Source organism: Oncorhynchus tshawytscha, linkage group LG16 (assembly GCF_018296145.1).
Source record: "Oncorhynchus tshawytscha isolate Ot180627B linkage group LG16, Otsh_v2.0, whole genome shotgun sequence".
Taxonomy (NCBI): domain Eukaryota; kingdom Metazoa; phylum Chordata; class Actinopteri; order Salmoniformes; family Salmonidae; genus Oncorhynchus; species Oncorhynchus tshawytscha.
Window position 1 is genome coordinate 65,092,189 of NC_056444.1, and position 72,089 is coordinate 65,164,277.

Here is a 72,089-nt window from a genome sequence, read left to right on the forward strand (position 1 = left end):
ACTGTTTGTATTCGGTCATGTTTCCGGTCACCTTTCCCTGGTTAAAAGCAGTGGTTTGCGCTTTGCGCTTTCAGTTTCACACGAATGCTGCCATCAATCCACGGTTTCTGGTTTGGAAATGTTTTAATCGTTGCTATGGGAACTACATCTTCAATGCACTTTCTAATGAACTCGCTCACCGAATCAGCGTATTCGTCAATGTTGTTCTTGGAAGCAATACGGAACATATCCCAGTCCACGTGATCGAAGCAGTCTTGAAGCGTGGAATCAGATTGGTCGGACCAGCGTTGAACAGACCTGAGCGCCGGAGCTTCTTGTTTTAGTTTCTGTCTGTAGGCAGGGAGCAACAAAATGGAGTCGTGGTCAGCTTTTCCGAAAGGAGGGCGGGGGAGGGCCTTATATGCGTCGCTGAAGTTAGAATAGCAACATCTCCACTTTAGTATCAGGAAAACTACCTGTCCTTCACCTACAGCACCCAAAAAGATTACCAAGGACAATAACTACCCAAGGCACTGCCTGCTCACACCGCTTTCATCCAGAAGGTGAGGTCAGTACAGGTGCATCAAAGCTGGGACCGAGAGATTGAAAACAGCTTCAAGGCCATCAGACTGTTAAACAGCCATCACTAACTCAGAGAGGCTGCTGCCTACATTGAGATCCAATCACTGGACACTAATAAATGGATCACCAGTCACTTTAAACAATGCCACTTTAAATAATGCCACTTTAATAATGTTTACATATCTTACATTACTCATATCACATGTACTGTATATACTGTATTTTATTCCATCTACTGCACCTTGCCTATGCCTGTGCTTTGGCAAAGTGGGTGGGGTTATATCCTGTCTGTTTGGCCCTGTCCGGGGGTATCGTCAGACGGGACCATAGTGTCTCCCGACCCCTCCTGTCTCAGCCTCCAATAATTATGCTGCAATAGTTTATGTCGGGGGGCTAGGGTCAGTCTGTTATATCTGGAGTATTTCTCTTGTCTTATATTCTGTGTGAATTGAAGTATGCTCCCTCTAATTCTCTATCTCTTTCTCTCTTATCTCGGAGAACCTGATCCCTAGGACCATGCCTCGGACTACTCAGGACTACCTCAGGACTACCTGACTCCTTGCTGTGCCCACTCCACCTGGTCATGCTGCTGCTCCAGTTTCAACTGTTCTGCCTGCGGCTATGGAACACTGACCTGTTCACCGGAAGTGCTACCTGTCCCAGACCTGCTGTTTTCGACTCTCTCTCTCTACCGCACCTGCTGACATTTACTCCTGAGGTGTTGACCTTTTGCAACTTCTACAGTACAGCCACTGTGATTATTATTATTTGACCCTGTTGGTCATCTATGAACATTTGAACATCCTGGCCATGTACTGTTATAATCTCCACCCGGCCCAGCCAGAAGAGGACTGGCCACCCCTCAGAATCTGGTTCCTCTCTAGGTTTCTTCCTAGGTTCCTGCCTTTCTAGGGAGTTTTTCCTAGCCACCGTGCTTCTACATCTGCATTGCTTGCTGTTTGGGGTTTTAGGCTGGGTTTCTGTATAGCACTTTGTAACAAAATATTGTGATTTACAGGCACACCAGGGATTAAAAATAATGTGATTTACTGGCACACCATGGATTGAACAGCAGTACAAACTCCCACAGTTTGACTTTCTGGCCCTGGTCCAAAGTCAAGAAGTACAGTCCAATGGGGACATCAGGAGGAGAGGACACAGATACTGAGATGACATTCCCAGAGGGAGTAGTAGCGAATGCACTCCAGCCTGTCTTTGATGCAGAGTCAGTCAGGCTGAAGGTAGCCTTGGTGCCTAACTCCTCTCTCGGCAACAGCCCTGTAGAAAGATAGACAGGACAGATGTATTCAGGACATATCAGTGGACAGTATGCAGAAAGGGGACACCTAAAAGTACATACCTGTAAACTCATATCTACAGTCTTGCTGTCTAAATACTGAATGTTCAAGCAAGGATTCCCCGACTAATGAGGTCTTTATATTGTGTCCACAGTACTGTACTTGTCTCTGCTATGAACCTGAAGGTGCTGACGCCTGCTTGGAAGTGACTCCCAGATTTTAGGAGCAAAGTGATGGTGAATGGCAGGCCTCTTCTCACTATCAGTCGGTCAAACCCATTCTGTTCGGTGTGGTGAGTAGTCATGCTGATTTTACTCTCGAAAATGCATTGTTCTATATCCAAGGCTGTGAAAGAAGCCAAATAAAAAACATTTCAATCGTATGAAGACCATTTTCTTCAGTAGTAATGTACATTAGGGACACCTTCCTAATATAGAGTTACACCCCTTGCCCATTCTTGATATACACAGGGAACTGTTGAGCATGAAAAACCCAGCAGCGTTGCAGTTCTTGACACACTCAAACCGGTGCGCCTGGCCCCTACTACCATACCTCGTTCAAAGGCACTTCAATCTTTTGTCTTGCCCATTCACCCTCTGAACGGCACACATACACAATCCATGTTTCAATTGGCTCAAGGCTTAAAATCCTTCCTTAACCTGTCTCCTCCCCTTCATCTTACACTGATTTGAAGTGGATTAAACAAGTGACATCAATTTTCATCTGCAACAACTTCCAAAATGTAAATTTAATTTTCTGCTGATGGTATTTCATTGCAAAATAAGTCATTGATTGTTTAACAACCTGTCAACCATTGTGTCAACCTTGGAGTTTTTCCATCAGTAAACACCAGACATTTCTTTGTAGAACCATAGTACGTTTTTATCCACTGTAAGTATAAGGGCACAAGGCGAGACCCATATACAGACACAGGAGGCAGATGGTTGAACTCCGATATTTATTATAACACCAGGGGTAGGCAAAAGGCAGGTTGGGTACAAGCGAGAGTCCATAAACCAGGTCAGAGTCCAAACAGTACAGGGCATTAGACAATCTCGAGGTCAGGGCAGGAAGACTGGCCAGGACAGGCAAGGGTCTAAACCAGGAGGCCTAGGAAAAACAGACACTGGGAAAAACAGAAGCTAGGAGATAAATGCTGGTTGACTTGGCAAACAAGACAAACTTGCACAGAGAGACATAAAACACAGGGATAAATGCACCGGGGATGATGAGCGACACCTGGAGGGGGTGGAGACAAGCACAAGGACAAGTGAAACAGATCAGAGCGTGGCAGTAAGTCTGTACCTTGATCCAATAGTTTAAATAATGTCTGGTGTTACTGGTCTAGAGAGTGTGCTTGAATGATATCCTCGCTTCAATGTTACTCCAGGGATACTTGTAGTATTTGTAATATGACCATTTTGTCTGTCAAGCCACGTCCTCCTTGAAGCTTTTTTTGGTCACGTTAGTTCCTTCCTCAACATGGATCAAATGGTTTTCATCACATAAAGATGCCATAGTGAAACGTAAGTTTGTAAATTCAGCCTATTGTAAAGCTATACCACTTACTATATAATACCAGTCAAAAGTTTGGACACACCTACTCATTCAAGCGTTTTTCTTTGTTTTCACTATTTTCTACATTGTAGAATAATAGTGAAGACATCAAAACCTTAAAATAACACATATGGAATCATGTAGTAACCAAAAAAGTGTTAAACAAATCAAAATATATTTGATATTCTTCAAAGTAGCCACCCTTTCTCTTAATGACAGCTTTTCACACTCTTGACCTTCTCTCAACCAGCTTCACGAGGTAGTCACCTGGAATGCATTTCAATTAACAGGTGTGCCTTGTTAAAAGTTAATTTGTGGAATTTCACATTATGGCAAGAAATGCTCAAATAAGAAAAGAGAAACGACAGTCCATCATTACTTTAAGACGTGAACATTTCTACAAGTGCAGTCAAAAAACCATCAAGCTCTATGATGAAACTGGCTCTCATGAGGACCGCCACTGGAAAGGAAGACCCAGAGTTACCTCTGCTGCAGAGGATATGTTCATTAGTGTTACCAGCCTCAGAAAAAGCAGCCCAAATCAATGCTTCACAGAGTTCAAGTAACAGACACATTTCAACATCAACTGTTCAGAGGAGACTGCGTGAATCAGGCCTTCATGGTCGATTTGCTGCAAAGAAAACACTACTAAGGGACACCAATAAGAAGAAGAGACTTGCTTGGGCCAAGAAACATGAGCAATGAACATTAGACTGGTGAAAATCTGTCCTTTGGTCTGATGAATCCAAATTGGAGATTTTTTGTTCCAACCGCTGTGTCTTTGTGAGACGCAGAGTAGGTGAATGGATGATCTCTGCATGGTGTGGGGGTGCTTTGCTGGTGACACTGTCTGTGATTTATTTAGAATTCAAGGCACAGTCAACCAGCATGGCTTCTACAGCATTCTGCAGCAATACACCATCCCATCTGGTTTGCGCTTAGTGGGACTATCATTTGTTTTTCAACAGGACAATGACCCAACACACATCCAGGCTGTGTAAGGGCTATTGGACCAAGAAGGAAAGTGATAGAGTGCTGCATCAGATGACCTGGCCTCCACAATCACCCAACCTCAACACAATTGAGATGGTTTGGGATGAGTTGGACCGCAGAGTGAAGGAAAAGCAGCCAACAAGTGCTCAGCATATGTGGCAACTCCTTCAAGACTGTTGGAAAAGCATTCCCGGTGGAGCTGGTTGAGAGAATGCCAAGAGTGTGCAAAGCTGTCGTCAAGGCAAAGGGTGGCTACTTTGAAGAATCTCAAATCTTAAAGACTCACATCTAAACTTCACACCTGCATGCAGGTCTGCATATACTTTACAACAACTTTTTTTTAAACTTCCGAAAAATAATAACTAACTTTTAAAAAATTCCTTAACCTTTTATTGTTTTATGTCACATACATGAATAAACACAGAGGTTATAATTAAATGACTACCCAAATGTAAATAAAGAATATCTCAATGAATAATTTGTTTACTGATATTGTATGTAACCCATTTGTGACACATTTGTGCTCAGGACAGCGGAGGGGGGCTATGGTAGAGGAGTGTTCAGTTCAACAGGGTGACCTACACAACAATGTTATCTGATGCTTAACCGATGGTCACAATGTTTAGTCATGGCGGTGTCTGCGGTGTCAGGATTCACATTCCATTGAAGGAGGTTGTTCCCATTTCTTCTGATTGCACAACATCAGCGTGAGTTGATGTTCAAACCAGCTGCTGGAGAAATACAGGAAAAAGTACTAAATTCTCTACAAAAATGGCACTGATCCTATAATAAATAGCTTTTCAGTGAGAATGATATACATTGGGTTTAATATAAAAAACTAAATATAACCCAAAAAGTGTGGACAATGAACAAAACTAACATTGATGACAGTGGTTTCAAAGAAAGTCTCACCATATTGACATGTTAAAAAGATAGACTGTGATTCAATCAGATCAAGAGTTGTACTGCAGTTACGGCCAACGCAGGTTGAGTTGACAAATTGGAGAGCGGCTGCTCGTGTGTTCAAAACGGCGATAGAAAGTGTAGGCGCTATCGATGATAGAAATAATGACAGGCTAATGTTTTATGTTTTCATGTTCATTTGAATGGGGATATTTATAGCCTGTTTGAAGTGTAGACAATAGCCAATAGACAATAGAACAGGGATGGGCAACTTTGATGGGGGTGGGGGCCACAAAAATCTGAACTCATCATGAAGGCCCCCCCCAAAACAACATTGCCAAAACAACCACTATGCAGATGTTGTTAACCGCAGTTCTTATAGAACCTAGCCCTAAGCAAAATTGCTCATTCAGTTTTCACAGAAAAGAAAGATCTCAATAATATACATGGTTTGTAATGAATATTGTAAATTAATATGTTGACTATTAGAACAACTGGAGAAGTCTGAAGACACTGGTTTCTGATGAGTTGAAAATGCCAGATGGACCCCTTAAATTATTCCAATTTAGTGGTTTTCTCCCTTTCCAGACATTTTTCACAGCAATATAGTACAAGGCTGGGGAAAAATGGGAAAAAAATATTAAGTAACTTGCTGCTCCTCTGCTATCCCACCTGGACATCAATAGTTGATCCCTAATTTATCTATAAATCTGGGCAAGAAATTATGTCAGTGCCACTGACAAGTTGTCCTGAGCCTGCAGAGAATACTGATGGGAACAAGTGTTTCTATAGTCAGTTGTTTGAGTTTGACATGTGTACCGGTACATTATAAACAGTGTTAAATGTGTGTAATTTGAAGAAAAAAATATTTCATTTCATGGGAATATGGGGTCATCAAGAGATGGGGTCATCAATATGGGGTCATCAAGAGAGTCAACATGACATGGTGAGAATGATGTGTAAATTCCAAAGAAATCCCTTGTAAAAGTTAACAGCTGAAATACTACTAGTATTACAAAGACAAAAAAGCATGTTCTATGAACCAATGACAGCAAAACAATAGCCATTCAGTTAAAGCAGTATGTGATAAAGAAGTGGTTGCTCAAGAAGTATTATTAGATAAATGGACACCATAAGCACTTTAAAAACTGACCACAATCCATCATGTGTTCCTTTTCATGATATTTCAGCTAGAATATTCCAGATACATTAGTTCTTCAAAGACAAAAAGTCACTTTCTCTTCAGTGCTTGTCAACTAGTGGTCCATTCAGTCTGTTATCATAGTTTTTAATTGACTGTCAGCCTGATTGCTCTCCATCATCACTGCTCAGAGATCCACAGGATGAACCATCTAGAAGGAAATCAATCCCATAATATGTTAAACAACTACATTGCACATATATGCACCTTGTATGGTAATAAAAAGTACTGTATTTGGTCTCAACTCACCCATTAAATCCACTGGTTAAACTTCTGTTGATTTTCCTATAGCAACCATGTTTTTGCCCTGTGAAGAAATTATTGGCTATAAGTTTTCTTTGATCTTTATAGAGATTTTATATAAAATATGTAACTAAAATTATCCATTTGAAAATGTACAGTGTAATTATTATGAAGGTTTACTATTAGGTCCAATTACTGGCATGATCACATCGTTTTACCACACCTTTTGCAGGCTCTGAGGAGCAGCTAGCACTGGTGGTTTGGGAGCAATGGAGGGCTTCTTCCTGATCGTAACAGGGGAGCTGTTCTTCCTGAGATTGGGTGCTGCTGTTCTCTGGGTGACACGGGACTGGGAGCTCTGGGACAGGACAGATGACGAGTCCTCCACCTCTCCACCAATGGCAGAGAGGCAGCTGCACTCCGAGCTGCTGAACACACTGCCACTCTCACCTGACGACTCCATGCTGTCCACTGGAATCAACAGAAAGGTAAGTAGATATGGCATCACCCACATTTAGTCACATGCTTGCACATATCAAGTGTCATGTTCTGTATGTCTGTTTGTGTTAGTCTGCAGTCATGCACCATGCATAGGGCCCTGTGTTTTGGTTAATCATGTCACATTACCTGGATTTCAACCTTTTATTTAAAGATTTTTCATCACTGTCCCCTTTTCTTTTTATGTCAGATGGTCCAGCACCATCCTCAGACAATTACTTACTTACTTTGGTCTAATTCTCATTTCTAGAAAAGACTTAAAGCAAAGGTTAAAATTCAGGTAATTTGGCACGATTAGCCAAAACACAGGGCCCTAATGAAAGAACAAGAAAACTCACTGAGAAGATGAAGGTTTTGTTTCTGGTGATTATGATGGTTATTGGGGTCATCTTCAGTCACAGTCTCCGGGGAGGAATAGACAATGTGATTGGTTTCCCCACCTTGTATCTGGTTACCAGGGTAACCTACAGGAGGTAAAGAACCTCGTCCAGAGGAGGAAGATGAGTGGCTGCAGGAGGTAGAGGCACTACTGCCTGAACCAATGGAGTTGGGCCGGAGACATTCAAGATCTGTTTGTGGAAAAGACGGCACAGGAGCTGACAAAGCAAAGAGACAATTCAGTCAGTGAGTACATTACACATTTGTGTTGTCAGTTCCTGGGTATGGGACTTGGCTGTGGACTTGTTACCTCTTCCTAGCAGGACACAGTTGGTGGCCCTGTCACAGATGGCTGCCTCATTAGGCTGTATGTCCATGAAAGGGTTCCTCCCCGTGCCCATGAACACTCTCTCCTGTATCCTCAGTTCTACAACACACCAAACACAACACCTGTCTTAATGCTCAAACTTACTCAACCAAAACATCAATTGGATGTATTTAGTGTCTGATATAGCATTTCTTCACAATTGCACCCCCACAGTGGTTCCCAAATCTTTTCACTCGGGCTCCCATTCCAGCATTGGGGAAAATCCCCAACCTGGCACCACATCTATTTCTATGGACACAATCACTGTTCATGACACACTGTTCACACCCCTCTTGTAGGCGGAGAGAAAAATGTGTTGGTTTAAAGCTTATTTCCTGCAATTCTACACATTTTGTCATGGTGTGCAGAGAAAATAGTGCAGTTTTAAGCTAATTTTCTTGCACTTCTATACATTTTTCCATGTCTAATGTATGTTCGTGTGATATTTGAGTGACTCAAACATTACAAGAAAATCGATGGGCTAAAAAACCTAGCTACAGAACATTAGCTGACATGGGCTAGTTGATCTGGACATTTATAACAAGTTATAAATATCTCTCTAAGGTATGTAATGACTAACATGACAAGAGGAACTGAAGATGCACGACCCAATTTAGAAATAGCACCTTATGATTCTACTATTACAACTTTCAAGATTAAGTTGAAAGACAGACTGAGTCCCCCCCCAAAAAATGAGGATTCACCTCTGCTGTAGGTAGCTTGTTCCCAGAGGATCTGCTCCAAGTCTCTGGTCCAGGCCCTTTTCACCTCCGCCCTGTCAGCCTTCAGAGTGTATGTGTCCTGGAACTTCCTCCGCCGGAACCAGATCTCAAAACAGAAACCACTCTCTCTAGAGTTATGTGTCATCCCGATATCAGATGTCTAGACAGAAACAGAAGTGAAAGAAATACTAAATAAAGAATGCTTGCTGTTACCAATGTCAACATAAGGGCTGGATGACTTGGTCTTTGTATAGCAAACAAAAAGGCCGTTAAGATAGCATTATTTTTGTTGAACAATAATTACAATGCTCAAAATCCATTCTGTAAATTGGGTCTTATGTTCGTTCTTTTATTTTTTATAATTTGGTATACACACCTTGAAAGACTGTTTGTAGATGTACACATCATTGCCCACATTGGTCTTCTTGGTCTTGCTGAAGAGGATGAGATCCTGGAAGAGGAAAATACGGCGGGAGCATTTCTTCTTTCTGAAGAACACAATGAACTCATCCTGGCGAATCAGCTGGCCCTGCTCCTTCAGATTCACCTGGTGGCGGAGGCAGGAGTGGAGACAAATACATCCATGTTTATTCCTGAAAATCTTTGATACTGTTCATTCAATAATGGGTGACCATTTCCCACTTATATGCCCACATTTACCCCCCATTTGGACAGCTGTTCATAAGTGACACATTTTAGAGGTTGTGATGATTTGGATGGTAAACTTACGTCACAGTCCTGGATGGCGTCCATGGTGAGGAGGTCGTTGCCATGACGCATCTGGAAGCGGACCACTTCGGCTGCAGCCTGGAGCTCTTCCCTGTCTCTCTGAGGCCCACACATCCCCAGCATGTCCTGTAGAAGCAGGCTGTACTTACTGATCCTCTGGATGGGCCTCAGCAGGTAGGAGGACAGGTCCATGTGATCCCCCAGCTCCTGCTGCTTCCTCTGGGGTGGAAGGAGAGGAGACAGAGGATTGGTTACAGTAGGGATGGCGAGAGCATTGATACGAAGTGAGCATTGATCTTTGACATTGAGCATTGATGGGAGTACCTCACCTTGAAGATGTCAGGGCGATGGTGAAGGATTAAGGCATCTGATTGAGGCTTGTTCTTGCTGTAGAGAGCATAGAGGCCTAAACTGTCTCTCTACATATAGGAGGAAGAGTTTACAGTCACAACAGGAATATTAAATGTATTCAACTTCAGTAGCAAATTCAGCTAAACAACAGAGTTATAGGACTCAAACACGTAACTCACGTGTCTCAGGAAGCAGCGAGCCACTTGTAAAGGCTCTGTCTGACAGGCATCCAGCTCTCTGAGGAAGAAATGGCTGTGGAAGTCATACAGCTTCTCCAGGTTCCCAAAGATGACTCCACGTTTGCCCCGCAGGTCTTGTGGCACGTCAGGCCTCTCCAGCAGGGGGAGGTAATGAGTCAGGATGTAACCCAGGGAGCGCACATACTCCCTCTCTGTTAACAGTAGCTCCGCCATGATCCGCTGCAGCTTTCTACAGATAAAGTTACATCAACAACACAGCCAAACACACATTTTCAGTCCTCTGGAAATAACAGAAAATGAATCATTGAAATGTACCTTTGTCAAGACAGTGCAAGCTTAGAGTAGATGAAGCAAAAGTAAAAACACATTGAGTCAATCTAAGGTGAAGGTCTTGCTCCATTAGGAACTCACATAATATTGCCAGCCTTCTCCTCTGAACTTGCCAATGATGTTGTTCCCTCACACCTCCTCACTGATGGGCTAGTATTCCTTGAAGAGGTCCTCTCTGCCCCCTCTCGGACACTACATGATTCCTCTGAGCAGAAGCTGCCATGCCGTGAGATCTGGAACTTCTGAGCGGCCTGCAGGATCCGACAGGAGGGTTTCCCGTGGGAACAGGAAGGCGTCTGGATGCAAGACTCAGACTGACTGGACGTGGCGGTCGCACACGATTCCTCGCTCATGGACCGGCCCAGGCCCCCACGTTGCCACGGGAACCACTCACAGCCCACAGTGTGCAAGTCGGCAAGGGTGGCGTCCTCTCTGCTCCTCCCTCGGCAGGCCTCTCTCCCACTGGGCTCTCTCTCCGCTCTCCTAATGGATCTGATATGGGGAGAGGCCGGCATTGTGGTGGTCTTTGACCGTTTACAAGGTCTGTTATTCTCAGGCTTGAAGTTTATATTACAGCAGGTCACAGAGTTGTTCCTGCTCTCCAAGGCCCCGTGATACCTTCCCATCATAGAGCCTGATGGGGGATTGTACCAGTGTGGTGGACCAGGTCTGGGCAGTACCAGAGCTCCATCATGATGAGTCACTGTATGAACCAAGGCCTCATCCTCACCAGCTCTAAGTTGTTCATGCCAGGGGCCTGTGTTCCGCAAGGCCCTCTCCACATCCTGTAGTCTCTCCTCTAGCTGCTGCCTGACCTCCTGACACTTTAGCCAAGCTACGTTCCACACCCGCATGCCCCTGGAGCCCCTCAAAGCACACGCCTGGCCCTTCACCTCCTGGAAGAGCTCTGGGGAGAACTGGACAAAGCTCTCCTGGTACATTTGGAGTGTAGAGACATCATCCGTCTCTGGGAGTCTGACAACCTGGTCCAGGTATTGTCTGCAGTCTTTGGCCAGCTCAGTAGCCTGGAAGAAAGGCAAAATACTTATCCAAATGGAGTGGCTGTGGATCCGACTTTTCTGGAACTTTCTTCCTGACAGCTAAAGTTACCGAAGTGTCTGTGTGATTCTCTACTTTACGCACAGTCTCTGCTCTACTCGTAGAGAACAGGCTACTCTGGTGAATGGTGCTTGTTTAAAGGGAACCTTTTTGATTTTGGCAATGAGCCCATTTATCTACTTCCCAGAGTGAGATGAACTTGTAGATAATATGTTTTTTTTCCCTGTGTCCAGCAATTGTACAAGAGCTAGTTAGCAACTTCCTTCAAACTGCAAGCAGACATAAAAATGGTATCCGCGAGTTCATCTGACTCTGGGGAAATAGACAAGGGGCCTCCGGAAGTATCCCTTTAATAAAGTTAGATCAAAGCTGAATCAATGTCTGCAAGATCACACAATGATAGCATTCTACATAACAGAAACGAATATAATAGCATAACCTTGCTACTGTAAGACAAAAACACACCTAATTTCTTATAAGATTTTAGGATCATTCTTTAATTTAAAAAAAAAAAAATTAACCCCTTTTTTCTCCCCAATTTCGTGGTATCCAATTGTTTTAGTAGCTACTATCTTGTCTCATCGCTACAACTCCCGTACGGGCTCGGGAGAGACGAAGGTTGAAAGTCATGCATCCTCCAATACACAACCCAACCAAGCAGCACTGCTTCTTAACACAGCGCCATCCAACCCGGAAGCCAGCCGCACCAATGTGTCGGAGGAAACACTGTGCACCTGGCAACCTTGGTTGGTGTGCACTGTGCCAGGCCCGCCACAGGAGTCACTGGTGCGCGATGAGACAAGGACAGCCCTGCTGGCCAAACCCTCCATAACCCGGACGACGCTGGGCCAATTGTGCGTCGCTCCACGGACCTCCCGGTCGCGACCAGTTATGACAGAGCCTGGGCGCGAACCCAGAGTCTCTGGTGGCACAGCTGGCGCTGCAGTACAGCGCCCTTAACCACTGCATCACCCGGGAGGCTGATTTTAGGATAATTGAGATCAAATGGTCACATTTTTCTTTCATGTGGCCAAAACTCAACAGCACGCGACAGCAGGCCAAATATGTGCTTCGATTGAAACTAAACACAGGTAGGGTATGCCTCGCTCACTGTACATAATTCAAAACAACAGTGTAGACTACATCGGAACTGTAGCCTGTAACTCAAGAAGATCTAAATGCATATCCCCATGAAACTCAGCCTATTCAAAAACCTTGAAAGAGACAACTGAGTTGACAGAAATGTTTACTAAACAATGTGGAACAACAACCAATCCAGTTTTCAGTATAGACACCAACCTGCTCACAGAAGTTGCACACAGTGCCCATAGTCTCCAGCTCACTACAGCACCTCTCTGCCCGGGAGAGGAAGTCAGCCAGGCCAGATTTGAAGGTGCAGACCATGGTCCTGAACACCTCAGTCTCAGGGTATGGGGATGGGCCCTGGATCTTCTCTGCCTCCGTCACCAGGGCCATAGCCTTGTGCTTCTGCTCCTAATGGACAGTTACAGTAAATATCTGATTCAATTGAAACACGGACTTTCATGGGCACTTAAATTTCTGCATGAAACAGTGTCACCACTTTGCGTCATTGGGTGAGTGGAGATAGACTGACTTACATTGGCTTTAGTGAGGAATGCACTGAAACTACGGAGAGTCTGCTCCACTCTTTTTCTAGAGTCCTCCACGGATTCTGCCTCCAACAACCGCCGTTCCCCTTCTGCATCAAACCATTCCCTGATCTACAGAAGGGAGGGGGGTTACTAAATATCCTAAGTGTTTACCTAATGGATATAATGTATGTATACCATATGAGGAGCCTCTGAATGTACCTTAGAGAAATGGCCCTCCATTTCTCTGAGTTGGAGCAGGTATTCAAGGTGCTCCAGGGACATGTTGGATCTGTGCACCAGCACATGGGCCTGCTCCTCTACATGGTTGTACATGCAGGTCACAGAATCCACTGCATCACTGCACAAAGCGGTCATAGGTCAAGGGAATAATACATTGATAAGCATCCTTTGAAGAAGGCCCACAATTATCCTGCTCATAATAAACAGTGAGAGGTAGTATACCTGTAATCCTCACAGTGAGAGTATCTGAGGTCACTCTCCCTTCTCAGTCTAGCCAGCATGGCTCCTCCCTCCCTTTGCAAAACGACCAACCGTCTGTCCTCCAGAACATCCTTCATCAGAGTTCTCTGTTCTAGAATACACCTCTGTACATCCTGCCACAAAGGGAGAGAAGGGTTTGAGTATAATAAGAACCCCTAGTACATTCCAACATGTTTTCAATAATACAGTGTCGTCAAGGTTAAATCCAATACCTGCACTGTGTCAATCTTACGGTCTTCCTCTAGTTTCCTGATGGCTGTTAGTAGCAAACCTGAGGCCTCCTGGAGATCTGACATAAAGGGATGAAGTTTCTGAAAGATAAATGTTCTGAACATCAGACGTCAAAGCAGAACAAACAAGAGTTCTGTAGTGTCTGTTAAAAGGCCGTGGCATAATATCCAGTCGAAACGTGACTAAATGTTGTGCCAGTTTTGTTCGTTTTGGTGGTTTTTTTGTTGCTCTTCTGCGCACACAATTTATTTTCTCAAGGCAAGTTGACGTTTGGTAGCCGAAGTATACTTTAGTCAAATGTATAACCTATCAGCCCCTTTGTCGGGGATTGATCAACTGGTCATTTTCCAAGGGAAGGTCTCTAAGGGAGTATGCAATCACAGTCGGTGATTGATCAACTGGTCATTTTTCAAGAGAATGTCTCTAAGGGTGTATGCAATCACAGTCGTGCGCTAAAGCCTAGATGAGTTCTGCTAGGAGCAAACAGAACCTAGTCTGAGGTTGCTTTGATGCTCTGACTGTCCTACCTGATGGAGCCAGTCCTGGTGGCTTTAGGACAGGGTGTCCTCTAGGGGCCTACATGATGGAGCTGCAGCCAGTCCTGGTGGCTTTAGGACAGGTTGGCCTCTAGGGGCCTACATGATGGAGCTGCAGCCAGTCCTAGTGGCTTTAGGACAGGGTGGCCTCTAGGGGCCTACATGATGGAGCTGCAGCCAGTCCTAGTGGCTTTAGGACAGGGTGGCCTCTAGGGGCCTACATGATGGAGCTGCAGCCAGTCCTAGTGCCTTTAGGACAGGGTGTCCTCTAGGGGCCTACATGATGGAGCTGCAGCCAGTCCTTGTAGCTTTAGGACAGGGTGCCCTCTAGGGGCCTACATGATGGAGCTGCAGCCAGTCCTAGTGGCTTTAGGACAGGGTGTCCTCTAGGGGCCTACATGATGGAGCTGCAGCCAGTCCTAGTGGCTTTAGGACAGGGTGTCCTCTAGGGGCCTACATGATGGAGCTGCAGCCAGTCCTGGTGGCTTTAGGATAGGGTGGCCTCTAGGGGCCTACATGATGGAGCTGCAGCCAGTCCTGGTGGCTTTAGGATAGGGTGGCCTCTAGGGGCCTACATGATGGAGCTGCAGCCAGTCCTAGTGGCTTTAGGACAGGGTGCCCTCTAGGGGCCTACCTGATGGAGCTGCAGCCAGTCAATGTGGTTGTAGGGAAGGGTGCCCTCTAGGCCTGAGGTCAGCTGACTCCCCTCCACCAGCTTGTGCAACCCCTTCAGTGAGGTCACCACAGCAATCTACTTATAGATAGAGAATGGCACAGTCAGTGACATCAGAGAGCAAGCCACCTAGAATGAATGCATTAACTATTTCTAAAATTCTAAGCTTGATGGAAATCATTAGAGGAAACCCTTGATTCAGATCTGACCTGTAGTCTAGGACATTTCTCTGTGCGATGGCAGCTCTCCTTCTCCACTAGGATCAAGACACTGTGTATTGCATGGGGAATCTGCTCCTGTAACATAATCCAAATAGGAGACCTCACAGTAATACATAGGTATGAGTAAATACAGTAGCCTATAACTGCAGGTAAAACTGAGCACAATCTGGGGAGTAAAGACAAGAATAAACAGAGGGAAAAGTCCAGAGTCCGGGTAGGAATAAAATAATTCCCTCATTATGTCAAGATCACAACTTATTTATCTCATGATCACTACATAACGAAAGTTATTTTGTCGAGATCACAAGAATTTTCTCATGATCACGACACAGCAAAATAGGAGTGGACATATTGTGGATGTATTGATGACAGATTGACAGTATGGCTGAGGCAGCAGAGCCCATGGTGGATCAGCGCATACATTTATATTGATTGCTACACTAAGGGATGGTACATTTCATGCTAACATCACACTTTCATTTGTGTTTGGCGCTAATTATCAGTGTATAACTTAGAATGTTAGCAAGTTAAATTTCCCTTACCTTACCTGAGGCCTTACCTGAGGCCTTACCTGAGGCCTTACCTGAGGCGTTTAACCCCTGAATGATGTCTGACAGGCCAAGCCTGTTTGCCACCCCCAAGCAACAACACAGCTAACTTGGCTAGATTTGTGAGTGACTGAGTACGAGCTAGCTAGTTCTGTTAGCTAGACTAGCTTGTTAACTATTCTGGTTGTTGGCTTGCATAACTCATACAGTATGTGTTTAATTGTAAGTGACACTTAATGTTTTATGGATTATATTTACATTTACAGAGTGGCTGTATCCATTCCTGACAGGCTGATCAGATTAAATTTCAGCCTCAGAGGCTGATAATTTCAGCCTTGGAATCTGTCAGCAAAGGCACAATTATGATTGATCAGCCTCTGGGGCAACTATTGAATCTGATCAACCTGCCAGGAATTGAGCTCACCCATTCTGGATTATATGCATCTGCCCATAAAGCACTTAGACATTTAATCTGCCTGCACGGAGCCTTAATTATAAAACAGCCTACAACGCAGCATCCTGACTTTTCAGCCTATTGAATCTGATCAGCCTGTCTTGAATGGAGCTCACCCACAGTAAATGTAAATATTATCCACAAAACAAGTGTCTCTTGTAATTTTAAACATATCTGTTATGCAAGCTGACAACCAGCATAGATAACATGCTAGCTAGCTAACAAGACTACCTAGCTAACTAGCTAGTGCACTAGACTAGCCAATTTAGCTGTGTTGTTCCTTTCATGCGATTGGCTGTGGTCTTGGGGGCCAGCACGGAGCCTGGGAGACATGCCCTAGGAGTGCATTGCGACCAATGCAGCCACAAGGCTCCTTGATGAAGTGGTTATTGTGCATCTGAACAAATGAATGGATGATGCGTGGTACTTTTCATTATCTTGTGATCTCGACATAACAACTGAGATAAATAAATTGTGATCTCGACATTACAAGGGAATACTTCTTTAGATAGTTGCTACCCTCTTGTGGTGATGTTGTGTAGTGATGATTCCAAAATGACAAGGAAGATGCCAAGTCTTCTTACCTGAACCACCAACAAGGCCTTATTGAACTGTGGTGGAGGTGGAGTCTTCCGAGCATCAATAACTAGTCTCATTCCAAGTTCTCTTAGTTCTCGCCTATAAATTATGAAGATGAAAACAATGAATTAAGAATGGTTCCAATGGTTCAGGTTACATAAGAGAGGGACCAGCCCAGGGGGTATCATACATACTTGATTACAGAGTGGAGGTAGAGCAGAAGTTTGCTGAGTTCCAGACTTGACACTAAAGGAGATCTCCATCCTTCCTTGTCTCCGTGCACCTCAACCACCAACCGACCTGTCCTGTCTCTGCCACCTGAGTATGGGAGCGGGGAACATGAGGATCTGATACACTTTCCCTGGACAGATATCATACACCTCTGTCTCTGAGGCAAACCATGTAAGGGGGTTTTCCATACCAGTTAGACATGCGACTCCCATCTGGAGATGGTGAGTGCTGTGTTCTGCTGAGGCTGGTAACAGGACCTTAGAACTGGGCACAGCATAGTGACCCAGGGGCTGCTGGGTAATTTCAAGTGGAGGGGTCTGGTGTCCGTTTGTAACGGGTATGAAGGGTTGGCCAGCCTGGGAGACATCTTTAGGAAGGAGGGATCATACAGAGGTATGTGATATATTTAATATACTACAGAATAACAACAACATGCCATGCTGTAGACCTCTTACCTTGGTTGGGCAGTCTCCGCCTGTTCATCTTTGGGGAAACCAGTCCAAAAGCTGTCGTGTTTTTACATTTCACTACATGTAAGCTGGGAATCATCTTTGTAGTGAAGTCAATGTCCCTACTTTTTCTTCCTTGTATCACAACTTCACACTTCTCTGATATGTCCACAATAGTGGTCGACAGAGAGGAGGGACATCTCCCATCATCCTCTATGGTGTCATTCAGGCCTTGTAAAATTCCACTGGATATAGTGTTACTTTTTCCAGACTTCCAACAGGGAACCGTGCTAACAGGGGGAGTCTGGTTATGGTGACCTGGGTCTGGATAGTAGCACTGCTGGGAGGGACCAGGACATAATTCTTTACCCTCTGGTCCCAGTCTCCCCTCACATAGACTAGCCTCCTCTAGAACCGCCAGTGTATTCAGTCTATTGTCTCTCTCAAAGGTAACAGGGTTCTGCAGTGCTGAATGGTAAGACTCTCTGTACCGGCACCTGATCTCCTGTGCTTTGGACACCTGGCCCATTCTCCTCCTCATGCAAGGGGTGCAGGGGGGGTCTTCGGGGAATCGGACGGTCCGGCCACAGTGTAACGGTTCCCTGAGGGGCTGGTGGGGGACAGGAGCCAAGGCCAGGGGCAGGGGCAGGGCTGGAGCCGAAGGAACACCAGGCCTGTTGAGGGTAACAGGCCTAAATATGGGTGCTCTGGGGTGTGTGTAACTGTGAGCCCCACTGAGCAACGCTTCTTTCTGCTTAGTGAACTCCACCAAGTCTATGTATTCCCCCTCAACTTCAGAGGTGTTGTTGCTGCGGCTGTCCCATGTGTTGGGAGACACCCAGCCGATGGGCTTAGCCACAGGCCTATCCTGATCCACCTTAACCAGCCTGGAGCAGTTACTGTCCACCAGACACAGCGACACCGCAATGCCATGTTTAGCAGGAGAGATCCTAGTCTCCACAGAGTACCCAGAGGCAGGGGGAGGCAGCGCCAACGAGGGAACTGGCCTTGCCACTTTCTCCTGTTGAGTAGCAGCAGGGTTAGGAGATGACAAGGCCATAGATCTGGGTTTATCCACAAACTCAGGTAGAGCCACCTGTGCCCATGGCACCTTCACCATGCCCTGGTCTGTGGAGAGGATACAGTGGCTGAGAAGGGTGCCATGGCGGCCATGGTTGAGCTCCGCCAGCCAGTCCTCAGTGAAGATGCAGGGGTAGGAGGTCTCAGGGATGGGTGTCTCCTCTACCTCCCGACCCTGTCCCTCCTCCTCCCCCAGCAGGCTCCGGACCACAATGCGGGCGGACTGTTCAGAAAAGGGTGCCACCTGCAGGTAGAAGTCCCCTGGGCGCAGCAATAGGGGGTTGATGGAGGCAAGCTGGATCACCACCTTCTCATGCAGACACAGAGGCCAGCCCTCACAGCGGAACACCACATCAGAGTACTGGGCCTGGTGGGAAAAATGACAGACATTTCTTTACCATTTCATTTGTCTTTACACTTAGCATTACTTTGCAAGCTTTGTAATTGAGGTAACTTTGTTTTGTATAGGTGGTCTTTATTTGAGCCTAAATGCCTGTATATAATGTGTATGGTGAACTGTTATGTATTTTTTGTATAGCATCTGTGTTGATGTGCATAACTCGGAGGCTGTTGACTCACACAGGCAGCCTGCTGAACACTCTCAAGGATGTGTTTGGCTGTAATGAGGAAGTCCAGCAGACACTTGAGTGCATCTCCTTGGTAACGTTCCTCTATGACCTGGAAGAGCTGGCTCAGGACGGTGGGGGCTGTGGCCTCGAAGGGAGGGTAGAGGTCTGAGAGGGTGTTCTGGATGGACCTGTCCAGAGACTCAGGGTTCTATTAACATAAGAGACAGGCCTGAGGTCAGCACAAACTTAAGTTAAAATATTCAAACGTTTTTTTTGGCCCAAGAAAAGATGGAGATAAAGATTAGATACAGACAGGAGTTGTTTTTCACATACATAGGCTGCGGTACATTTGTATCACATATCGAATTTTGAACATCTTAAAGCAGTTCTGCATCCCTTTAAAGAAAAGCTTAATTGACATCCATAAGGTCATAAAACACACAAACACCATTGTCTGCTATCCTTTGTTCCTGGTATCCCTTAGTATGTTTCCAGTAAGACCTCAGACCTTTTTCCTTCTTCCTTCACACAGAACAATCCATAACCATTCACCAGAGACGTTGACAAGGACAAAGTTGCTGTGGATGTCAGGGTGGCTACAGTATCACATGAGATATTTGAGCAGCATAAGCAGCATTTCGGCAGATACCAAGCATCCATAAACAGACTGGGGGTCTCTGCTAGAGGAGATGCCTGGTTTATGGTTTCACTCTGACCTCCATGGTGGCCCATCAACCACTTTTAGGCCCTGCTTAATTTAGCTTTGTGAAAGCCATGCATCTGCTGTGGGAGGTAAATGTATATGTGGATGTTTCTTGTCTCAATGGAGAGTCTCTGTAGGAGGAAACATGGTTCTTATGGTCCCTGGTGCAATGTGGTTACCATGCCTTGCCAAGCTACGTAGACTGATTTCAATATAATTGTAGGGATATTATGACTGGCAAATGTTACTAGACACCACCCTCTTTATTGTTCAATTATATTTCAACAGATTGTGAATTAGAATAAATTTACACAATAGAGTTATGAAGCCATTTAATCAACAATACACATTTTCCTCAATGGGAAAATATGTTAGCCTACTTGCTCATAGTGATGAGTTTGTTTTTATTTTTTTATTTTTTTTATTTAACCTTTATTTAACTAGGAAGGGCTCATTGAGATTTGAAATCTATTTTTCAAGAAACTAAAAGTATACTAGTAAAAACCATAAAATTCACAAGAGTATAACAAAATCAAAAACAGCAAATTAAAAACATTGACAGGTCAGGGAATCAGTCTCAAGATCATTCATCAGTGATTTAAAATACTAATCGGGACAAGTTCTTCCAGTTTAAAAGTATTTTGTAAGGAGTTCCAAGACGATGGCGCAGAGTACATAAAAGCCCCTTTACCAAATTCAGTTCGGACATTTGGAACAGTTAGCAGGATAAAGTCCAGCGAACGAAGAGAGTACCCACCACATTTCTGAACAATAAAAATGGCCAAATAAAAAGGTAGTAAACCCAAAATGCCTTTGTAAATGAAAGTATACCCGTGCCTGAGCCTACGAGTGACTAGAGAAGGCCAGTCAACCCGGGTATACAAAATGCAGTGGTGCGTAAGGGTTTTGCAGTTTAAAATACATCTCAAAGTGCCATGGTAAAGGGTGTCAATTGATCTCAAACACTGAGCGAAAGCATTCATTTTTAAAATATCCCCATAGTCAAGTAAAGGCATAAATGTAGCTGATACTAGCCTCCTTCTGGTTTCAAAAGAAAAACAGGCCTTATTCCTAAAATAAAATCCCAATTTCAGCTTAAATTTTTTTGTAAGTTGTTGAATATGCAATTTAAAAGAGAGGCCGTCATCAATTAAAATTCCAAGATATTTATAAGAGGTTACAACCTCAATCTCCTTGCCCTGACAGGTAGCAATAGGTGAAAGGTTCAGAGGTCTATTTCTTGCTTTAGAAAACACCATTAGTTTTGTTTTGTCAGTATTGAGGATAAGCTTCAATTGACACAAGGTATGTTGAACAGTATCAAAAGCAGTTTGCAAGTTCTGGAAAGCTTTTGTAAGAGACGAGGCACAACAGTAAATAACAGTATCATCAGTATAAAAATGAAGTTGCGCATTTTGGACATTTTTGTCTAAATCATTTATATAAATAGTGAATAAGAGAGGACCAAGTACAGAGCCTTGGGGCACACCATTAAAGACAGACAATTTAACAGACATAAGCCCATCAAATTGAGTGCACTCAGTTCTATCAGACAGATAGTTAGCAAACCATGCAACTGCATGCTCTGAAAGACCTACACTCGACAATCTCTGCCTTAGTATAGCATGATCTCCTGTATCAAAAGCCTTAGAGAGATCAATAAAAAGTGAGTGCTGTTTTTTGTCAAGGGCTTCAGTGATATCATTTAAAACCTTCATGGCTGCTGTAATTGAGCTATGCTTCTTCCTGAAGCCCGATTGGTACGTTGATAAAATAGAGTTAGTAAATAAAAACTATTTTAGCTGTTCACTCACAAGGGTTTCAAGTATTTTCACCAGGGGTGATAGCTTTGAGATTGGCCTATAATTATGTAAAAGTGGTAGCACAAATGCTGATTTCCAGATTTTGGGAATTTCATTACATTCCAGGGTTAGATTGAACAGATATGTCAGTGGTTCAGCTATGAAATCAGCTGCCAGATTTAAAAAGCAGGGATCCAAAAGATCAGGACCTGCAGGCTTTCTCTGATCTAAGGATTTCAGGGCTTTATGTACCACCTGCACTGAGAATGGCAAAAAGCTCAAAGTTTGACCAGCTCTCACTGGTTCATCCACACAGGGTTGTACAGAGACAGAGGACACTGAATCAAACAGCCCACCAGATGATACAAAGTGCTCATTGAAACAATTCAGCATTTCAGTTTTGTCATATACAGCAACAGAGTCTTTCAAAACACATGACGGTAATTCATTAACATTACTGTTACCAGACATAGACTTAATAGCATTCCAAAACGTTCTAGGGTCATTCAGGTTACCAGTGGTAACTGACATAAAATATTCAGCCTTGGCCTTCCTGAGAAGAAAAGAACACTTGTTTCGTAACTGCCAAAAAATAAGACAATCACTATCAGAACATGATTTCCTTGCTTTAGTCCAGGCTAGATTACGGTCGTGAATAATACAAGACAGCTCAGAAGAAAACCATGGATTTTACCGCCCTTTAACCCTGAACCTGCGGAATGGGGCATGTTTGTTAACTATTTGGAAAAAAACACATTAGGGATAAGCTCAATCTTGCTCCAGTCAAAATAAAACAAATCATGAAAGAAAGAAAGCCTGCTCATTAAAACACTTCAAATTTCTCTTACGAATAAAACGTGGGTTTGTCTTTGGAACATTATTATTTCTAACAGCAACAACAGCACAATGGTCACTTAAATCATTACAAAAAACACCAACCGCAGAATATTTATGTGGAACATTTGTCAATATCAAATCAACCAGGGTAGATTTATCTGGGCATTTAAGATTTGGGCGAGTGGGTGAGTTAATCAACTGGGTAAGATTCATAGAATTACAAAATATTTTTAATTCATCAGACACCGGCTTTAACCAACACCAGTTGAGATCACCAATCAAGATAATTTCACTGTAAAGAAGGTTAGACATAAGGTGCATCAAAGAAGATGCACCTTGAATGGAGAAATACCACTGTGATGATTCCACAGATCATTCCACAGAACTCAGTGCATCCCAGCTCCGGTGTGGAGATGGAGGGAGAGTCTGGGCATATCAGGTCGTGATCAGAATGATCCCTTTGGACCTTGTCTGGCTGACTAGCCTACTTCCTTTAAAGCTCTCCGTTATTACTCCATCTACTAGTCTATGTTGGACAGGAGAAAAACCTAACCTTTGTCGTTTGTTGTTATCAGGCTGGCCGGTGTCGCCCAGAGTTCGTTCGCCAGGGGAGGCATCTCCTGCCTCTCTTCCCCCATCCGATAGCGGAGTCGAAGGAACACAGCAAGAGAGGCCTGGAGTGGATACAAACAACGAAGTTTCACCGCCCTGGAGCTTGATCTTCCTGCACATTGGTCGCTGGGGGTAACTGTGTCTGTGGTCGCACGGCTTACTCCTACTCCTTCCCTTACGATTTCAAAGTCGACGTCGGCAACCTTCTGTCCCTGCTCTGGATCGAGCGAGGCTTCTCCATCTGTCGGAGTCCTGCACCAGGCGCCGGAAACTACAGGCTCAAGTTATCCTGCCTCTTGCCCGTCCTTAAAGGGTTCTCAGAATCCTGTGAAGCATGGGAGTGGGCAGATTTCCTCGTCTTTCTTGCCAGCCCTGATTTTGGGCAGCTCCATGGTAAGGAATGTGACTGTTCCTGGTGCAAAAACAATGTCCTATCCTGGAGCTGGAGTAAATTACATTACTAAGCTGCTCCAGAATGTACTACGCCAGGACATGGACATTGATTCTATCATAGTCTATGTGGGTTTTAATGACATTATGAAGGGCAGCTCTGAGCAGTTGAAACTGGATATCAAAGAGGTGATTGACTCTCTGCTAGACACTAATAAAATAGCCATCATATCTGGCCCTATACCCTCTCTGAATTGTGGCATTAAACACTTTAGCAGGTTTCTTCTTCATAACTGGCTACGTGATTATTGAAGCTCAATAGGTGTAACTTTTGTTGACAATTTTGATACCTTTTGGAAACAACACGTTTTATTAGGAGGATGGGATCCACCCAAATCATTTGGGATCCTGGATCCTTTAAGAGCATTATAAGGCTGTGTTGAGACAATGACTTATCAATGACCCAAGCCCAGCTCAGTTAATCCCTACCATTGTGTCGCTGAGTCATCGTAACGCTTTAGCAAATGTACATGTAACGTAATTTATGTCCCTCTAACTGCCCTGCATGCCTCTGCTGATCCTGCAGCTATTGTATGAAGCAATCATGTGCCTATGAACCAGATTTATGCTGTTAGCACTGAGGCTGTGTGCCCTAGTAGGTAGTCCACTGTGTGCAGGTCACCCTGCACTAACATAAATAACATGACGATATCTACTAAGCTTCCCAGTAAAGCAATGAAAACAAACAAGCATCCCAGAAAAGTGCAAAAAATAGCCCACGTTAACATATGTAGCTTAAGAAACAAGGTTCATGAAATGAATCACTTGCTTGTAACTTATGACATTCATACTCAAGAAAAAGCTTCACTGTAACCAGTGCCTGAAACCTGGTTCAGGTTATCAGTCAACCTACCAGCATAGTTACAAACAGCACGGGAATGAAATCATCAACATGTATTGATCACATATGTACTAATGCTATATAAATGTGCTTGAAAACAGTATCCAGATCCATCGGATGTAACGATCACAATATAGTAGCCATATCTAGGAAAACCAAAGCTCCAAAGCTGGTTCTAATATAGTGTGTAAGAGGTCATACAATACGGTTTGTAGTGATTCCTATGTTGTAAATAATATTTGTTTATGGTGTGCAATGAGGAGCAATCAGATGTTGCACTTGACACAATTATGAAATTGCTTATCCCAGTTACTAATAAGCATGCACCCATTAAGAAAATGACTGTAAAAACTCCCCGTGGATTGATGAGGAATTGAAAAATTGGTTGGTTGAGAGGGATAAGGCAAATAAGTCTGGCTGCACAACCGATTGGCAAACATACAGAGGAATCATGTGACTGAACTGAATAAAAAGAAGAAGAAACTACACTATGAAACAAAGATAAATGACAAAGAATGATAGTAAAAAGCTTTGGAGCACCTTAAATGACATTTTGGGAAAAAAGGCAAACTCAGCTTTATCATTAATTGAATCAGATGGCTCATTCATCACAAAACCGACTGATATTGATATAACTACTTCATTATTTCTTAATTGGCATGATTAGCAAACTTAGGCATGACAAGCCAACAACAAATGCTAACACTACATATCAAGTATATCTGACCAAATTATGAAAGGCAAAAATTGTAATTTTGAATTCTGTAAAGTGAGTGTAGACGAGGTGAAAAAATGATTGTTGTCTATCAATAATGACAAAACACCTGACAACTTTTTTTGTGTGTTTTTTTGTTTGTTGAATTTTTATCCCCATTTTTCTCCCCAATTTCGTGGTATCCAATTGTTTAGTAGCTACTATCTTGTCTCATCGCTACAACTTCCGTACGGGCTCGGGAGAGACGAAGGTTGAAAGTCATGCGTCCTCCGATACACAACCCAACCAAGCCGCATAGCTTCTTAACACAGCACCATCCAACCTGGAAGCCAGCCGCACCAATGTGTCAGAGGAAACACCTAGCACCTTGGTTAGCGCACACTGCGCCCGGCCCGCCACAGGAGTCATAGGTGCGCGATGAGACAAGGATTTCCGTACCGGCCAAACCCTCCCTAACCCGGACGACGCTAGGCCAATTGTGCGTCGCCCCACAGACCTCCCGGTTGTGGCCAGTTACGACAGAGCCTGGGTGCAAACCCAGAGTCTCTGGTGGCACAGCTGGCGCTGCAGTACAGCGCCCTTAACCACTGCGCCACTCGGGAATCCCTGGGTCTGACAACTTGATTGGAAAATTACTGAGAATAATAGCGGACGATATTGCCACTCCTATTTGCCTTTGTTTTGTTTTGTTTAGTTTTTTTTACATTTAAGCCTACTAGAAAGTGTGTGCCCTCAGGCCTGGAGGGAAGCAAAAATCATTCCGCTACCTAAGAATTGTAAGCCCCCTTTACTGGCTCAAATAGCCAACCAATCAGCCTGTTACCAACCCTTAGTAAAGTTTTGTAAAAAATTGTGTTTGACCAGATACAATGCTATTATACAGTAAACAAATTGACCACAGACTTTCAGCACGCTTATAGGGAAGGACATTCAACAAGCTTACATAAATTAGTGATTATTGGCTGAGAGAAATTGATGATAAAAAGATTGTGGGGGCTGTTTTGTTAGACTTCAGTGTGATTTTTGACATTATCAATCAGAGTCTGCAGCTGGAAAAAAGTATGTGTTATGGCTTTACACCCTCTGCTATATTGTGGATAAAAAGTTACCTGTCTAATTCCCTAGGGCTAGGCCCCTTAATTTTTTCAATCTTTACTAACGGCATGCCACTGGCTTTGAGTAAAATCAGATGACTAAACACTATACACGTCAGCTACTACAGCGACTGAAATGACTGCAACACTTAACCTCTACGGGATCGGTGTCGTTCCCGCGGAAGGTTGAGCTAACGTAGGCTAATGTGATTAGCATGAGGTTGTAAATAACAACAACAAAAAATCCCAGGACACAGACATATCTGATATGGGCAGAAAGCTTAAATTCTTGTTAATCTAACTGCACTGTCCAATTTACAGTAGCTATTACAATGAAAGAATACCAGGCTATTGTTTGAGAAGAGCGCACAATTATGAACTTGAAAATGTATTACTAAACCAAATAAGCACATTTGGGCAGTCTTCATACAACATTTTGAACAGATATGCAATGGTTTATTGGATCAGTCTAAATATTTGCACATACACTGCTGCCATCTAGCGGCCAAAATCTACATTGTGCCTGGGCTGGAATAATACGTTATGGCCTTTCTCTTGCATTTCAAAGAAAATAAAAAACACACCATTTTCTTTCTTTGCATTATCTTTTACCAGATCTAATGTGGTATATTCTCCTACATTAAGTTCACATTTCCACAAACTTCAAAGTGTTTCCTTTCAAATGGTATCAAGAATATGCATATCCTTGCTTCAGGTCCTGAGCTACAGGCAGTTAGATTTGGGTATGTCATTTTAGGTGAAAATTGAAAAAAAGTGTCAGATCCTTAATTCATAATTATCGAAGAGCTGAAGTTAGTTTCAGAATGGGTGATAAGGAATAAGTTAGTCTGAAATATTAAAACAATTAAAAGCATTGTATTTGGGACAAATCATTCTCTAAACCCTAAACTTCAACTAAATCTTGTAATAAATAATGTGGAAATTGAGCAAGTTGAGGTGACTAAACTGCTTGGAGTAACCCTGGATTGTAAACTGTCATGGTCAAAACATATTGATACAACAGTAGTTAAGATGGGGAGAAGTCTGTCCATAATAAAGCGCTGCTCTACCTTCTTAACAGCACTATCAACAAGGCAGAACCTACAGGCCCTAATTTTGTCGCACCTGGACTACTGTTCAGTCGTGTGGTCAGGTGCCACAAAAAGGGACTTAGGAAAGGTGGATTGACTTCATTCAGTACTTGCATTTGTAAGAGGTATTGACATATTGAAAGCACCAAGCTGTCTGTTTAAACCACTAGCACACAGCTCGGACACCCATGCATACCCCACAAGACATGCCACCAGAGGTCTCTTCACAGTCCCCAAGTCCAGAACAGACTATGGGAGGCGCACAGTACAACATAGAGCCATGACTACATGGAACTCTATTCCACATCAGGTAACTGATGCAAGCAGCAGAATCAGATCAAAAACGGACAAAAATACACCTTATGGAACAGCTGGGACCGTGAAACAACACAAACATAGACACAGACACATGTATACACACACATGATAACATAAGCACTATACACACACGCACACCTGGATTTTGTGTTGCAAATATGTGGTAGTGGAGTCGGGACCTGAAGGCACACACTTAGTGTGTTGTGAAATCTGTTATGAATGTATTGTAATGTTTTAAAATTGTATAACTGCCTTCATTTTGCCGGATCCCAGGAAGTGTAGCTGCTGGCTTGGCAGCAGCTAATGGGGATCCATAATAAATACAAATCTCTGCAGTGCACCCAGTAACCAAATCTGCATTCTGGCTACTCAATTTGTACACTTTTATGAAACAAGAGACTAGTCCTCCTCTAAAACCCTCTCCTAAATCTCAGGACCATTTCTGCAAATAACATGGACACTCCCTCTTGATACAGTACCTCCAAAGACAACAACCATCTGGCATGACTGGGTCACCACAGTTCAGACCGTTCCCCAGTAAAGTGTAGAGGAGGTAGGACATCACACTGGACTGGGGTCCCCTGTATCCGGTGGTGGGCTCATAAGTATTTAGAATTCAGAATGTGGTGGAGATTCCGTACATGGGGGATTTTCATTTTATAAATATTTGGATCATTGTCTTGTTAAGCTGTGTTCCTCCTGAAGGTGATAGAAACACCTGCTTCGGGGTCCAGAGAGTTTCTGTGAAAGATTGTTATGTTCTTCATAGTCTGAACATTGTTTCCACGTCATTTCAACCCCAAAATTCTATGTGATGACGTTGAATTAACGCAGAAAACTGATTGGATTTGCAATCGTCTTTTTTTCACCCAACTTTTAACCTAAATCCAATGACGAGGAGACATTTTTGGTTGATTTCACATTGAATTCACGCTAGTTCACAACTCAACCGAGTGTAAATCCAAACTAGACGTTAAACTGACATCTGTGCCAAGTGGGATATGATGCAGGGTGGAGCTTGATGTTGGGTCAATAGAAAATCATATCCTGGGCTGACCCATTGGAACATGTCAATGACCTGAAAACACTTTTCCAGCATCTGTAGGGGGTTCTGAATAAAGCTCGTGTGTTATGTCATACAATGGTTGAATGCTTCTTGATCTCTCACATATGTAACCTGCCCTACAGTGCTATTTTATCAAGGCATGATGACAAGCTCTAAGAAAAGCATGACAGGTCACTGCTGGTTTGAAATGAAAAAAAGATGAGCGCATCCAAGGGTTTGTAATGTGGGAAAGTGGCATTAGCAGGGCTAGCAGGTTCATGACTCATGGTTACTGTTATGTCTGAGCAACAAGAGAGAACCCTGTGGGTGTAAACAGCAAGCCTGCCTAACGGTCTGCTGCTGAGTGCTGACATTTTGCTGAAGAAACACTGGGGACTAAATAAATACACATCCCTCACACTCGGTCACTAAAATAAATGTCTTGTCTCAGATTGCAGTTTATTGCATTAGGATATCCCAGTGTGGGTAGAGTACATTCTGATATTTAACATTTCTCTTCACTTACCAGCTTACCCAAACAACTCCTTCTAAGCCGGTGGCGGACTTTGAAGTATCTTCAAGTATTTCAGTATAAATGATCTTGTATACATAATGTCTGGGAGAAATACTATGTATAATAGCGAGCCCATGGATTATGTAATTTAGCAGAGCATCTGAGCCATTTCTGACACCAATATAACTTCAAAAGCTACATTTCCTGTGTTGTCTGTTTTTTATTTTTTATTTTTAAGTTCAACCAATCAGATGCGGATTCTCCCAGACCAGACCAACTAACTTTGTGATGTCTGAGCAACAGCTCTCTAATGGTCATCAGGAGATAACACTGTCCTGTCAGCCACCCCCAGGATGACCGTCCAAATACCACACATCCTTCTCAGTGATTCTCCAGGGCAGACAGGCACAAACACACAAAATGAATGGTGAACTGGAATAGCAGCTTGACCAATAGAGGGTTGCTATAGCATCCGTCCCTGTGTATCTCTGATATCCTACATTCTGTTACATTATTCACGTTTCTATTCAACATTTTAGCACGTGGGTCAGTTCTGTGTGACTGCTTTTGAATCAAATTATAGCCTGCTGTGGCAACCACTAAGCAACCAACACATACTAGCTTTTTAGGAATGCTTCACACTGGAGATGAGAACAAAAGTATGTATTGTATAGTTGGGATGAGCTGCCTGTCAATAACCAACCAAGATGCTATACATCTGTTCAGTTGAGAAGCTGAGAAGCACCTACCATGTATCCAAAGTATAAGACCTTAACATAAAGCCACAGCGTTTGTATTTAGAAGGAACCTCTTTCAATCAAATATGGGAGTGAATAAGTAAGAAAAGTACACTGGCGTTCATTTTACAGTCCCTGTGTTGATGATGTGCTTTAGTCTTAAGGCAAATAATGCAAACTAACACAGTACTTAACAAGTTTTCTTTGTAAGCTCAATCATCTGTGCTGTTTGGGTTTTGTGCCCAGATTTGGACTATTTAAATGTACTGGCGTGCCGTGACATTCATACCTGTGATCTAAATAAATCAATATTGCTGTAACATTGTTTTAATTTACGGGCCAGTTATCAGAATGATCTCATTGCATAATTTGAAACAAAACTCAGCCCAACTGCACGAAAGACACACTGCCGAATCATTACAGACACTTAATCAGGAGCTGTCTAGGTTTAGTGTCTTTTGGGTTCCATAAATGGTTACCCTGAGGGGGACAGACTGACTGCTGCACTTTTACACACTAATTCAAGTCTCCAGGTAAATTGGCTCCTTGAAAACTGTGCTTGTCCCCATAATAATGGAACTAGCTATATTATTAAATAGAGTGTAGAATTTAAAGATAACTTCTCCTTGATAATACCCGAACAAAGTCATGCTACATGTTACCTGAAGTAAATTGGCCAGGGGCGCATAACATGCTGAGGGCAAGTATCTTGCATTACACAGCTACATTTACAGACAGGCATTTAATTACATAGCAGATTTCCTACTAACATCTTAGTTCACCACCTCAGGTTAGAACGTGCTAACGCCCTCCATGAGAACACGCCAAATGACACGAGAGAAAAGAAACACAGGCCTAATCTTGTGGCTCTACTGTAAACCATCACTTTGCCACTAAAAAAGCAGATGTTATATTCAGTTTGCTTTGCAAATGTGGCCTTTCTTATGATGCCTTGAGCAGCAGAATGGCTTGAAGTTGGTGGCAAACCAGTAGTCCAGCAGTAGCAGTGATCTTAAAAACACTTAATTATATTAAAAGTGGGGGATCAGTTGCACATCGTCCTACCTGTAATTAAGTCACACCCGAACATAGTGTTATTCAAACTGCCAGTTTTCCCTCCCTCCCATGATCACAGATATAACAAGTACACAGAGAGCATTAACTTAAAGCCTGAATTGTATGACGTTCCACGAGTGACCTCAATGTTTGAGAGCTTACTGAGGTAACCAGGCAAGACAGTACATCATTTTTACTGCTGAAGAAAGAACTTTTGTTTTCATGTGGTGATTCAGTGGAAACATACTGGTATGATGGTCACTTCAGTTCCTAAGCCTACCTCTCCAATGTACTCTCATCCAGAGCTATAAAGAATATAAACATATAGCCATCCCCTCTCCAGAGTCTGAGTAGCACTTGAAACAGCAAAACATTAATTCAGTAATTTTTTCCCAAAGGGAGCCTTCTTGTAATTCTATGTGCTAGACTCATGCCTTGCTTTTAAAAGGGGAGATGCAGGCCAACGGTGAGTGTTTTGTGAAATCACTGGGAATGCACAGTAATTTGAAACCCTCACCTTGAGTCAAAACATTTTGCTGTGTAGCTAGCTATGTTAAGTGGGAGCACAGGAGCATCAAACCTACACGTGTGTTTGTAATGACAGAGATTATAGGGCCAATTTAGACATTTGAATGGAAATGTAAATGTAACATATGTAAAAACATGATGGACAATGATGAAAATCATATCAAAACAGCAAATACGGACAATAAACACATATGAAATGGAATGGCATAAAGTCAAAGTAGGCCATGTTGAGTAACAGTTACATTACCATGTTTCCTACAGTGTGTTGGTTGTCCAGTTAAGCAGGGACGACTGTGAGTACGGAGTCCAGTCAGGAGAATAATCATTAGACCGACGGGTCTCAGAAGTTGACAAACTGATCACACTATTCGCCATTCTATCCACATTGACTCCAAATTGCTTAGTGAGGAGGTCAGGACTTTAAGCAACAGGAAGACTCTAATAAATAAACATCTTAGAGCTCCTGGGTGATCTTCTGCTGCTGCTAATAGCTCTCCCTGGTGCTATGTTTGTCTGCCCACAGTTTGAGAGGAGGCAGCATGACCCATGCAGAGTATGAGAAAAAGCATGTAGGAGTAAGGGAGAGAGAGAGAGAGAGAGAGAGAGAGAGAGAGAGAGAGAGAGAGAGAGAGGGGAGGGGAGGGGGAGAGAAGGAAATCGCATCAAGATTCTTTCTTACTTTTCTTTGGCGTTACTCTTAACCTCCATCTCACCTCTCCCTCTCCTTCTCTCTCTCTTTATCGCTACCTATCCTCTTGTCTCTTTCTCTCACTCTCTCACACATGCACCTTTTCACTTTTCCATTCCTTGGCTCTCATCCCATTCCACATTCCTGTCTTCTTTTGGGTGTCTGCATATTAACTAAATTTGCTTGTTGGTATGGCACTATGAGCATAGAGAATGTGAACAGGGTGGATATACTGTAGATACAGGTGATTTCACTCAGGAGGCCTAGCTGTGCTTTATTCTTTTTATTTATTCATATTGGCATTCTAACCAGCTTTCTCAAGCTCACATTACCTTGCACATTCAACTCATGGACAATATATGAACAGGTTTTCTTATCACAGCTGTGAGGTGAGAGAGAAACAACCAGAAACTATACTAATTTCACCATTAAGAGTGAGACAGACAAACAATGTAGCCACTGATGAACTTTGCTGTCATTGATGTCCTGCCACTGAACTGGGTATCCTTACTGTGGACAAGCACTTGCAGGTCCAGACAAAGACTAAAATGATACATGGCATCTGCAGTGGCAGGAAAAAGTATGTGAATTACCTGGATTTCTGCATAAATTGGTCATCAAATTTGATCTGATCTTCATCTAAGTTGCAACAATAGACAAACAGTTTGCTTAAGCTAATAACACACACATTATTGTATTTTTTTTCTTGTCTTAATTGAATACATCATTTAATTATTCACAGTGCAGGTTGGAAAAAGTATGTGAACCCCTAGGCTAATGACTTCTCCAAAAGCTAATTGGAGTCAGGAGTCAGCTAACCTGAAGACCAATCAATGAGACGAGATTGGAGATGTTGGTTAGAGCTGTCTTGCCCTATAAAAAAACACTCACAAAATTTGAGTTTGCTATTCACAAGAAGCATTGCCTGATGTGAACCATGCCTCAAAAGAGATCTCAGAAGACCTAAGATTAAGAATTGTTGACTTGCATAAAGATGGAAAGGTTTACAAAAGTCAAAAGTATCTCTAAAAGCCTTGATGTTCATCGGTTCACGGTAAGACAAATTGTCTATAAATGGAGAAATGTCAGCACTGTTGCTACTCTCCCTAGGAGTGGTCGTCCTGCAAAGATGACTGCAAGAGCACAGTGCAGAATGCTCAATGAAGTTAAGAAGAATCCTAGAGTGTCAGCTAAAGACTTACAGAAATGTCTGGAACATGCTAACATCTCTGTTGAAGAGTCTATGATACGTAAAACATGATAGGACCCCATGGAAGAAGCCACTGCTGTCTAAAAAAAACATTGCTGCATGTCTGAAGTTTGCAAAAATGCATTGGATGTTCCACAGTGCTACTGGAAAGAATATTCTGTGGACAGATTAAACTACAGTTGAGTTGTTTGGAAGGAAGGAACACACAACAATATGTATGGAGAATAAAAGGCACAGCACACCAACATCAAAACCTTATCCCAACTGTAAAGTATGATGGATGGAGCATCGTGGTTTGGGGATGCTTTGCTGCCTCAGGGCCTGGACAGCTTGCTATCATCGACAAAAATAAATAATTCCCAAGTTTATCAAGACATTTTGCAGGAGAATGTCAGGCTATCTGTCTGCCAATTGAAGCTCAACAGAAGTTGGGTGATGCAACAGGACAACGACCCAAAACACAGAAGTAAATCAACAACAGAATGGCTTCAACAGAAGAAAATACACCCTCTGGAGTGGCCCAGTCAGAGTCCTGACCTCAACCTGTTTGAGATGCTGACCTCAAGAGAACAGTTCACACCAGACATCCCAAGAATATTGCTGAACTGAAACAGTTTTGTAAAGAGGAATGGTCCAAAATGCCTCCTGACCGTTGTGCAGGTCTGATCCGCAACTACAGAAAAAGTTTGGTTGAGGTCATTGCTGCCAAAGGAGGGTCAATCCTCCTTTTTCCACCCTGCACTGTGAATGTTTACATGGTGTGTTCAATAAAGACATGAAAACTTATAATTGTTTGTGTGTTATTAGTTTAAGCTGACTGTGTTTGTCTCTTGTTGTGACCTAGATGAAGATCAGATCAAATTTTATGATAAATTTATGCAGAAATCCAGGTTCACATACTTTTTCTTGCCACTATATGTGGATTTGGACAGTCATTGTTGCCCTCCCAGCGACCCTATACTATCTCTGTATAGAGAGCTGTGTGCAAACACACTCTCCCATGGACCAGCTCTTGCAGAGCACACAGGGAGAGAGATCTCTAATTTATACCCAGACATCCTGCACTTAATGACAGTGTGTTGAGAGATAAATTCTAGTCCTTTGAAGAACATACTTTGAAGAAACAAGATAACCCTCTAAGACTACATTCTAACAGAGCCTCCATCCCTCTCTCTCTGCTTAGTGTGCACTGACTGGACCCCTTTTCCCTGCGGTAAATGTACATTTTCATTGTGTGGATAGATCTTCTTTAGAATACCAGGAGCGTTTTCTGGCCAATCCTTTACACAATATGTACGTAGAGACTCCAGACAGGAAGCCACACTGGGGAGGAGTGGAGAAAGTCATCAGTCCATTTCCTTGTCCCATCTCTGTGTTCTAAAGGGTGAAACTGTACAAACAGAGAGGGGTGTGTGATGAAATACCTAATAACTCACAGCAGTTGAGAGTAACTGTTCTAAAGGAAGTGGAACATGTATCTGGTCCGTACGGCTGAATAAGCAAACCTGGCCAGAGAGAGTAGTTGGAGAGCCAGCCAGGGAGTGGAGAGCATTGAATCTGACCCTGACCGTGGGAGAGAAGACCCAACCGGCACATTCCTCTACAGCTTACAGCAACGCTCAGTTCATCCAAAGGACAGGAAGTGTGTTTGTGTCTGTGTGTGTGTGTGGTTACAGTATATGTAAGGGATAGATATCTACACGTTTCCCAGTTTGCAGGTTCATTCCACAGGCCTTATAATGCGCTAATATCTAAACACATTAAAGGAGTCAGCTTCTCCCTTGTGGACAATGTTTAAGTGTTTGCCACGGCTTATTCAGTGTAATAGCAAAATCATTCTTTCACAAAAATGAAATGAGCAGTTATTAAGTATTTCCTGACTTAGTACTATACATGCAGTCACATGAGACAAAGCATATAGTAATTATCCAGTATCCTATCAAACAATCCAGAGACTGGCCACAGGATGATGAAGTAAATGTTGACCCCCATAGCCGTCAGAGAGACATCTTAATCCATGGTGAGGATGATATGATCAATTGTATACTCCCATTATGGTTTCATTTCAGCAGGCTACCTTGTGACGGTCACCAGCCAATGTGTCCTAGTGACCAGGCTTTCCTGTTGTCTGTAATACGTGTGTAATAAGTACGTTACTCACTTTTCCTTGGCCTTTGCTTGTTTGCTCATGCTAGAAGGCAGCGCATTGCTCTGACTAACACATACTGGGCATAAAAACATTCACTCTCTCCCTACATCATCTCCGGCTAGGCCCATGGGCAACATGAAGAATGTCCTGCCACATTTCTGGCATTTGGACCAGCATGTTATGGCCAGGGGAGTTGTCCCTGGTTTATGCATTAGTTAGCCAAGTCTTGGTTGACCTTGTATCATTGACCTGATATCCCACGGGTGACCACAGTTCCACTGTGACCCACAGGAGTTGACGGTCACAGACAGTCTACACAAAGAACACTGCCAGTAGTCTGCAGGTGTCTATAACAGTAGCACTGTGGAATGGACTGTTTATGGTCATAGTGTTGTTAATGCTGGTCCTTCGGAAACAAACTGACCTCGCACCTCCACACTATTTTTGACTTGAGAATCCATTGAACGTATGGCATGTATGACAGCCTTGGTTTCTCAAATGACTGCCTCGCCTGGTTCACCAACTACTTCTCTGATAGAGTTCAGTGTGTCAAATCGGAGGGTCTGCTGTCCAGACCTCTGGCAGTCTCTATGGGGGTGCCACAGGGTTCAATTCTTGGACCGACTCTCTTCTCGTTATACATCAATGAGGTCGCTCTTGCTGCTGGTGAGTCTCTGATCCACCTCTACGCAGACGACACCATTCTGTATACTTCTGGCCCTTCTTTGGACACTGTGTTAACAACCCTCCAGGCAAGTTTCAATGGCAAACAACTCTCCTTCCGTGGCCTCCAATTGCTCTTAAATACAAGTAAAACTAAATGCATGCTCTTCAACCGATCGCTACCTGCACCTGCCCGCCTGTCCAACATCACTACTCTGGACGGCTCTGACTTAGAATACGTGGACAACTACAAATACTTAGGTGTCTGGTTAGACTGTAAACTCTCCTTCCAGACCCATATCAAACATCTCCAATCCAAAGATAAATCTAGAATTGGCTTCCTATTTCGCAACAAAGCATCCTTCACTCATGCTGCCAAACATACCCTTGTAAAACTGACCACCCTACCAATCCTCGACTTTGGCGATGTCATTTACAAAATAGCCTCCAATACCCTACTCAACAAATTGGATGCAGTCTATCACAGTGCAATCCGTTTTGTCACCAAAGCCCCATGTACTACCCACCATTGCGACCTGTACGCTCTCGTTGGCTGGCCCTCGCTTCATACTCGTCGCCAAACCCACTGGCTCCATGTCATCTACAAGACCCTGCTAGGTAAAGTCCCCCCTTATGTCAGCTCGCTGGTCACCATAGCATCTCCCACCTGTAGCACACGCTCCAGCAGGTATATCTCTGTAGTCACCCCCAAAACCAATTCTTTCTTTGGCCGCCTCTCCTTCCAGTTCTCTGCTGCCAATGACTGGAACGAACTACAAAAATCTCTGAAACTGGAAACACTTATCTCCCTCACTAGCTTTAAGCGCCAACTGTCAGAGCAGCTCACAGATTACTGCACCTGTACATAGGCCACCTATAATTTAGCCCAAACAACTACCTCTTTCCCAACTGTATTTAATTTATTTATTTATTTTGCTCCTTTGCACCCCATTATTTTTATTTCTACTTTGCACATTCTTCCATTGCAAATCTACCATTCCAGTGTTTTACTTGCTATATTGTATTTACTTTGCCACCATGGCCTTTTTTTGCCTTTACCTCCCTTATCTCACCTCATTTGCTCACATCGTATATAGACTTGTTTATACTGTATTATTGACTGTATGTTTGTTTTACTCCATGTGTAACTCTGTTGTTGTATGTGTCGAACTGCTTTGCTTTATCTTGGCCAGGTCGCAATTGTAAATGAGAACTTGTTCTCAACTTGCCTACCTGGTTAAATAAAGGTGAAATAAAAAATAAAATAAATAAAAATGTATGACCCAAACACTTGGCTAAAGCAGCTAACGCGACATTATCATTTAACAAAGCAGTTAACATATGAGACGAAATGCCTTGAAGCAATCAGTGGCTGATCGTATTATTTACAATAGAGGCCTAATTAGGAAACTCAACGCACTTTAACATTTACATTTGTTTTTCTATGACAGATATGATGAGTGAGATAGATAGACTCTTTGGGAGAGGTCTATTTTGGCATTCATCTAACTGGCTGTGTGAAACCCTGACCCAGCCTCTTAGGCTGAACTCTGACCCTGTCACTGTAAATCACCCGCCTGTTTGGCTTGTTTCAAAAGGTCTGGCTTGAAAAGCAGCTGCATCCCTTTTTTAAGTTTTCACATTGCTCTGCATGTACTTTGTTTTTTCAACTGACCTGTGTTTGGTCTGGAACAACATAGAGGAGAGTTCAGCCACTTGATAAGAAATGTTTGTTAAACTGTCACGTCCAGCTGCATCCAGACAGTTGGTAGTTGAGGCATCAGAGGGAACCGCCTGGAAAAAACCTCAGAGACCACAGAACTCTAGATGACACAATAAATGACAAAACTGATGGCTAGGAATGTAATGATAGTGAGTTACATGACAAGTTAGACGTGCTAAGTACGGAGGAAGGGGGAGGCATTGGGCAATCTTCACTCACTCTAAATATCCAGCTGAAATGCTGAATACAACCATAACCCTTTATCTAAGCAGGGGTTACTGATGAATGAAGAATCCATGTTGAATTAGAAGACAATTTACTTCAAGGTAACTATGAGTCATCACTGTCTTCCTTCAGGCTAATTGACATGGAGCCTTGTTTTTGACTCATACATGTCCTCAGGGTATCTCTAATGATGCCCTCTCTATTATGACTCACCCATGGACAACCCAATCACATTTTAACAGCATGGACAGTCTGCTGGTAATAAGGCGTCGTTGTGACCCCAACCCTCCTCATGTACCCGAAACTAAATCGAATATGACCCATGGATCATATAGACTGCCAACCCTGCTGGTGGTCTCATCCCCACACACATTCACTGTCTGGCTCTCCCAGCATACACTCTGTGGAGGCTGCCAGGGCAGGTCTCCTCCCTGACTCACCCTGGCCTCCTTCTCTCCTCTCACCCAACCCTATCTGTTCTCCTCCTTCTGTCTTCTCCCCCACCCCTAGCTGTTCTCCTCCTTCTCTCCTCTCCCCCACCCCTAGCTGTTCTCCTCCTTCTCTCCTCTCCCCCACCCCTAGCTGTTCTCCTCCTTCTCTCCTCTCCCCCACCCCTAGCTGTTCCCCTCCTTCTCTCCTCTCCCCCCACCCCTAGCTGTTCTCCTCCTTCTCTCCTCTCCCCCACTCCTACCTGTTCTCCTCCTTCTCTCCTCTCCCCCACCCCTAGCTGTTCTCCTCCTTCTCTTCTCCTAGCTGTTCTCCTCCTTCTCTTCTCTCCCCCCACCCCTAGCTGTTCTCCTCCTTCTCTCCTCTGCCCCACCCCTAGCTGTTCTCCTCCTTCTCTCCTCTCCCCCACCCCTAGCTGTTCTCCTCCTTCTCTCCTCTCACCCACCCCTAGCTGTTCTCCTCCTTCTCTCCTCTCACGCACCCCTAGCTGTTCTCCTCCTTCTCTCCTATCCCCCACCCCTAGCTGTTCTCATCCTTCTCTCCGGTCCCCCACCCCTAGCTGTTCTCCTACTTCTCTCCTCTCCCCCACCCCTAGCTGTTCTCCTCCTTCTCTCCTCTCCCCCACCCCTAGCTGTTCTCCTCCTTCTCTCCTCTCGCCCACCCCTAGCTGTTCTCCTCCTTATCTCCTCTCCCCCACCCCTAGCTGTTCTCCTCCTTCTCTCCTCTCCCCCACCCCTAGCTGTTCTCCCCCTTCTCTCCTCTCCCCCACCCCTAGCTGTTCTCCTCCTTATCTCCTCTCCCCCACCCCTAGCTGTTCTCCTCCTTCTCTCCTCTCCCCCACCCCTAGCTGTTCTCCTCCTTCTCTCCTCTCCCCCACCTCTAGCTGTTCTCCTCCTTCTCTCCTCTCCCCCCACCCCTAGCTGTTCTCCTCCTTCTCTCCTCTCCCCCACCCCTAGCTGTTCTCCTCCTTCTCTCCTCTCCCCCACCCCTAGCTGTTCTCCTCCTCTCCTCTCCCCCACCCCTAGCTGTTCTCCTCCTTCTCTCCTCTCCCCCACCCCTAGCTGTTCTCCTCCTTCTCTCCTCTCCCCCACCCCTAGCTGTTCTCCTCCTTCTCTCCTCTCCCCCACCCTAGCTGTTCCCCTCCTTCTCTCCTCTCCCCCCCCCCTAGCTGTTCTCCTCCTTCTCTCCTCTCCCCCACCCCTAGCTGTTCTCCTCCTTCTCTCCTCTCCCCCACCCCTAGCTGTTCCCCTCCTTCTCTCCTCTCCCCCACCCCTAGCTGTTCTCCTCCTCTCCTCTCCCCCACCCCTAGCTGTTCTCCTCCTTCTCTCCTCTCCCCCACCCCTAGCTGTTCTCCTCCTTCTCTCCTCTCCCCCACCCCTAGCTGTTCTCCTCCTTCTCTCCTCTCCCCCACCCCTAGCTGTTCTCCTCCTTCTCTCCTCTCCCCCACCCCTAGCTGTTCTCCTCCTTCTCTCCTCTCCCCCACCCCTAGCTGTTCCCCTCCTTCTCTCCTCTCCCCCACCCCTAGCTGTTCTCCTCCTTCTCTAATAGAACGATTGGACTGACAGTGTGCAGCTGCTTAAACAACACAACGGCTGAATGTCTTGCTGGGATGCACTTCTTGCATTTTATTTATAACTTGTTGCACAGGGGCAGTCCTAATGGAGAGATACGGACAGCAACAGCTGGCAAGGAACAGAGAAAAAGCAGTACAGTGGGGGACCATTGGAGGGATGGAAGATATGTAATGGAAATAGAAAAGGATGGATAATATTTAGCTGAGCTCGTGAAGCAAATGACTCATTTTCTCATACCTGGACAGTTCTGGTGTTGGTTGTAATAGGTTATAGGGAAAGTGTAGCTCCCTCTAACAGGCTTACCGTTTTGCCGTTTTTTTAATGCTTTGGTACTATTTTCACATGTACTGTATGTGGTAAAATGCAGCACAAAACTCTAAACAGCTAATCAAAAAGGTCCTTTTTTCAAAACTCTAAGCACATTTTCAATTGACTAGGTACAACACACAAAATTACACAGTAATTTTTTCACCAAACCTAATCAAATTCAGATAGAAATACCATTCATATAAAGAAATTGCCTTTTACAATGTAATGCTCATACTACTTTTCATATGATTATCTTCTCATTTGCTTAAATACACTTGACCATAACTTAATTAAACTGTGCTTAATGCTTAATCACATAACCGTTTTGGTAAACCTATAGATTTTATACTGGCTTGTCTACTATATATGGATTTTGGGAAATGCAAAAATAATATGTGTGTTTGTAAAGTATAAACATCTAAATGACATGTATCATATATGATAACCATACATAATGACTACTCGTTATCGCTAATTGATTTCACATAGTGGTGGCCACAATTGGTCACCATATAAAAGGGTATGTGTGAACATTGAAACAGGATAGACAACAAGGAAGAGGAAGAAATCAAAGAGCTCGTGGACAAGGGGCCCGTCAGAGAGGTGGGCATGGGCCCCATCAAGGTGGTAAAACAGGTGGGTATGAGCCCAATCAAAAAGGTGGGTATGGGCCCTGTCAAAGAGGTGGACATCATAGAGAGGGAGGCATTCGGCAGGGAACTGTTGTGTCTAATGAAGTCAAATCAAATCAAATATTATTGGTCACATACACATAGTTAGCAGATGTTATTGCGAGTGTAGCGAAATGTTTGCGCTTCTAGTTCCGACAGTGCAGCAATATCTAACAAGTAATATCTAACAATTCCATAACAAATACCTAATGCACACAAATCTAAGTAAAGGAATGCAATAAGAATATATAAATATAAATATATGGATGAGCAATGACAGAGCGGCATAGGCTATGATGCAAAAGATAGTATAGAATACAGTATATACATTGGGGCAAAAAAGTATTTAGTCAGCCACCAATTGTGCAAGTTCTCCCACGTAAAAAGATGAGAGGCCTGTAATTTTCATCATAGGTACACTTCAACTATGACAGCCAAAATGATAAAAATCCAGAAAATCACATTGTAGGATTTTTTATGAATTTATTTGCAAATTATGGTGGAAAATAAGTATTTGGTCAATAACAAAAGTTTATCTCAATACTTTGTTATATATCCTTTGTTGGCAATGACAGAGGTCAAACGTTTTCTGTAAGTCTTCACAAGGTTTTCACACACTGTTGCTGGTATTTTGGCCCATTCCTCCATGCAGATCTCCACTAGAGCAGTGATGTTTTGGAGCTGTTGCTGGGCAACACGGACTTTCAACTCCCTCCAAAGATTTTCTATGGGGTTGAGATCTGGAGACTTCTAGGCCACTCCAGGACCTTGAAATGCTTCTTACGAAGCCACTCCTTCGTTGCCCGGGCGGTGTGTTTGGGATCATTGTCATGCTGAAAGACCCAGCCACGTTTCATCTTCAATGCCCTTGCTGATGGAAGGAGGTTTTCACTCAAAATCTCACAATACATGGCCCCATTCATTCTTTCCTTTACACGGATCAGTCGTCCTGGTCCCTTTGCAGAAAAACAGCCCCAAAGCATGATGTTTCCACCCCCATGCTTCACAGTAGGTATGGTGTTCTTTGGATGCAACTCAGCATTCTTTGTCCTCCAAACACGAAGAGTTGAGTTTTTACCAAAAAGTTATATTTTGGTTTCATCTGACCATATGACATTCTCTCAATCTTCTTCTGGATCATCCAAATGCTCTGTAGCAAACTTCAGATGGGCCTGGACATGTACTGGCTTAAGCAGGGGACACGTCTGGCACTGCAGTCCCTGGCGGCGTAGTTTTTTACTGATGGTAGGCGTTTGTTACTTTGGTCCCAGCTCTCTGCAGGTCATTCACTAGGTCCCCCCGTGTGGTTCTGGGATTTTTGCTCACCGTTCTTGTGATCATTTTGACCCCACGGGGTGAGATCTTGCGTGGAGCCCCAGATAGAGGGAGATTATCAGTGGTCTGGTATGTCTTCCATTTCCTAATAATTGCTCCCACAGTTGATTTCTTCAACCCAAGCTGCTTACCTGTTACAGATTCAGTCTTCCCAGGCTGGTGCAGGTCTACAAATTTGTTTCTGGTGTCCTTTGACAGCTCTTTGGTCTTGGCCATAGTGAAGTTTGGAGTGTGACTGTTTGAGGTTGTGGACAGGTGTCTTTTATACTGATAACAAGTTCAAACAGGTGCCATTAATACAGGTAACAAGTGGAGGACAGAGGAGCCTCTTAAAGAAGAAGTTATAGGTCTGTGAGAGCCAGAAATCTTGCTTGTTTGTAGGTGACCAAATACTTATTTTCTACCATAATTTGCAAATAAATTCATTAAAATTCCTACAATGTGATTTTCTGGATTTGTTTTCCTCATTTTGTCTGTCATAGTTGAAGTGTACCTATGATGAAAATTACAGGCCTCAAAATCAAATCAAATCAAATCAAATTGTATTTGTCACATACACATGGTTAGCAGATGTTAATGCGAGTGTAGCGAAATGCTTGTGCTTCTAGTTCCGACAATGCAGTAATAAAAAGCAAGTAATCTAACTAACAATTCCAAAAAAAACTACTGTCTTATACACAGTGTAAGGGGATAAAGAATATGTACATAAGGATATATGAATGAGTGATGGTACAGAGCAGCATAGGCAAGATACAGTAGATGATATCGAGTACAGTATATACATATGAGATAAGTATGTAAACCAAGTGGCATAGTTAAAGTGGCTAGTGATACATGTATTACATAAGGATGCAGTCGATGATATAGAGTACAGTATCAACGTATGCATATGAGATGAACAATGTAGGGTAAGTAACATTATATAAGGTAGCATTGTTTAAAGTGGCTAGTGATATATTTACATCATTTCCCATCAATTCCCATGATTAAAGTGGCTGGAGTAGAGTCAGTGTCATTGACAGTGTGTTGGCAGTAGCCACTCAATGTTAGTGGTGGCTGTTTAACAGTCTGATGGCCTTGAGATAGAACTTGTTTTCCAGTCTCTCGGTCCCAGCTTTGATGCACCTGTACTGACCTCGCCTTCTGGATGACAGCGGGGTGAACAGGCAGTGGCTCGGGTGGTTGATGTCCTTGATGATCTTTATGGCCTTCCTGTAGCATCGGGTGGTGTAGGTGTCCTGGAGGGCAGGTAGTTTGCCCCCGGTGATGCGTTGTGCAGACCTCACTACCCTCTGGAGAGCCTTACGGTTGAGGGCGGTGCAGTTGCCATACCAGGCGGTGATACAGCCCGCCAGGATGCTCTCGATTGTGCATCTGTAGAAGTTTGTGAGTGCTTTTGGTGACAAGCCGAATTTCTTCAGCCTCCTGAGGTTGAAGAGGCGCTGCTGCGCCTTCCTCACGATGCTGTCTGTGTGAGTGGACCAATTCAGTTTGTCTGTGATGTGTATGCCGAGGAACTTAAAACTTGCTACCCTCTCCACTACTGTTCCATCGATGTGGATAGGGGGTGTTCCCTCTGCTGTTTCCTGAAGTCCACAATCATCTCCTTAGTTTTGTTGACGTTGAGTGTGAGGTTATTTTCCTGACACCACACTCCGAGGGCCCTCACCTCCTCCCTGTAGGCCGTCTCGTCGTTGTTGGTAATCAAGCCTACCACTGTTGTGTCGTCCGCAAACTTGATGATTGAGTTGGAGCGTGCATGGCCACGCAGTCGTGGGTGAACAGGGAGTACAGGAGAGGGCTCAGAACGCACCCTTGTGGGGCCCCAGTGTTGAGGATCAGCGGGGAGGAGATGTTGTTGCCTACCCTCACCACCTGGGGGCGGCCCGTCAGGAAGTCCAGTACCCAGTTGCACAGGGCGGGGTCGAGACCCAGGGTCTCGAGCTTGATGACGAGCTTGGAGGGTACTATGGTGTTGAATGCCGAGCTGTAGTCGATGAACAGCATTCTCACATAGGTATTCCTCTTGTCCAGATGGGTTAGGGCAGTGTGCAGTGTGGTTGAGATTGCATCGTCTGTGGACCTATTTGGGCGGTAAGCAAATTGGAGTGGGTCAAGGGTGTCAGGTAGGGTGGAGGTGATATGGTCCTTGACTAGTCTCTCAAAGCACTTCATGATGACGGATGTGAGTGCTACGGGCGGTAGTCGTTTAGCTCAGTTACCTTAGCTTTCTTGGGAACAGGAACAATGGTGGCCCTCTTGAAGCATGTGGGAACAGCAGACTGGTATAGGGATTGATTGAATATGTCCGTAAACACACCGGCCAGCTGGTCTGCGCATGCTCTGAGGGCGCGGCTGGGGATGCCGTCTGGGCCTGCAGCCTTGCGAGGGTTAACACGTTTAAATGTCTTACTCACTTCGGCTGCAGTGAAGGAGAGACCGCATGTTTCCATTGCAGGCCGTGTCAGTGGCACTGTATTGTCCTCAAAGCGGGCAAAAAGTTATTTAGTCTGCCTGGGAGCAAGACATCCTGGTCCGTGACTGGGCTGGGTTTCTTCCTGTAGTCCGTGATTGACTGTAGACCCTGCCACATACCTCTTGTGTCTGAGCCGTTGAATTGAGATTCTACTTTGTCTCTGTACTGGCGCTTAGCTTGTTTGATAGCCTTGCGGAGGGAATAGCTGCACTGTTTGTATTCAGTCATGTTACCAGACACCTTGCCCTGATTAAAAGCAGTGGTTCGTGCCTTCAGTTTCACACGAATGCTGCCATCAATCCACGGTTTCTGGTTAGGGAATGTTTTAATCTTTGCTATGGGAACGACATCTTCAACGCAGGTTCTAATGAACTCGCACACCGTATCAGCGTATTCGTCAATGTTGTTGTCTGACGCAATACGAAACATCTCCCAGTCCACGTGATGGAAGCAGTCTTGGAGTGTGGAGTCAGCTTGGTCGGACCAGCGTTGGACAGACCTCAGCGTGGGAGCTTCTTGTTTTAGTTTCTGTCTGTAGGCAGGGATCAACAAAATGGAGTCGTGGTCAGCTTTTCCGAAAGGGGGGCGGGGCAGGGCCTTATATGCGTCGCGGAAGTTAGAGTAACAATGATCCAGGGTCTTTCCACCCCTGGTTGCGCAATCGATATGCTGATAAAATTTAGGGAGTCTTGTTTTCAGATTAGCCTTGTTAAAATCCCCAGCTACAATGAATCCAGCCTCCGGATAAATCGTTTCCAGTTTGCAGAGAGTTAGATTAAGTTCGTTCAGAGCCATCGATGTGTCTGCTTGGGGGGGGATATATACGGCTGTGATTATAATCGAAGAGAATTCTCTTGGTAGATAATGCGGTCTACATTTGATTGTGAGGAATTCTAAATCAGGTGAACAGAAGGATTTGAGTTCCTGTATGTTTCTTTCATCACACACGCCTCTCTCATCTTTTTAAGTGGGAGAACTTGCACAATTGGTGGCTGACTAAATACTTTTTTTGCCCCACTGTTCATATGAGATGAGCAATGCAAGATATGTAAACATTATTAAAGTGTCCTTATTAAAGTGACTAGTGGTCCATTTATTAAAGTGGCCAATGATTCCAAGTCTGCATGTAGGCATCAGCTTCTCTGTGCTAGTGATGGCTGTTTAACTTAACAGTCTGATGGCCTTGGGATAGAAGCTGTTTTTCAGTCTCTTGGTCCCAGCTTTGATGCACCTGTACTGACCTCGCCTTCTGGATGGTAGCGGGGTGAACAAGCATTGGCTCAGGTGGTTGTTGTCCTTGATGATCTTTTCAGTCTTCCTGTAACATTGGGTGGTGTATGTGTCCTGGTGGGCAGGTAGTTTGGCCCCGGTGATGCGTTGTGCATCACCGGGGCCAAACTACTCTCCACCCTCTGGAGAGCCCTGCAGTTGCCGTACCGCCCGACAGGATGCTCTCAATTGTACATCTTCAGCCTCCTGGGGGGTGGGGGGGTAGATGACACTACACTCTGAGAACCCTTGACCTCCTCCCTGTAGGCTGTCTCGTCGTTCTTGGTAATCATGCCTACTACTGTTGTGTCATCTGCAAACTTGATGATTGAGTTGGAGGTGTACATGGTCAGGCAGTCATGGGTGAACAGGGAGTACAGGAGGGGGCTGAGCACACACCCTTGTGGGGATCCATTTTTGAGGGACAGCGAAGTGGAGATGTTTTTTCCTACCTTCACCACCTGGGTGCGACCCGTCAGGAAGTCCAGGACCCAATTGCACAGGGCAGGGTTAAGACCCAGGTCCTCAAGCTTAATGATGAGCTTGGAGGGTACTATGGTGTTGAATGCTGAGCTATAGTCAATGAATAGCATTCTTAAATTGGTATTCCTCTTGTCCAGATGGGATAGGGCAGTGTACAGTGTGATGATGATTTCATCGTATGTGGACCTATTTGGGCAGTAATCAAATTGAAGTGGGTCTAGGGCAGGCTTGGGCAATTATTTTCCATGGAGGACCACATTAGAAAATATTTTTACCACCGCGGGCCAGAATCATATTACAGGATTATACATCATGTGTATGACTGTGTTGACAGATATATCTACTGTAATCAAGTCCAGATATGCTACAATTTTTTTAAATTGATTTTTTAAACATGCACAGAAATAAACTACATCCATGTTCTCCTTTTGGTAGGTATTTTCATTATTAAACATGCAATGAACTACGCGGAGGGAAAAGTACAGTGTGCATTCAGCACCATGGACAGAACTCTTGTTAACGGGTATTCACAAAAACACAAGAAAGAGAAAGAGCTCAACATCACATTTAAATTACTCAATCAGTGTGAGGAGTGAAGTCTCTGATGGGCATTGACTATAGCTGTGAAGTCAGTATAGTTTCTGACGTCGCTATGCGAAGGATTGCTGAGAGGCGAGAGTCAGTAAGAGTTGATCTGTGCCTTGACTTGTTATAGTTCATCACTGAAAATGTCTGTTCATACATAGGTTGACCCAAACAGTACAAATACACGTATCTTTTGAGCATGACTCCTCATCTTTGGAGAGTTTTGTTCATTGACAGATGCATAGAACCTCGTTAGTGACATTGTTTTGAATAGTTCTCCAATCACTGCATCAGACTGAAGATCCAGTTGCAGGTAAGTGGGAGCGTTATCTACATTGAAGGTGAAAGGAGAGGAAATCAACAGCATGTCATTTTCCAACACTTTGAAATCCTCAAAATGACAAGAAAACTCCCCGTTCAAAGCATGCAGCAGCAATGTACTGTATACTTCTCCCTCTGGTCATCTGACAGGGAACAGACTTGTAGTGTCGGAAGGTGGGTGAGATTGTTGGTTTCTACTTGGCGGGTCAGGAGGATTCATTTTCCCTTGAAAGCTTTGACAAGGCTGTACATCTGATGTGCAAAAGGGCCAAAAACACCCTACATTCATTGTCTACTTTCCTTTATTTATTGTTGTTGTTGAAAAACTAATTTTTGCGCAATTTCTAGCTAGCTACTATTTGTAACTGAGATGTGTGTGTCAGCCTGTCAGTCACTGTCTGTCATCATGCAGTTGTTATTTATACGTGCCTTCAAAATAAATGTCCCACAAGCGGTGGGAGTTAAATCATTATACAAATGCTACTATTTATTGGGCTTTTAATTTGAATAACAAATACTTTTTCCAAAACTTTACTGTCGCAAATTCTTTATGTGATCTGAGCATGATTCCACGGGCCGTATTGAATCAGATTGCGGGCCGTATACGGCCCACGGGCCGGCCTTTGCCCAGGCCTAGTGACAGTAAAGGTGGAGGTGATATGATCCTTGACTAGTCTCTCAAAGCACTTCATGATGACAGAAGTGAGTGCTACGGGGCGATAGTAATTTAGTTCAGTTACCTTTGCATTCTTGGGTACAGGAATACCCAAGAATGCGTGCCGGGCGCAGTGCGCGCTAACCAAGGTTGCCAGGTGCACGGTGTTATATTCTCCAACACATTGGTGCGGCTGGCTTCCGGGTTGGATGCGCGCTGTGTTAAGAAGCAGTGCGGCTTGGTTGGGTTGTGTATCGGAGGACGCATGACTTTCAACCTTCGTCTTTCCCGAGCCCGTACGGGAGTTGTAGCTATGAGACAAGATAGTAGCTACTAAACAATTGGATACCACGAAATTGGGGAAAAAAAGGTGTCAAATAAAACATTTTTTTTTTAAAGAGCTAAATAGAAAAGATATCATTGGCTCCCAAGTGGCGCAGCGGTCTATGGTTCTGCATTTCAGTGCTTTAGGTGCCACTACAGATCTGAGTTTGACACTGAGCTGTGTCACAGGCTTGTGTCCGGGAGACCCATGAGACAGCACAGAACTGTCCAGGTTAGAGAAGAGTTTGGCCGGCCGGGATGTCCTTGCCCCAATGCACTCTAGCGACTCCTGTGGCGGGCCGGTTGTATGAACGCTGACTCGGTCGCCAGTTGTGCGATGTTTCCTCCAACACATTGGAGCGGCTGACTTCTGGGTTAAGCGACCAGTGTGTCAAGAAGCAGTGCTGTTTGGCAGGGTTGTGTTTTGGAGGATGCGTGTCTCTCGAACTTCACCTCTCTTTAGTCCATACGGGAGTTGCAGCAATGGGACAAGACTGTAACTACCAATTGGGGATTAAGAAAAAAGGTAGCTTAGGGATAAAAAATGGTTGCGTACACCCTACCCCTAGAAAATATATTAATGAAGCTGCCAGTTAAGGACTTGTGAGGCGTCTGTTTCTCAAACTAGACACTCTAATGTCCTTGTCCTCTTGCTCAGTTGTGCACCGGGGCCTCCCACTCCTCTTTCCATTCTGGTTAGTGCCAGTTTGCCCTGTTCTGTGAAGGGAGTAGTACACAGCGTTGTACAATATCTTCAGTTTCTTGGCAATTTCTCACATGGAATAGCCTTCATTCTCAGAACAAGAATAGACTGACGAGTTTCAGAAGACTGTAATCCAACCCACAAATGCTGATGCTCCAGATACTCAACTAGTCTAAAGAAGGTCAGTTTTATTGCTTATTTAATAAGCACAACAGTTTTCAGCTGTGCTAACGTAATTGAAAAATTGTTTTCCAATGATCAATTAGCCTTTTAAAATGCTAAACTTTGATTCGCAAACACAACGTGCCATTGGAACACAGGAGTGATGGTTGCTGATAATGGGCCTCTGTACGCCTATGTAGATATTCCATTAAAAATCTGCCATTTCCAGCTACAATAGTCATTTACAACATTAACAATGTCTACACTGTATTTAGGATACATTTGATGTTATTTTAATGGACAAAATATTTGCTTTTCTTTCAAAAACAAGGATATTTCTAAGTGACCCCAAACCTTTGAACGGTAGTGTATATTTTCAATCAGTGGTTGTGTGGTGAGAGATGTTACAATTCAAATGAATGCACAATGACAGGTTTTGAATGAACGACTGGCTGCGATACAAGTGTGACCAGTTTAGAGTTTTGTTCTAAGAGCTGTGAAAATGTACCACATACTTGTGAAAATGGTTCCAAAGCGATTAAGAGAAACGGTAATCCACTCAGGGATATATTCTAATGCGGGAAGCAACAGATCAGATGGTAAATGATGTAAGTAAATAATGAGTCAAAACTGGTGACCAACAAATGGTAGATGGTGGAAATGTGTTCTGACAGTGTAAATAGCATAATGCTAAATACCAGAGGTGTGAACTCGAGTCAATTGACTTGGACTAAAGTCAGACTCGAATCACAAATATGATGACTTGCAACTCGACTTTGACTTTAACACCAATGACTCGTGACTTGACTTGGACCTTATGACTCGACCTGACTTGATACCCTCCCCAAGGCCAAATTTAAAATGATGCTATTAAAAAGTGTGCAGCGCATCAACTCTTCATTTAACGGATTACAGTTTGAATCGGACAGCAGCCAATCAAATTGTGCCAGCTGAGAAAAAGTTGTGCCTGGCAATGCAGAGGAACGTCGGTGGGTGAATTCAGATTGAGCCATTGGAAAGAAGATACACAAAATCATTATTTTCGGATATACAGACTACGTTGTAGTCAACAAAAAACGGATTGCATCTTGCCAAACATGCGGGAAGAAAATTACAGATGGAGGCGCAACCACTTACAACTTGTTCGACATTTGAAGCTGCACAAAGAATGGTAAATCGTGGCTATTATAGCCGACAGCTATATATAACTTTGCTAGTATAGCATGTAGGCTAACATAACGTTAAATCAATGAGCCTCCAAACAGTCAGCCAGTGCGGGAACGTGATCATTGCACCCAAGATTGACACCAGGCAAGATTGTGCTACTGCCCCGCTCAATTATTTTTTTATATGCTTACAGATTTGAACAATACCAGATGAACAAAAGTGTCACAAGTGAACTACAACAGTCTCCAATCTCACAGTTCATGGAGACCCGTGTAGGGCAGTACAGCATGAATCATCCACAGCAGAAAGCTATCAACAATGCAATACTGTCCGACCTGGTTATCGATTGCAACTTGCCTCTGTCTATTGTGGAAAACAAGAGTTTTCATCACTTTCTGTCAGTGGTTGACAGTAAGTACAGCCCAGTGTGTCGTAGAACATTGACATCAAAAGTAGAGAACCTCGCTACAGAGAGACGTTGAAAACTGAAAACTCAGTTGAGCAACACAGACCATGTTTCAGTCACAGTGGACATTTGGTCCAACCGAAAGATGAGGGGGTTCCTTGGTGTCACTGTGCACTGTACGGAGAAAGATGGAGAGAGGATACAGCGCAAATCCAATCTCTTGGCCTGTGACGGCTTCAAAGGCCGACACACGACCAAAATAATCTGTGAGCAATTTGAAGCCATATGTGGTGAGTATAGCATTAAATATGAATAGGACTATATCATTTGTGACAATGCTGCCAACATGAGAAAAGCATTCACGGAGTGTTCCCCATTGAACAAGAAGATGAAGTACATGACGAAGATCACCTTGATGACCCAGAGCTCTGGAATGGCCTAACCCTGGAAGACCAGCAAACAGTGGATGCTGCTATTGCAAAAAAACAGCGCTTGCAAGTGTTTTGCCCACACTCTCCAGCTGGTGGTGGGAGATGGCTTGAAAGAAACAAAAGTGACTCCTTCTCTTTCAAAGTTATCAAAAATCAGCTCACTGCTGCATACAAGCACAACATTCAAAGAGGTGTTTGAGGCTGAATTTGGGGAAAGAGGCATCCCTGCTGCTGTCAACACAACATGGAACTCCACACTGAGACAAGTGAAGGCAGTTATCCCATGTGACCATCGAAAGCTCAATGATGTTCTAGAAAAGGCTGGGCACAAGGAGTTGTTGTTCACAGTACGGGAGTAGAATAAGTTGAAGGAGTTGGAGAAGCAAGAGATATGACACAGGGGGAGAAGATAGTCACAATCAGTTCTGTTGTTCCCTCGGTCCTGTCCCTGAATCACCACCTGGAGCAGCGGAAGCCTCAAGTCCATTTCCTGAGCGGCCTGGTCAGAAGTCTCCAGGCATCCCTGAGCAAAATATTTATTGGAATCTTTATCAATGTGAAAATGGCCAGGACATAAGATGGAACCACTGCCCCCTTTTCAGATCAAATCAAAATCAAATCAAATTTATTTATATAGCTCTCCATACATATCTCAAAGTGCTGTACAGAAACCCAGCCTAAAACCTCAAACAGCAAGCAATGCAGGTGTAGAAGCACGGTGGCTAGGAAAAACTCCCTAGAAAGGCCAAAACCTAGGAAGAAACCTAGAGAGGAACCAGGCTATGAGGGGTGGCCAGTCCTCTTCTGGCTGTGCCGGGTGGAGATTATAACAGAACATGGCCAAGATGTTCAAATGTTCATAAATGACCAGCATGGTCAAATAATAATAATAGTAGTTGTCGAGGGTGCAGCAAGTCAGCACCTCAGGAGTAAATGTCAGTTGGCTTTTCATAGCCGATCATTAAGAGAATCTCTACCACTCCTGCTGTCTCTAGAGAGTTGAAAACAGCAGGTAGCACGTCCGGTGAACAGGTCAGGATTTCATAACCGCAGGCAGAACAGTTGAAACTGGAGCAGCAGCACAGCCTGGTGGACTGGGGACAGCAAGGAGTCATCATGCCAGGTAGTCCTGAGGCATGGTCCTAGGGCTCAGGTCCTCCGAGAGAAAGAGAGAAAGAGAGAAAGAGAGAATTAGAGAGAGCATACTTAAATTCACACAGGACACCGGATAAGACAGGAGAAGTACTCCAGATATAACAAACTGACCCTAGCCCCCCGACACATACACTACTGCAGCATAAATACTGGAGGCTGAGACAGGAGGGGTCAGGAGACACTGTGGCCCCATCCGATGATACCCCCGGACAGGGCCAAACAGGAAGGATATAACCCCACCCACTTAGCCAAAGCACAGCCCCCACACTACTAGAGGGATATCTTCAACCACCAACTTACTATCCTGAGACAAGGCCGAGTATAGCCCACAAAGATCTCCGCCATGGCACAACCCAAGGGGGGGGGGGCGCCAACCCAGACAGGAAGATCACGTCAGTGACTAAACCCACTCAAGTGACGCACCCCTCATAGGGACAGCATGAAAGAGCACCAGTAAGCCAGTGACTCAGCCCCTGTAATAGGGTTAGAGGCAGAGAATCCCAGTGGAGAGAGGGGAACCGGCCAGGCAGAGACAGCAAGGGTGGTTCGTTGCTCCAGAGCCTTTCCGTTCACCTTCACACTCCTGGGCCAGACTACACTCAATCATATGACCCACTGAAGAGATGAGTCTTCAGTAAAGACTTAAAGGTTGAGACCGAGTCTGCGTCTCTCACATGGGTAGGCAGACCATTCCATAAAAATAGAGCTCTATAGGAGAAAGCCCTGCCTCCAGCTGTTTGCTTAGAAATTCTAGGGACAATTAGGAGGCCTGCGTCTTGTGAACGTAGCGTACGTGTAGGTATGTACGGCAGGACCAAATCAGAAAGATAGGTAGGAGCAAGTCCATCTAATGCTTTGTAGGTTAGCAGTAAAACCTTGAAATCAGCCCTTGCCTTAACAGGAAGCCGGTGTAGGGAGGCTAGCACTGGAGTAATATGATCCATTTTTTTGGTTCTAGTCAGGATTCTAGCAGCCGTATTTAGCACTAACTGAAGTTTATTTAGTGCTTTTATTTGGGTAGCCGGAAAGTAGAGCATTGCAGTAGTCTAACCTAGAAGTAACAAAAGCATGGATACATTTTTCTGCATCATTATTGGACAGAAAGTTTCTGAATTTTGCAATGTTACGTAGATGGAAAAAAGCTGTCCTTGAAACAGTCTTGATATGTTCGTCAAAAGAGAGATCAGGGTCCAGAGTAACGCCGAGGTCCTTCACAGTTTTATTTGAGACGACTGTACAACCATTAAGATTAATTGTCAGATTCAACAGAAGATCTCTTTGTTTCTTGGGACCTAGAACAAGCATCTCTGTTTTGTCCGAGTTTAATAGTAGAAAGTTTGCAGCCATCCACTTCCTTATGCCTGAAACACAGGCTTCTAGCGAGGGCAATTTTGGGGCTTCACCATGTTTCATTGAAATGTACAGCTGTGTGTCATCCGCATAGCAGTGAAAGTTTACATTATGTTTTCGAATAACATCCCCAAGAGGTAAAATATATAGTGAAAACAATAGTGGTCCTAAAACGGAACCTTGAGGAACACCGAAATTTACAGTTGATTTGTCAGAGGACAAACCATTCACAGAGACAAACTGATACTGATATCTTAACAGATAACAGATCCAGTCTACCTCAAAGCAGTTGCCTTGGATCTGGCTTTTTCTCTGATGTGGGTGGAGAACCATGTGCTGGTCAAGGAGGAGGTCAAGGAGGAGGTGGCACAAAGAGTGAAAGTTAAATATTATTGAGTTTAATGTAACTTTTTCTCATAATTTAATCAAATTGACTACAACAATAATACCTGTTCAGTTTAATCCACTGCATCACCAATACTCTTAATACCGTCCTTTTTACTTCTGCTATGCTTTTACATGTTTTGCCAGAACTGATTCTGCAAGATGCTACAGGGACTGAGCAAGCTGTGCCTCTTGTTGATGAGGAAGAGTGAGAGGACCATAGTCTTGGACAAGAAGAAGGGCTGTTTGCAGCATGCTGTAAGAGACAGAAGAAAGCTGTTGGGACCTCTCCAGCACTACAGCTAAGTCACTACCTTGACATATGTGAAGGACAGAATGCCCTCTTGTTCTGGGCAATGAACAGGAAGGCTCTTCCTTCACTGTCTCGAGTGGCCATCATCAGGGTCATGGCAGTGCCTGCCTCCAGTGTTCCGGTGGAGCATGTCTTCAGCCATGGTGGCATCATACTGTGGCCTCATCGTGCACAAATGACCAACAGACTTTTATCGAATTTGGTATTTTGCAAATGCAATGCATCATAGGACCCTGAGACAAGGGAAAAATTAAACTGTTTATGCATTACACACACACACACACATGTAGTCTCCATGTTCAGGTTTTATCTCCCGTCTTTGGGATCTGTATTTTTTTCTCAGACATTCATTGTTCAAATTGTAGGCCTCAGTTCAGTGTCAGTTGTTTAGATGTACCTTTAAATGAATGATTGTAACTTTATGGCAGGATTGTTTTAGGTGTCTAGAGTATATCTGGAGAGAGAGAGAGAGAGGGAGAGAGCACTACAATATTTTGTTTTGTTGTCATATTGATGTCTTTCTCATGGCTACCCATGTATTTCCATGGAAATATAAAGTTTATTTGGAAAGTAATAAATATATATATTTTTTAAAAGCATTCATGATTTGCATAAATTTAATATACTATTACTCTTTTTAAATATGAAATGGTATTACATTTGGTGAAGAGCACATTATGACTTGTTTAGTACTCGAAACTCAACGTTTAGCACTGGAGACTTGACTTGATACTTGACGGTCTTGACTTGAGACTTGACTCGGACTTGCCTGTCTTCAAATGGGACTTGAGTGGTAAGACTTGAGACTTATTTGTGACTTGTAAAACAATGACTTGGTCCCACCTCTGCTAAATACCAACACCAACGAAAAATTCAGGGAAAGTCTTCAGAGTTGACTTCAGTAACTGATCGAGCCAACTTGCTATTTAACATCAGAAATCTAAAAAACACATTTACTGTTATGTGGTAGTGCTCAGCACGGTTTCCTTAGCCTGGAGCTGTCAGAGCAGCACCAGTGTCAAAATAAACACCAGACCTCATCTCCTTACATAACGAAGAGTGTGTGGGAATCATTTAATTACCAAAGAACTTGCAGGCTGTAATGAGATATTTCATATTCAATGAAAGTCCTATTTCTTACAATGAAATCCCACCTGACCATGTACATAACAGTGTGCGTACTTTATTTTATAGGCCTATGCAAAGGCGATGATCGTTAATATCTATATGTTCTAGTCTTTAGACATGAATGTGATGCTGTGTCCAATAGACTAATTCATTGCCATTTCTGCACCCCTTTGCAAAGGAGACATGGGAGTTGTAGACTAGACAGTTTGTACAAGAGTACATTTTGAACCTGAGAAAATGTAATAAGGCCCCTAGTGTTCAATGTGACTCCTTTATGTGACAAACAAACATGCCTTTATTTGCCACTGTGCAAAACTCAAACAGTAAACATTCAAGTTTGAAAGCAGACTCTGTCCTGAGAGCTATACAGCTCCTGCCCACAACTGATCATCACAGAAACTTTGCCAAACTAAATACAACCACATACAGAACTTTTTCTGGACCAGTAGCCTGCAATAGGCTGAGTACTTTATGCCTGTAGCCTATAATAGCACATTAGTACAGTATTTAACCCTACACTGATATGCTTTTATTAATCTGACCAACATTTTGAATGATTGAATGATCAATTCGGAAGAAAAATGTCAGAGTGAGACACTTACCAGTCCTATCTGTGTCTGTCACTCATTTAATATTCTAATAACCAATCCCAAAGGTTATTGACTTGGAAGAAACCCTTAATGCAACCTAGTCCACGGGTAGACAAATCTCTGCCGGTGCTCAGTAGGCTGCATTCCGATATGGGCCTGTTTCACACTGTGTCTGTGCTGCGGGAATGCGTGCAGTTGCAGCAGCAAGTGCGAAAGGTCTCCGAGGCTCTTCAGTTATGACTGTCTGACAGGTCCTTTTGTTCAGATCAATAATGGTGCCCACCCCTCTGGTGCCATGATGTCTCCACTGTATCTTTCATATTTTTTTGGTGAGATCTGTTGAAATCAACCTTGAAACATACAGCTGTGGAATGTGACTAGTGTTCTTCTGCTGAATTCACAGCTTTTCAAACAAACAAAAAACTCTTATGCACATGGCAGCATAGCACGAGTGGGTTATTCATGGAACAGGATATGAGTGTGGGAATTCAGTGATTCCGAATGTTGAAGTCTTTCTTCAAGAAGATTATTTATATGAACCTAGGTCACTCCATTCTAAACAAGGGCATTCTGTTCTGTCTCTCCCATAAATAAATAAATCACTGCCAAACATGGATTGGTTCGTAGTCCTAATTTAACAACACATTATCTCTCTTCTCTTGAAGCTTTCCTTTCCTTTTCCTGGTCCTGTGTAGCTCAGTTGGTAGCGCATGGTGCTTGCAACATTAAAGTTGTGGGTTTGATTCCCACAGTGGACCAGTGTAAAAATGTATGCACTCACTACTGTAAGTTGCTCTGGATAAGAGCATGTGCTAAAATGTAAATGTCTGTTTTTATTGATTCAATTAGTATAGGTCTACATGAAGGCCTACTGTACGCATCCAATTGAAATAGGTAGTCGGAAAGGTTATCATCTTATACCAAAACATAGGATATGATTGAGGACATACAGTTGAAGTCGGAAGTTTACGTACACCTTAGCCAAATACATTTAAACTCAGTTTTTCACAATTCCTGAAATTTAATCCTAGTAAAAATTCCCTCTTTTAGGTCAATTAGGATCACTACTTTTTTCTTAGAATGTGAAATGTCAGGATAATAGTAGAGAGAACGATTTTAATTTCAGCTTTTATTTCTTTCACCACATTCACAGTGGGTCAGAAGTTTACATACACTCAATTAGTATTTGGTAGAATTGCCTTTAACTTGTTTAACATGGGCCAAACGTTTCGGGCAGCCTTCCACAAGCTTCCCACAATAAGTTGAGTGAATTTTGGTCCATTCCTCCTGACAGAGCTGGTGTAACTGAGCCAGTTTTGTAAGCCTCCTTGCTCGCACACTCTTTTTCAGTTCTGCCCACAAATTTTCTATGGGATTGAGGTCAGGGCTTTGTGATGGCCACTCCAATACCTTGACTTTGTTGTCCTTAAGCCATTTTTCCACAACTTTGGAAGTATGCTTGGGGTCATTGTCCATTTGGAAGACCCATTTGCAACCAAGCTTTAACTTCCTGACTGATGTCTTGAGATGTTGCTTCAATACAGTGCCTTGCGAAAGTATTCGGCCCCCTTGAACTTTGCGAACTTTTGCCACATTTCAGGCTTCAAACATAAAGATATAAAACTGTATTTTTTTGTGAAGAATCAACAACAAGTGGGACACAATCATGAAATGGAACGACATTTATTGGATATTTCAAACTTTTTTAACAAAACAAAAACTGAAAAATTGGGCGTGCAAAATTATGAAGTGGAACTTGCAAGCCTCTCCCATTTTGCACAAAGTAAGTTAATCTCTAGGAGACAGAAAACGTCTCCTTCCTGAGCGGTATGACGGCTGCGTGGTCCCATTGTGTTTATACTTGCGTATTATTGTTTGTACAGATGAACAAGGTACCTTCAGGCTTTTGGAAATTGCTCCCAAGGATGAACCAGACTTGTGGAGATCTACAATTTTTTTCTGATTTCTTTTGATTTTCACATGATGCCAAGCAAAGAGGCACTGAGTTTGAATGTACAGTAGACCTTGAAATACATCCACGGGTACACCTCCAATTGACTCAAATGATGTCAATTAGCCTATCAGAAGCTTCTAAAGCCATGACATCATTTTCTGGAATTTTCCAAGCTGTTTAAAGGCACAGTCAACTTAGTGTATGTAAACTTCTGATCCACTGGAATAAGTTAAATAATCTGTCTGTAAACAATTGTTGGAATAATTACTTGTGTCATGCACAAAGTAGATTTCCTAACCGACTTGCCAAATCTATAGTTTGTTAACAAGACGTTTGTGGAGTGGTTGAAAACGAGTTTTAATGACTCCAACCTAAGTGTATGTAAACTTCCGACTTCAACTGTACACATCATCTCAGATCATGGAATGATCCCAAAAAATGCAGTTATTTCTGTTGATCAGCATGTCCAAAGCTTAAACAAACATTATTCACAGATCTATGTCGTTTCTAATGCCTTTTTGCACTATTTTAAGTTCCATGTAGCATAGTTTTGCCCTCTTGTAGAGTATAATGATGCTTCACATTCCAACCCTGTTTATATCATTCAAGTATTTCTCTTGGGAACAAGAACAAGAGATGTATTTTTCTCATAACATAGGCTATTCTTCAATTTATTCATAACCTTAAATTATTGGATTTGCCAGTTAAATTAGAGTAATGAAGTCCAAAGTAACTAAATGATCTAAATGACCAACATTGTTTCAGCATTGCCCTAAAATACATCTCCATCTTAAATGTTCAGGTATGATCTGCTGTGATAACTGTTGCAAACCCTTCTTCACTTAGATACAATCTAATACTGCAATTTATGTCCCTCAAATTTTCCCAAAGATAACCGTTTCACAAGCAGTGTGTTGCAGACCCATTTAAAAACAGCAGATGGCAATATATGGTTGTGCGTGTGGTCTAAAATGAAACGTATTGATATGAAATATGCAAACTATGCTGCTATTGGTGGTTACCCAATAAAAGATGTAATGAGCTGTTCTAAGAGATGACAATGCAGTTTGACTAACTTCCTTACTGCACCTGCATGAAGTTATGAACTTATGTATGTAGAAATTTGAACTGAGTGTTCTTTTTTATGTTACACAGCTGTCCAGTGCATGAACCACTACACTTCCTCCACTTATGCATTCAGACAATTATTGGCATTTTATAATGTTACCAGTGGCGACCTGTCATTCAGGGCCATTTCGAGACCCACATTTTTAGCTAAACAATGTGGGTCTTGTGTTTTGGCCTTACCTGTTTTGCTTGTTATTTTGGCATTAATACATGTCACATATCAGTTTGCAAACAATGTAAAAAAAAAATAGAAATATAATTGAGTTAATAAAGCAGCATACAAACATGGTCTCTTTTTTACTTTCTTCAGTAAAGCAGCTCCAAAGTGCAGGTTTTTCAGTTTAGCTCAGTGCTTTCTGTGGTGGTGGGGTAGCCAGCGGAAAATACAGAGTGTAGGAGTTGGTAATGTTCTCTAGTTGCACCATGATTAGCTCAGTGTTCTGCCACTCATGGGGAGAGTACGTCACCACCAAGTCTAAGGGTAGACCTCGATAATTCAAGCCCCTTGGGTGCTGCCATGAAGTTACATTAGAAATGCCCATCCAAGAAGGCTCAAGGTCAGTAGCCACAGATAAAATGACATCAAATCACGTTATATCTACAGTAGCTTTGATTGGACTGATCATGTCAACATCATACTTTCAAAATCTTAGCTAGCAGTCATCATCATGAATCAAGTCGACAATCTACTGGCAAATCCTTTTTAATCCTTGTCATATGAAGATAAATAATGAATAGAAATTGGCCATTGGACATAAACATTACACAACAAGTTGGAAATCACAAATTCAGCAATGAGTGGTTTGGAAGGAATCAGTGACAGTGTCTAACTGCAAGCATTGCAAAGCAATCACTAGCCTGTTATTCAGTGAAGTGGCTGTGTGGTCCCAAATCTGGGATTAAGTGTTTCTTTTCCAAGTTTAAAATCATAAAAATTCAACATTGGCCATGCTGTCAATGAGGCCTGATTTCTGCCTTGCTCAAAACACACTGTTAACTCGAAAGTGAGTTCAAGACAATTAGGTATTCCTGAAAAAAATGAGCTCCGACTGGGAAATACATTTTGAATGGTCATCCAACTCAGAATTGTAACTCAACCTTCTTTCTAGAGCTACAACCAGAAGATCAATGATGTCATCATGATTCAACCTTGTTTTTTATGAGTTCCCAGTTGTCTTGAAAGCACCATAGATACAGAGAATGCCAGACTTTGATGACAGAATTTGCCCACAAAGGACCGCCATGCCACCTTCCTAATGAAGTGAGCACAGCACAACAAGTCCAAAAATGGCTTGTATGCTACTGCATAAATTATGTATATGCCAGGGAGATATGTATACTGTAGATAAGAAAGTAATACTAAGTGTATGTTGTGTAGCAAGCTGTTAGTAGCCCATGTGCCTCACCCTAATAATTTGGTCTATTTACCTCTCTTAATTCCACCTACTGTTCTGACTTGGTGGTGCACATGTACAGTAGCCTATAACCTGTTTTTGTGAAATGTAATCATCAAGTTTTGTAGGAACTTTCATTGTCTGCGTATGTGCCCCCTTTATTTATCCTACGGTTCTGACTTGGTTCACAGGGAGAACACTGTAAGAATGGCCTATGTTCTGAATTCTGTCACTGTACATTTCAAAAGTGCTAAACAAATAGTTATATTGACTACGTCGTCCTAGCTCGCTCATTAATATCTTAATTGAAATTACGGATTGCCTCTTATGTACTTGTTGTCCCCTTATGCCATAGTTTGTACATCTCAATTTTTCATTAGAAACCACATTTGTTTAAGTAAGTCAGCCATATCAGCTATCTTTTTAAAAGGCAGTAAATTAGGCTGAATTAACTGTTTTGCTGCCAGACAAGGCTCCGTTAAAAGCCAGGTGTAGCAGTGGTAAGATGTTGGGACTGCTGTTGGGACAGCTTTATGTAGGCCCTAACAGTTTGTGGGCACCGTGTTTAGTGTTGTGTAATGGCTTTGCTGGCAAGCATTCCACTTATAAAATTATTATTTTTATTTCTTTGCCCCACCAAGATTTACATGCTAAAATTGCCACTGGTTGTCACCTCCTCCTGGCCTTGCAGTCTGACTACTGAAATGTAGAATAAAAGGGGACTGTAGTAGTTCATCTATGATGCAAACTTTCATTAATCCCATGCACCATTGCCATATCCTACAAACAGTATGTTGTCAGGCAGCCTGAATGAGATAATTAGTTGTACAAACATCGCTCAGTGTTAGGGGTGTGTACGAGAGGTGAAGTCAGGTGCAGGGGAGCAGAGTGTAGTAAACAGGTGCACTTTAATTCCTGTCCAAGAATGACAGCACATAAAAACATAAACGTGCCAAAAACACAGAACATAACAAAAGTATGGCGCCTGACAATATCCACATAACAATAAACAATTACACACAAAGAAATGCAGGGGAACAGAGGACTAAATATATGCAGTATGATTATGGAATGAAAATCAGGTGTGTAGGGAACAAGACAAAACAAATGGAGACATGAGAAATGGAGCTGCCCGAACAAGGAGAGGAAGTTGTGCCAGTACGGCTCCAGCAGCGCGCCGACACTGGCCTCGGGGCCGACCCGGAGGGCGAGGCGCAGGGCGATCCGGCCCGGCGACGGTGAAACTCTCGCAGCAGTTCGGGGTCCAAAACAGCCGCAACCGGGGCGCAGCACCTCTCCTCCGGACCGTACCCCTCCCACTCCACGAGGTACTGAAGGCCCCCTGCCTGACGCCTCGAATCCAGGATGGAACAAACGGTGTACGCCGGGGTCCCCTCGATGTCCAGAGTGGCGAAGCGAGTTCTGTGTCATCTCGGCCCAGGGCACGAACGCCGCCTACTCTCCCGGCCGGTCCTGGCAATAGGACCGCAGAAACCTGCCCACATCCTGGTTGACTCTCGCTACTTGCCCGTTACTCTCGGGGTGAAAACCCGAGGTAAGGCTGATCGAGACCCCCAGATGTCCCATGAATGCCTTCCAGACTCTCGACGTGAACTGGGGACCCCGATTAGACACTATATCCTCAGGCACCCCGTAGTGCCGGAAGACGTGAGTAAACAGGGCTTCCGCAGTCTGTAGGGCCATAGGAAGACCTTGGCAGAGGGAGGAGACGACAGGATTTAGAGAAATTATCCACAACGACCAGGATTGCAGTGTTTCCCTATGAAAGAGGTAGATCGGTTAAAAAATCCACAGACGGGTGTGACCAAGGTCGTTGTGGAACGGGTAAGGAGTGTAGCTTACCTCTGGGCAGGTGTCTTGGAGCCTTACACTGGGCACACACCGAGCAGGAGGAAACATAAACACTCATGTCCTTAGCCAAGGTGGGCCACCAGTATTTCCCAGTCAGACAGTGCACCGTCTGACCGATCCCCGGATGACCAGATAGGATGGCGTGTGGACCCAATAGATCAACTGGTCACGGACAGCAGACAGAATGTACATACGCCCCACAGGACACTGGAGGGGAGCGGGCTCTGTACGCAACGCCTGCACATCATAGTTACGCTCTGCTGGGCTGAGCTTCTTCGGGAAGAAAACACAGAGGGCAGAGTTTTGGTGGTGTACCCGAGCGCTGTGAGAGCACGGCTCCTATCCCAGCCTCAGACGTGTCCACCTCCACTATGAACGCCAAATAGGAATCCGGATGGGCCAGCACGGGAGCCGAAGTAAACAGAGCTCTTAGCTGCCCAAAAGCCCTGTCCGCCTCAGCCGACCACTGCAACATTACAGGACCCCCCTTCAGCAGTGAGGTAATGGGAGTAGCCACCTGGCCAAAACCCCAGATAAATCTCCGGTAGTAATTGGCAAACCCTAAAAATCGCTGCACATCCTTTACTGTGGTGGGAGTTGGCCAATTACGCACGGCTGCAATGCGGTCACTCTCCATCTCCACCCCTGATGTGGAAATGCGATACCCTAGGAAGGAGACGACCTGCTGAAAGAACAGGCATTTTTCGGGCCTTGACGTATAGGTCGTGCTCCAACAGTCGTCCAAGTACCTTGCGTACCAAGGACACATGCTCGGCGCGTGTAGCAGAGTATATCAGAATGTCATCGATATACACCACTACACCCTGTCCATCACTACACCCTGCCCGTGCAGGTCCCTGAAAATCTTGTTTATAAAGGATTGGAAAACTGATGGAGCATTCATCAACCCGTACGGCATGACTAAGTACTCATAATGCCCTGAGGTGTTACTAAACGCTGTCTTCCACTCGTCTCCAGCCCGGATACGCACCAGTTTACCAGTTTCAGGAAGAAGCGTGCCCCATGCATTGACTCAATCGCCATGGCAATAAGAGGTAGCGGGTAACTGTACCTCACCGTGATTTGATTGAGACCTCTATAGTCAATGCACGGGCGTAGACCTCCATCCTTCTTCTTCACAAAAAAGAAACTCGATGAGGCGGGTGAAGTGGAGGACTGAATGTACCCCTGACGCAGGGATTCAGAGACAGATGTCTCCATAGCCACCGTCTCCGCTTGTGACAGGGGATACACGTGACTCCTGGGAAGCGCAGCGTCTGCCAGGAGATTTATCGCACAATCCCCCTGTCGATGAGGTGGTAATTGAGTCGCCTTTTTTTTACAGAAGTCGAGAGCCAAATCGGCATATTCTGGGGGGATTTGCAGGGTGGAGACCTAGTCCGGAATTTCCACCGTGGTAGCGCCAACGGAAACCCCTACACACCTCCCCGAGCACTCTCGCAACCACCCAGTGAGAGCCCTCTGTTGCCAGGAAATAGTGGGGTTATGATGAGCCAACCAGGGAAGGCCTAGTACCACGGGAAATGCAGGACAGTCAATGAGGAAGAGACTGATTTTCTCCTCGTGTGGGGGTGGGGTGGGGTGGAGCCGCAGACACACGCATCTCGGCCATGCTCCCTCTAATCCACAATATGTATATATACACACACAAACATAGGCTATGGGTCATACACATACATACAAACATACCCCCACCCACAATGTATAGCCAACGTGTACGTTACACATTTCATTACATTTTTATATATTGCTACTAAAATTTAAAAAAATCACAAATAATATTTTATATTATTAATTTCAAACAATGGCATTAGTATGAGAAGAACTTACCAGTCCAAAACGATGTCCTCTCCGTTCAAAAATATTCCTCCATTTGGGAATCACTAAATGAATCGTCCTCCAACAACCAGTCTCACTTTCCCGATCAATTTCTTCTAAAATTGTGTGTCCATCTGTATATCTAGACTTAGATTTAGCTTTCCCTGACTTAGTCGCCATACTGATTGATATATAAACAGCTGAAGATGCGCTTTACCAAAATAATGCTGTGCATAACATACGTGGCTCCTTCCGGTATGAAACTTCAATGGCGAATGACCCTCTTTATGCCCGGAGTTTACTACATGGGTTGGTCTTCCAACACATAACCATTACATATTGCCGTTTACTTCAGCTCATTGGCTATCTACCCAGCTAGATTTCAAGACGATCAGTGGCCATTGGGTTCAAATACAGTCAATCAACGAAACAGTGGTCATATCGTTGGTGCACAATGAAGTCATTACTTGTTGTCTTCAAATCGGTTTCTTCCAGTCAATACGTCCCGCGAAATGACCCATCAAGTTTGGTTGTGTTACAAACAAACCAGTTGATTGCAATGAAACCAAACATGACTGGATAAAGTCACGTTTAGTGTGTGTATTTACATTGAATGTCTCGTCAAAAATGGAATGAGACGGAATTCACGACACAAGCGGTTCACAAAATGTTTCGTGTTAGGCTATAAAAATGGATTTTATCAAACAAAAGACCATTCATTGTGTAACAATGAGCATTGGGATTGCAAACAGAGGAAGATCGTCAAAGGTAAACAATTTATTTTATTGCAATTTGTGATTTTGTTTTCAGATAATCGCATCGTATTCTTTCGGAGTAAATCATTTTTAAAAAATCTGACAACGCAGTTGGATTAGCAAGATTTTAGGCTTTCGACCCATGTGAGACACTTGTATTTTAATGAATGTTTAATATGACTATTTATGTAGCGATCACCATATGTTGTCGAATTTAATCCCGCTGCGCAGAGAGGTTAAAGGGAAGACATCCTCCTCCCTGATGTGGTTCCCTTCATGCAGGTTCATCCTGACATGACCCTCCAGCATGACAATGCCACCAGCCATACTGCTCGTTCTGTGCGTGATTTCCTGCAAGGCAGGAATGTCAGTGTTCTGCCATGGCCAGCGAAGAGCCCAAATCTCAATCCCATTGAGCACGTATGGAAACTGTTGGATCAGAGGGTGAGGGCTAGGACCATTCCCCCCAGAAATGTCCGGGAACTTGCAGGTGCCTTGGTGGAAGAGTGGGGTAACATCTCACAGCAAGAACTGGCAAATCTGGTGCAGTCCATGAGGAGGAGATGCACTGCAGTACTTAATGCAGCTGGTGGCCACACCAGATATTGACTGTTACTTTTGATTTTTCACCCCCCTTTGTTCAATGACACATTATTCAATTTCTGTTAGTCACATGTCTGTGGAACTTGTTCAGTTTATGTCTCAGTTGTTGAATCTTGTTATGTTCATACAAATATTTACACATGTTAAGTTTGCTGAAAATAAACACAATTGACAGTGAGAGGACGTTTATTTTTTTGCTGAGTTTACATTGTACATATGATAAGGTTGTAATTGTCAAACACTGATTTGTTAACATCTTTTGGTTAAAAAGGCAATTCGGGTAACAACATTCTCCCACTTGTAATTCCGTCTTGGAGGGTCATTCAAATGAAATTTCCCACTGGGAACTAGGAGCTTCTGATAACTCTGATAGCACATGAACGCCTCAAAGACAGTTCTGTACGTTAAAAAAAACTAAGGATTTGTCAAAAATATACTATAACATTTTAAAATAAATTAAGGATGTAAAGCAATTAAAATCAGCTATGGAAAGAGTACTGTAATATCCTACTCAAGTACAAGTACTGTTACTTACATTCATATTTAATAAAGTAGAAGTAAAATGACTGACTTTGAAAAACACAAAAGAAGTACTCTTAAAATTACAGTTACTAGACTTGCTGGTATGTCACACCTCTGGTATGACATAGTCACTAAACTTGCACGACTCTGTTGTAAATCTGTTATGGAATGCCACAGATTTTCCACACTTGACTTTCTGCGACTTTACAGTCTGAAAATAGAAAAGGATGTGAAACCTTCCACTCTAGCCTGCAGGGCAGACAGACAAACTCACATACAGCATTCTTTCATCCTACAATTCTAAAGTACAACGAGAGATAGTGAAGAAAGATACTAGAGAACTGACAAAACTATGATTTGCTGTGCAGAGGCAACAGGCAATATTGAGGCTGCTATGTAGCCATGTGGTTCATTTCTATATACTGTGTATGCAGATTGATTCAAAATGATAAAAAAAACCTATTGTTACGAAACCAATAACTATACTGATATTGCTGCACTGATTATGGCTAGGGGTCTTAGGCCTACTTAACTGGTCTGTAACTTGATTTAATGTAAGCATCTATGTCAGAAATCAGCGTATGAGGACTGTGCTGTATGAACATATGCTCAGGAAACAAAACTTCTGTTCGGCCAGTCCAAACAAATTTTCATAATGTTCATGGTGACAAAATAAATATGTACAAAACAAAAAAAAAGACATGCCCAAACTAAAGTGGTTAACTAAGACAAAGAAACAAACAAAGGTCAGCCGAGAGCCTTCTGGCCTCCTCTCTCTCCCTGAAAGAGACAACCATCTGATTGCTCACACCTGAGAATGATGAAGCCTGCCTGACAGAGCACATCACCTAAACCTATTGCTGCTGCCCCCGGGGAAGAGGTTTGGAAGTGTAGTATATTGTCCATCTATGTGTCTCACACTAAAGTACCCCCCATATCATAACACTATAAAATGAGAGCATACTCTAATAGATTTGTGAAAATGAGAACAATCTGTCTGCCTCTGACTACACTGTCATTTATATCCAGTCAAAGTTTGGCCTCGAAATGCATGGATACATAAATATGTACATAAATATGTTGTTTTGACAGAAAACACACATCAAATTCATCACAACACAACTCAATCAAACACAGTTACGTAAAGGGTTTTCAAGACATCATTGGAAGAGAAATTGATTTTAAAAGGTCATTTTAAACACGGCTCAGTGTGTAGTATTAACCTATTACATGTTAATGCAAGTTATGTTAGCAATATAGTATTATGTATTATGTGAGGAATTATAATTATATAGTATTATACAATGCTATATAATGTATGGAGCAGATGGTGGTGTTGAGCATTAGGTTAAGCTGCACACACATCCTACGAAAAACAACCCATCATCCCTTTGCATTCTGCAGGAGAGGCTAACGCTAACTACTGAAACCAGAACGGAGGACTGCACGTAATGCTGCATATCAATAATGAGGTTCTCTGCAGTAATGTGTTCTTCCCTGAAATGGGGACCATTATACTCATTTTCTCAGCCATTGTCTATGGCTTCCTGCTCCCTGTGGGCACAAATAGGTGCAAAGAGCCGCATGAGAGTAAATGATGCAGGGCTTTAAGCAGAGCGGGAGCGGCCACCCCAGCACGAAGATGATTGTGGAGAGGACTCAGGTTATGGAGTCCTCTATGCACCCAACGCCCTGGTGCCCCTGCTGAGTTTCTGATTATGCATATACAAAGGAAGAAGAAATAGGAATAGATCGGAAATGCACAGCTTCTTCCCCGCTGTCTCGACTGGAACAAGCATCACCCGGAGATCAGGCCCACTCACCATGGCTGTGATGTCTCCCGTAGGGGAGCTGGTCGGTCGGGGCTGCAATTGCTCATCAATCTCAGTTGGGTTGTCCCCCTCCCTGTTAGGCCCTGCAGGTGCAGGTCGACTGTTTGAGGTCAGATACCGTATCTGCAGAATGAAGAGCAGAGAGCTGAGTGTGGGAGACAGGAGGATGAAGAATAATGGGGGAAGACTAGAGAATCACCTTGCAGTCATGCTGTGCCTCTGTTCAAGCGGTTAGAGTGTTGGGCCAGTAACCGATGCTTCAAATACCCAAACAGACAAGGTGAAAATCTGTCCATGTGCCCTTGAGCAAGGTACTTAACCCTAATTTGCTCCAGGGCACTGTACTACTCTGGCTTACCCTGTAAAACAACATATTTCACCTCACCTATCTTGTATATAGTATGAGACAATAAAATATCTTATTTTTAATATATCCTGCCTTTTATATGATGCGGATAAGAGGGTCTCTTCAGAGAGGATGGTATGAGTCTTTAGGAGAGATTTAGCCCCTTATAGGAGCAGCAATGTAAATTAATTCAGACTGGCATAGTAGGCCTATAGGCATAATGAGACACTATACATTGGATGGGGTTTAATTGACAAAAGCTTGCTTGAGGAAGACCAGCCAATAGTTAGAACCAACAATGTGAAGAAAATTAAACTCCATCATTGTTAGGAGCATCAATCAGTGTGTGCATCATTTATTGTGTTTTGGTTCTTGTCAACAAGAAAGACTAGAAACAATGGGAGGTTTTGACAACAAAGTAAAACAAATAAAAATATATCTACTTTAAACTTAAAGGTAGCCCCTATGAGGATATCAATATTTTACCCAAAATTAACTAACTCCTCTCCACTTATTCAGGCTGTGTAAGCATAAAAGGCTAATGTCTCCTTCACTCACTGTATGATTGATGATTTTACTTTTTATGATGGATTGCTTTGTTTTCGGTTTAGGCTGTTGATATTTAGATGTTTTGTCAAATGATTGATGTGGCAATTAATGCAATGAATTGTGTGTAAATTTTGTACATCAGTTAGGATTAAGGTTGATGTGTATAAGGAGAGAACATAAATAAAAGCAAGCAAACCACAACACTATGTCTATGGAGACAGTGATAGAGCAGTCTGTCTGACCTCCCCCACCACACACTCATTACTCTGATACACATCTTGTTGCAGAGCAACCATTTTACAATTAGCTAATGGATGGACAGAGTAGCTTTTTCTGTATCTGGGACAAAATCAAATTTAAAGGCCCAATGCATCTGTTTTTATATCACTGTCAAATAATTTCTGGGTAACAATTAAGTACCATACTTCCATTAAGTACCAGATTTCCATTAAAATGGGCAAAAATAGTTTTTTGGCCAAAAACTATTTCGCAAGCAAGAATTTAGCTAGGACCGCCTGGGAGTGGTCTGAGTGGGGAGGGGAAAACCGAAAACTGTTATTGGCACAGAGGTTTGGATGTCTCTTTGTTATTGGCCTTTACTAATTCCAGGGTTTTTCTTTATTTTTACTATTTTCTACATGGTAATGGAAGTGAAGACATCAACACTATGAAATAACACATATGGAATTATGTGGTAACCAAAAGAGTGTTAAACAAATCAAAATATATTTGAGATTTGACTTGGTCTTGACTTGATTCTTCAAAGTAGCCACCCTTTGCCTTGATGACAGCTTTGCACACTCTTGGCATTCTTACAACCAGCTTCATGAGGTAGTCACCTGGAATGCATTTCAATTAATTACTTTCCTTAATGCATTTGAGCCAATCAGTTGTGTTGTGACAAGGTAGGGGTGGTATACAGAAGGTAGCTCTATTTGGTCAAAGACCAAGTCTATATTATGGCAAGAACAGCTCAAATAAGCAAAGAGAAACGACAGCATCCTTACTTTAAGACATCCAGAACATTTCAAGAACTTTGAACATTTCTTCAACCATCAAGCACGGTGATGAAACTGTCTCTCATGAGGACCGCCACAGGAAAGGAAGACCCAGAGTTACCTCTGCTACAGAGGATAAGTTCATTAGAGTCAACGCCACCTCAGATTGCAGCCCAAATAAATACAATACAAATAAACACAGAGTTCAAGTAACGGACACATCTCAACATCAACTGTTCAGAGGAGACTAAGTGAATCAGGCCATCATGGTCGAATTGCTTCAAAGAAACCACTACTAAAGGACACCAATAATAAGAAGAGACTCGCTTGGGCCAAGAAGCACATGCAATGGACTGGGGGAAATCAGTTATTTCATAGTTTTGATGTCTTCACTATTATACTACAATGTAGAAAATTTGAAAAATAAGGAAAAACCCTTGAATGAGTAGGTGTGTCCAAACTCTTTTACTGGTAATGTATAGAAAAATATATATTTGATCAAATATATATTTTTGCCTTTTGCTACTAAAGCTCTGAATAACACATTCAGAAATGTCCAAAAATACTTTATCCCCCTTTCTTTTGTCCAACATGTATAAGGCCAGTAGATGTTGGAGCTGGCTTCACAGAGCCATCTGTGGTACTGGCTCAGTGGTGCCAGGATTACAGCACTGATGTTGTTTTTAGATAGAACCATTGGCTGCTGGGTCAAACTGAGACAGACCAGCTCTAGGTACTTACTGTAACTACAGGTCAGCCCAAACATAAAGAAGACCACAGGGACAGATGGAAAAAAGATAACACAGACATGAGTGACAGTAAAAAGCACTAATCCTTGGAGACATGGCAAGACTAAATCTCTATTTCACAGAAATGTTGGTACATAATTTCTTGGAAGCATTCTGAGAATTGTTTGTAGATACTCAATATCTCTTTATGACAGGCAAAGAGAGAATAACCTGCATGTTTGTGAGATTGAGAGTGTATATGCCTGTCAGTTACCATGCCTCACTACCCGTGACTGCCCGTCCTTATGAAACATGAGGCCTGTTTAATTAGGTTAAAAGAGTCCCACTCTGATCTGAAGAGCAATCAGTGAAAGCCAGATTATAGAGTTGGTTAGGACCGGTGTGGGCTTACGGCTCTCCAGCCTCCATGGCCTCTTTCCCTCTTTTATGTGTGTCTCTTCCTGTCGACAAATCTCTTACATAATCATTTGTTCACTTGAATTCCTCTCCCTTTCTCACTGGAATTCTGTCTCTTGTGCATGCTCCCCTCTCAACTGCACTCTACCCCCTGCAGCCTTCTCCAGTTCCCTTTTTTCTCCTTCATTGCTTTATCTGACATGCCATTCAGACGAGGCTGGTGGGAGGAGCTATAGGAGGATTGGATGGAATTGAATAATTTCATGGAACGATATAAAACACATCGAACATATGGCAACCACATGTTTGACTCTGTTCCATTTATTCCATTCTAGCCATTACAATGAGCCTGTCCTCCTATAGCTCCTCCCACCAGCCTCATCTGATGCCAACTGACTCTCTCATTCCTCTCCTATCCTCCTGTCACTCTCTTTCCATCACCATTGACTGATCATTATGTTAGATTCCATGGCAACATTTCTCTCCACCACCTAACATCCTCTTGTCAGCTGCTTATGGCATCCAACTGCTTCCCATTTCTGTCTATTAGTAAAGTATCTTACCTTGTCTACCCCTCTTAATATGCTCCTGTCTTAAAGTTAAATATAGGTGATCATGGCTGTATATTGTGGCGAGTGTCGCATAAACTACAGTACTATAAACTACAGATGTTATAATATGGAGGCCATCAGCTACTACAGGTCTCAGGTATAGGGATGACACTGTGGGAGGCTGCAGAATCCTTGCAACTACATGCTAAGCTCCAGTACAGGGACAGTCAACTGAGGACAAGTCAAATTTGTTTCAAATCAAATCTACCCACTGGCAGAGGATTGGG

General features: G+C 43.4%; 1 protein-coding gene across 6 annotated transcripts; it reads right to left on the reverse strand.

The window, feature by feature from the left end:
* Positions 1 to 4,592: 4,592 nt before the first annotated feature.
* LOC112244980 (uncharacterized protein KIAA1755) lies at positions 4,593 to 31,952 on the reverse strand. 6 transcript variants are annotated; one of them, XR_002952669.2, is made up of 25 exons: positions 31,666 to 31,952; positions 19,086 to 19,283; positions 17,433 to 18,873; positions 17,168 to 17,344; positions 16,941 to 17,064; positions 16,752 to 16,845; positions 15,154 to 15,240; positions 14,906 to 15,022; positions 13,717 to 13,815; positions 13,466 to 13,617; positions 13,223 to 13,361; positions 13,010 to 13,132; positions 12,690 to 12,884; positions 10,413 to 11,356; positions 9,981 to 10,230; positions 9,780 to 9,869; positions 9,451 to 9,669; positions 9,098 to 9,268; positions 8,704 to 8,881; positions 7,943 to 8,059; positions 7,593 to 7,850; positions 6,980 to 7,227; positions 6,763 to 6,820; positions 6,466 to 6,664; positions 4,593 to 5,137 (listed from the first exon to the last, which is right to left on the reverse strand). XR_002952669.2 is itself a non-coding variant. In XM_024412896.2 (24 exons), the coding sequence occupies exons 1-23, from the start codon at positions 31,666 to 31,668 to the stop codon at positions 6,779 to 6,781; spliced, it is 5,460 nt and encodes a 1,819-aa protein (XP_024268664.1). In that variant the 5' UTR covers positions 31,669 to 31,952; the 3' UTR covers positions 4,593 to 6,664; positions 6,763 to 6,778. The 6 variants fall into 6 exon arrangements, 4 of the variants coding, with proteins under 4 accessions (XP_024268664.1, XP_024268665.1, XP_024268663.1 ...); XR_002952668.2 differs by having other exon boundaries at positions 4,593 to 5,140; XM_024412896.2 differs by having other exon boundaries at positions 4,593 to 6,664; positions 12,690 to 12,878.
* Between the last annotated feature and the right edge of the window lie 40,137 nt (positions 31,953 to 72,089).

Excerpts from the sequence above, each read along its gene's own strand:
- LOC112244980 (XM_024412895.2), bottom strand. Across the intron at positions 15,023-15,153 it reads AGAAATGTCCTAGACTACAG|ATTGCTGTGGTGACCTCACT; the intron begins GTCAGATCTGAA and ends ATCTATAAGTAG. Across the intron at positions 9,269-9,450 it reads ACGCCATCCAGGACTGTGAC|GTGAATCTGAAGGAGCAGGG; the intron begins GTAAGTTTACCA and ends CTCCGCCACCAG.